Source organism: Miniopterus schreibersii (assembly GCF_964146895.1).
Source record: "Miniopterus schreibersii genome assembly, chromosome: 5".
Lineage (NCBI taxonomy): Eukaryota > Metazoa > Chordata > Mammalia > Chiroptera > Miniopteridae > Miniopterus > Miniopterus schreibersii.
In genome coordinates, this window is record NC_138106.1 from 808 (window position 1) to 71,791 (window position 70,984).

A 70,984-nucleotide genomic window follows, 5' to 3' on the forward strand; every position below is an offset into this window, starting at 1 on the left:
TGCTCGCCGGTCGCAGCCGCGCCGTCCCAGAGGCGCGTCCCGCCAGCGGGAAACCCGCGCCCGAAGCTGTTCCCCGGAACTGCCCCCGCCGGCCTGTCCCTCCACGAGGCAGGAACCCGGGGCAGGACACGGCGCCGCGACCGCACAGCCAACGGACAGCGCGCGGCCGCGCCGGGGACCCGCTTCTGAACCCACGTCCCAGGTGCGGCCCCAGCGGCCGACCCGGCCCGGGGCGTCAGTCCCAGCCCCAGGGCGCACCCCCCGGCACCACCCCACCACCACCGTCCACGAGGGACGCCGTCACGGGTGGGGCCGGGCCCACGTGGGCGGCGGCGGCGCATCCGCCGGGAGGACGCCGCCCAGCCCGGCCCCGCCGCCTGCACCGACACCCTGGGGGACCGAGAAGGGGCGCGCGGCGTGACCCCGGCCCGCCGGCGCCGCGAACCCGAGGCCGCGGAGGGGCCGAGGCGCCGGGGCCGGGAGCCTCCCCTTCTGGAACCTTCTCCGCCTCCGACAGCCAGCAGGCCCGCCTCCTCCGCGGCCGCCGCGCCCGCAGCCCGCCCGCGCCCGCGCCCGCGCCCGCACCTTGGCGCCCTCCTTGAGCATCTGCGCGAAGCCCGGGGCCTTGGGGACGTGGAGCGCCATGGCTGCCGCGGAGCCGCTCGCCAGCCGACCCGGAGAAGCGTGCGCCGCACGGCCCCCTGGGAACGCGGCGCGCACCGCCTCGGCCCCGCCCTCCTCTCAGGCCGGACCCGCCCCGCGCAGCCTCGCGAGATAGGCCGTTCCCGCAGCCGGGGCCCGCGGACCGTCCGCGAGCGCGCCGCCGGCCTTAGGTCCCGCGCATGCGCAGGCGGGCCTGGCCGCGGGGCTCGCTCCCGACTGGCCGGCCGGCCCACCCCGGGTCCGGACGCTGGGCTCTCCCGGGTCCGCGCCTGCCCCTCGCCCTCCCGGCCCCGGGCTCGGTCGCTGCAGGGCTCCCGTCCTCCCACGTGCCCAGCGCGTCGCGGGGTCGCCCCGGCCCGGCGCGGGGAGGCGGGCACCGCCGTGGTCGAGGTCCGTGCGGGGCGTGGCCGCGGGTGTGGCCCCGAGCGCCCCGCGCAAGTTCAGACCCCGGGAGCGGGCGACTCTTCCTCGGCGGGCGCGGGGACGTCCCGTGGGTGACCCGCCCGGCGCCGGGCCCCCCTCCCTCCCCGGGAAATGAGCGCCCGGGCTCAGCGCCTCGAAAGCCCGCCCGCGTCCTCCGCTCCGCGCGGGGCCGGTGGAGGCCGGTAGGGGCCGGTAGGGGCCAGCGGGAGTAACCCCGCCCTGGGGCCACCCCGCCCCGGACGTGCTGCCCCTAACGAATGGCCACTTGTCATGGCTATTATGTCACAACTTTCTCTAATTTTTTCTTGTTAAAAAAGGCATAATTATTAAAATAAAAAATGCTATTGTAAATAGCTAAGATCTGGAAACAGCCCAAGTGCCCACCAGGAGATCACAGGAATAAAAAGCTGGGGGACATTGACACCGTGGAGCACTACGCAGCCCTGACAGAGGAGCTCGTACCCTTTGGGGCGGCATGGGGCGACCTGGGAGTATTATGCTGAGTGAAACCAGGCAGAAGAGGACAAGCAGCCCAGGATCTCGTTCATATGTGGAATCTAATGATCAAATAAACTGACCAACAAAATAGGGTCAGAGGCATTGAAGCCTGGAACAGACTGAGGGACCTCAGAGGGACGGGGGATGAAGGGGCAGGAAAAGATCAACGAAATGACATGTATACATGCCCATGGACACAGACAATCGTGTGGTAAAGGCCTGGGGCGGGGAGGAGGCAAAGGGGAGAAAATGGGGGACATCTGTAATACTGACAAAAAATAAAAATAATAAAATAATCCCTTTTTCCCCCACCTTAAATCAAATGGTACACAAACACCTGTTGGGAAGACCCACACGAGATCAGTTCTCCACGTGTGGTTGGTGGGCCCTCTGAGCTGTGCTGACCAGGACCAAGCTATTTTCATAATGAAACTAAGACCTTTCCTCTCTCATTCTTCCAGTGGGGCATTTTCCAGAGGCTCCCCAGTGTGTGTGATTAAAACAGTTTGAATGTAAAGGGCAAGAGAAGCTAGTTGTCTTCTATTAAGACATAAAAGACATTTGCAAAAGTGTAAATGCCACTCTTTCCTTTTTCTTTGTTTTGAAAGGTAGAGTTATTTTTAATAAAAATATGTACGTTAACATGATGGGCTTCTTACTGTTATTTTTAAAATATTTTTTAAAATCACCAGTTTTAATTTATAATATAGGAAATATTGATAGCTATAACACACATAAAAGCTTTGAGAACATCAATAATTTTTAAGAGTAGAGGCGTCCTCAGACTGGAGTTAGGGGACCCTTGCAGTAGGTCTGTCTTGAACAATAGATCACTCAAGATTTTTCTCATGGTGACTAAGAAAGAAACACTCATTGGACTCAAAGGGAGTGTTACAACCAATGCAAAATAAAATGGAAAGGGGTTAAAATGACACTGGGTGAAATTTAACTAATTAAAAATGACTGAGGAATCAAATCTTGATGAGGACCATGGGAAGTTAGACTTGATGACAATTGAAAAACAATTGATGAATCAAATTTCCATGACAAGTTTGTAATAAAAATTGATCTTACATTAATTTTAATAAATAGGAAGTGGAAAGAATTGAAATCAATTAAAATCTGTATGGTAGTTTATCAAGGAATAAATTGACTTAATTGCTAAGACAAACACTTTAGATGAAAATTCATTAACTGTATTTTTTGAGTTAAACTGAATTCATAATTACAGAGTCTAAAGATCAAGGGCAAAATTTCCACTGGGTCCACACAGTAGGTCCAGTACTCCCCAGACAGGAGAATAAACACAAGTCCGTGTGGCTGCAGGGCCTTGGATGTGGTCCCGCTTGTCTCCCAGGGGTGTTCCCCACCTTCCCCACTGCCAACTGCCTACAGCAGCCTGGATGGTCATCCTGTCTGGACACCTCTCTGCATCAGGGCCTTGGCCTCTGCTGCTCTCTACCCACAATGTCCTTCACTTCAACAGACATACTTCCTTACATTAGAAAGCCCTGGGGGACTCCCAAGACTGTCCCTGTCAGTCATTCTCATAACTTCTGTGCTTCTCCAGAGCGCTTATCACAGTTGTAATGACTAAATTTTATAATCTTTCTCAACCTTCAGGTAGGTGCTGTACTGCCAGCAAGTATCCCTGGGTGCTACGTGGAGTAGAGTCTCAGTCAATAAGTGTCAAATGAGCTGACAGACGACCAAATGTGTGTCCAACAGAGGACATCAAAGAATTGTGAGGTGTGGTCTTTATTTGCCCTGTCCAGATGTACCAGCTCTGAAACCAGGACCATCACAAAGTAATCAGAAGGATTTGCCCAGGTCTTTGCAAAAGGCCAAAGAGACTGGGTTTCTATGATTGGGATTCAAGAGCCCAAAGCCTCCTGTTCAGTGGCAACTGAAAACATGGCCTTGGATCCCTGGAATGAGCTTAGGGCCCTGAGGATGGAGCTGTTTGCGCCCTTAACTCCCGGTTAGGAGGAACTCCATGACCTTGCCCTGGCAGTGCCTAAGCCAACTCAGGATGCTCATAAGGAGTCACCAATTATTTCCAGGGACTTTGTTTCTGTTTTTCCCTCTTTTGTTTGCCTAGTTTTTTTGTTTTTTAATATTTTTAAAATATATTTTTTTACTGATTTCAGAGGGAGGAAGCAAAAGGGATAGAGAGAGAGAAACATCAATGATGAGAGTCATTGATCAGCTGCCTCCCATGCACCCCCTGCTGGGGATCAAGCCCCAAACCCGGGCATGTGCCCTGACGGGGAATCAAACCATGATCTCCTGGTTCAGAGGTCAAGGCTCAACCGTTGAGCTATGCCCGCCGAGCTTGTTTGCCCAAAGTTTTAACCTCTGTAATTCATAAATGTTTTATTGTTTTTTGGTACTGTTTAATTTTACCAATTCCCATTATATGTTTAATCTTCTGGCTTTTCTATCTCCTCCCCCACCCCAATTTGCATTATTTACTTCATGTAACTGTGTCATTTTATTTTCATTATTTTTTATTTGGTTTTGGATTTTATGACTTATTTGGTAAAAAAAAAAATTCTCAATTTTCCTTTATAAATTTAAACATTTTTTCCATTTTGATCAAATTTCTTTGGACTTCAGGGAACCCGTTTCCCTCTGTGAGTTTGGAAATGACATGGGAGTCAGGGCCCCGCTGTACTCTGGGGGATAGGCTTAGTGGAAGCCCAGCCGCACTTGTCCGTGATCGCTGAGCCACCTCTGTGGGAACCTCGGGGATGTGTTGAAACGTAAATTCCTCTTCATTCCCGCACAGGCCACTCACCCTGAGTGGGAGCACCTGGAATAAACCAGGAGCGACCCTTCCCCTCTACTCCACGAGCAGTCAGTGGTGTCTGAGGTAGGCTCTTCCACATGATATTTAGAGGGTGCAGCTTATTAAGGATTTGTCAGGGGAGGGAGGCTGCAAGGGGGGTTTCGGAGGCGCGATCCCCAGCATAAAGGGGGCCCGCGGAGCTGACGTAGGGAACGACCCCTCCTTTGTTGTGCACAGTGCTGGTTATAGAGACTGTAGCCAGCGCGCTGATGCCCACGTGCAGCTGCTGTTCTGCTGAGTCATGACGCAAGGCTGAGCCACGTGCACACGTGCAGGATCGCTGGGGTCACGGACCGACGCCCAGGCCTATCAGCCTTTACCCGACACACCTGACAGGGTTACAAAGTAACAAACCGCACACCTGTCCCTCATCCAGAGGCTGCGCGCTCTGCGCAGGCTGCCCCCGAGGGGCCGCCCTCACGCGTCCCACCAGCGGCTCCTGCCCTTCGCTTCTTCCAACCCCCGCCCTCTCCGCGACACCCACCTTCACTTGCTCCCTTTGTTCTGTGTCTCGGCTTCTGCTTCCCACCCAGGTGCGGCTCCTTGTGTCTCATATTTAAATAAAGCGAGAGAGAAGGTCCGGTTGCTTCGTGTGTTGCTGTGCCGGGAGGAGTCCCCAGGTTCTGTGTGTTCTCCAGTCCTCTCTGCTGCGCTGGCCTCCGCGGAACGCCCGGCACACCCGTGTGACCAGGTGGGCAGCAGCATCGCCATCTCAGGTGAGGAGTTGTGGGCGGCTCTTCTGCTCCCAGGTGGCTGTGAGTGGCTTATGTTCAGTTTCAGAGGCCCTCGGGTCACCTGTGCCGCAGTGGGCAGCTCCCTTACGGTCGCTCTGTGCCGAGACAATATAAAGTGTGAAATACGTTAGAGCTAATCGCCGCGGCTTTGTTACCATTCTGAGGATGGCGGTCCTGGGCGGGCTGAAAGGGCTTGTGTTCTCTCCTCCTTGGTTGCTGGCTCAGTGGCCCTGCGGCTTGTCCGTGCCCAGCCGGCCGTGACTGAGCCGGTCAGGTTAGGAGGCTGAGGAAGGTGGACGACTGAGACACAGTGAAGTTCTGTCGCTGATGCCTTAGATTGTGGAGACGGATGGACTCTGTCTTAAGCGAATGGGTTGTTGAAAATCTGAAACTGTTCGATCAGTCCTCCTTCTGGTATAATTTGAGTTACCTCTGTAGTTCCTCTGAAGGACATGCTGGCTGGCAGCTGTGTTGAGGCCAGGTTTGCCTGCAGGTGTGGTTCTGTTTGTGAGTGAGTCTCACCAATGAGATGCCTGCATGCGAGGGCAGGAAGGTGGCCGGCGGAGTCACGACAAGATGCGTTTCTGGCATCACTGTTGCAGGGGTTACATGGTGGGGGGCAGGTGCGGCTCTGGCTCTCCGAGCACAGAGGTAGCGTGTTCTTGGTCTCGGGCTGCCCAATGGTAATTCCTGATGCCCCACTTTCCTGGTCATACAGAAAGTATGGTTCCTATGGTGGGTGAGTCCTGTGAACCCTGGGATTTATTCCTGGACGTCCACCTTACAGCTTGTTTCTCCTACCCGTGGTGGGTTTTTGAAGCACCTGACTTCTTGTGTTAAACGTCTTCCTGCTTATAAAGCATGAGATGCTGATTGAGAATTCCTGTGTTGATGATTATTAGGAAGCTAAAAACAGCCATAGCCAGAATATCTGCCCCCTGGATTCTACTTTGAGAATGTAACTCTTAACCATCCAATCCTAATCCAAAGCCTAACTAAAAAAACTACTAGTGTGGGAAACTCCCTGAGTGCCATGCAAGACACTCATTTAAGGAACAAATGTTGCCCTTGGACCAAGCCAGTCAACTGGTGGTCTAGCTTTTGGAAAATCAAGTTTGACGAGTGTGTTTTGGTCTCGTGCCACCATCTTCTAAAGAGACAGTGGCAGGAACGGCTGGTGTAATGGGCTGTTGTCCCTGTTCTAGGCCTGTTTTTGTTGCTGCCAAACATGTCATCACGTAGAATCTTTTGTATAGGACCTGTGGGGGTCTCACACTTCTTTTGTTTCTTAAACTACCAGAAATGTTGGGCCAAATGTGTAGCCCAGCTACACCGCGCAGGATCACAGTTGACACTTCTGGGTGCTACTCACGACTTGGTTTCCATCATTTCTCCACTTGTTCTTTCTTCTTTTGCCCAGATTATCTCAACTTTAAAACCTCATACTGATTTTACTTGTTTTTATAAGCCACATCAAGTCCTTTGAGGAATGGGGTGGGGTATAAGTATATTTTTTAAAGTGCTAGTCTATAAATTTACAGATGGGATCATTATTAATGGAGTTAGAAGCCCCCATTTTTTAATTAACTTTTTAAAAATCCTCACCTGAGGATATGTTTATTGATGAGAGAGAGAGAGAGAAACATCGATCTCTTACCTCCCTTATGAGCCCCAACCAGAGATCGAACCCACAACCTAGGTTTGTGCCCCGACTGGGAACTGAACCCGTAACTTTTTGGTGCAGGGGACGACACTCCTACCAACTGAGCCACACCAGCCAGGGCCACAGTGATTTTTAAAACTAATTTAGGAAGAGGAATTTGCAATTTTTGCTAGAAACACAGGTGCACTATAAGTAGCACAATACCCAAGTATAAAACAAGCTTGAGGCTGTCCTACGTTACTGTACATCGATTCCGTTAACAACAATAAGGGGAATAAAAGATCACTGTAGAAGTTTTCTCCTTAAATTAAATCACTAATTGATTCATGAGATGGCCCCTGGTTTCCTTTAGGTCCCCTACCCGTGAACCAGCACTTCCTGCTGGGTTGGCCAGTAGGGCACTCAGTGGTTCAGTTCTCACCAGCCACCGTCATTGTCACGTGTCCTATTCTCGGTGTCTGTTACTTTTGTTAAAATCCTTCCACTGGGATTTTCATTAGGTCAGCCATTAGTCTCAGGGGAATAAAATTAAGGAAGGACCTATGTATGTGGTGGTTGGCTGGAACAATGACATCTTCTCTTTGCTGTTCGACTCAGCTGTTCTCTGTTCCATAGCAGATACTCTCCCTTCTGACTCTGCCCGATTGCACCACAGAGGTGAAACCCACCAGGAATCATTTCCAAATGATCATTTTATCCCCTACGTCATTATACAGGGTTTTTTGACAATTCAGGAAAATATAATCTCACAATAATTAGAAATTGACTCTCTAAGATGGAAAAGAAAGTTTATTTAGAAACACAGTCGCTGATCTCAAGATGATTCTCAAATTTTGCCAAAAAATTACAAAGGAAATAAGGAAACGGAAGTTAGCAAGGAAATGCCTGTCTCCAGGCCCAAGCCCTTCTCATTTGAGATGTGGAAAGGCTGTTGGGCCCTCGGTTGGGGCCTGTTGGACTGAGAATCATAAGATGATGCCACTCACTCCCATAAGCTTTGTGTCTGATTTCTCACAAAGCTCAAATGAGAACAGGTGTGGGAATGCACAAGGTAACAGTCATACCTACTGATAGTAGCAACAAGTGACAGGTAGTAGCCAGGCAGACACTTAGGGAGCCTTGGAGAACTCGAGAAGCATCGTTGGTCTATTTGGTGAGGCAATTGCCTGCATCGCGCATTGCAGGTGAGGTGATCGCTGGCTGTGAGTAAAGTAAATGACGATTCTTGCGTCTGTTTAGGTTGCCATAAAACATGTCAGATACACTTAAGTTCTATCAAAAATGGTTTTTTAGAAACATCTCTTGGTTCTTGATGGGAGCTTCACTTGTCTGAAAAATTCATTTATAGAGAAAACTTCATTCCTGTGATATTATATAGGACTGAAGCGCTACTGTATTTAACATTTGTTGGATGTAACGGCATGGTGACTATAATTTGAAGCGGCGTGGGATGGCTTTGAGGCAGGACCATAACTCTCATTCTCTGCGAGAGACACCTGAGGCAGTTAAATTACTTCCATTGAAGCGACCAGGCAGCTGGCATCTCGGGTGGGTTTGTGGGGCATGGTGACAGATCTCACTGTCCAAGGCCTCCTCTGCCCCTTCCTATAAGACTGTCAATTGCAGTCCCATCTCCATTGAAAACACAGGAGAAAATGTAGAAAAGCAGCAGAGAGAAAGGAACCCTGGGCACCTCTTAGCTGGCCCCACTGTTGGCGCCTCTAGGCAACATTGGGAAGGTCAGGCGCCTGTTCCCGAGGGTGCTGATTGAAACTCTGGGACTCAGTTCTTTCCCTTAATACAAAACCAATTTCTAGCCAAGTCACTTAAGACCTTTTGAAAACTGACTCTAAAATAGCATGTGATATCCTGGGGAAAAAATAAAACATGATTTAGTAAACGAAATGACCCACAGAGTAGGGACTGCTTTATATGGCGCTCTCAGGGAGCAAGGAGGCAGACTGTCAGGTGTGGCCAGGAAAATCCCTGATGTGCCCAGGGTCGCTCACCTGCCCGCCAGCTGCCCGCCAGCTCCGGGAGGTGGGGGAGCTTCTCACCAAGCCTGGGAAATAGCACGTCCACCCGAAGGTGCTCTGGGAAATTAAGGACTGTTACGTCATTTTTCAGTCACCACAGGTCTTGGGAGTTCCTCTTTCAGATTCGTTTGCCGGTGGCAAAAGGCAGGAATGGTGAACAGTGCTGGCCTGACATCAGACTTCAATTTAATGGCTGATGCTGAAGATAACACAGTGAGGCAGCCCCAGGACAACAAGACCTTGCCTTTATAGTGGTGGAAGCTGGCTCCCGCCTTCCGTTCAGGCCCCTTCCTCACTCCATTAGTCTTGCGATGACTTGACCCTGAATTTTATAAGAACAGAAAGCATGACCTGCGCTTATATACCATATGCCAGGGTGGCCTGAGTCAACGATAACGGCATTGCCTCCTGTTGAGTGCTCACCCTGGGCTGAGCCCTCACGTGTTGTCTCAGCCGTCACGGCCACCCTGACGAAAGCCTTCTAACTACTTCCCATGGGACTTAGAATTAAAACCAGGCTGTGCCAGGGCCTCTAAGGCCAGCAGGATCGCGCCTGTCCCTGTTTCTTGTGCTACTTCTTTCCACTGGGCACACCCAGCTCCTTTCCTCCTCCACTCTCTCCACCAGTGTCCCTCTGCCTGGACCGCTGCCCTCCTGCCTGAGCGTGGGTGACTCCTCCTGGTCATTCTGGTCGCCGATTAAATCCCTCCTCCCAGAGAGAGCTTCCTTGACAGCTCTGTCTAAAGACCCCCGAATGCCTGGTCCACATCACTCTGTCCCTATCATAACACCTAAAACGCCCTGAAAATTTTCATGTTACTTTTTTAAAAATCCCTCTACCAGCTGCGTTGGTGTTGCTCAGCAGTTGAACATCAACCTGTGATCCAGGACATCGCAGTTTGATTCCCGGTCAGGGCACATGCCTGAGTTTAGGGCTTGATCCGCAATGGGGGTGTGCAGGAGGCAGCTGATCAATCACTCTCTCATCATCAATGTTTCTCTCTCTCTCCGTCTCCCTTCCTTGCTCTGAAATCAATAAAATATTTTAAAAATAATAAAATAAAAATAATAGAAATATGTTTAAAAAAATCTCTCTACCAATAGGAATGTAATCTTCCTGAGAATTTGGATCAAACATATATTTTAAAAATATAGCTTTATTGATTTTTAGAGAGACGAAGGGAGAGGGAGAGAGAGAAACATCGATGAGAGTCATTGATCGGCTGCCTCCCACACGCCCCCAGTGGGGATCGAGCCCGAAACCTGGGCATGTGCCCTGACCAGGAATCGAACCACCATCTCCTGGATCCTAGGTCAGTGCTCAACCGCTGAGCCATGCCAGCTGGGCAAAGATATTCTTTATCATTATGTTTCCAGCTCTGAAAACAGTTCTTGGCACATGGTAGGTGTTCAATAAATGAATGAATTCTGAATTTTGGATCACGAAGCTGAAGCACAGAGAGGTTAGGATATCTGTCTCAGGACGCACAGCTCCTAAGACTTATGCAGGATTTATGCAGGCTTGAGTTCAAAGCCCATTTTCTAACCACTATGCCCTAAGACACTAAGAGATTTCTTTACATCAAACCTGGACTCATGAAAAGATTATAATGAAAACTAAACTTAGCTGCCCAGGAGGAGGGTTCTGGTTTTGCTTTAACCTCCTAAGTTAACTGAGTGGGTAAGAGCTTCCTTATTGAGTTATTATGCATTAAATGGTGCCCATATTTTTCAAAAGTGCTGAATTCCGGCTGCAATCAGGAGAGAGCAGAGCTGTGAAAATATTCCACATGTTCTAATAGCTTTGGTAAAAATAGATGCTTTAATTTTTCCAGCAGTTTAACTGTGAAGAGTGAAGCTTAAATAGACAGTTTACTGTTCTACTTATTCTCGATTAAGGAGTTTAAATGTGACCATGAGAAACAGCAACTAATAAATCCTGTCCCTTTCTGTCGTGCTCTCCTCCAAGTGTTGATTTAAAACATAGGATCTGTATTTAGCAAAGAGGAAAAGGCTTGGGGCTTGCAACACTTCTTCACATTTTGAATTATGTATAAGGAATAAAATGTAATTTCTGAGTTCTTCCAAGTTCCTTCTCAGAAGCTCTTTTTACGTTATTTCATACCCTGCAAAGTTTAATTTAACTGTGCTAGTTTTATTTGATAGGTTAAAAGGAATTAAATTGGTTTTTAAAAAGTATGCTGCAAATAATAAAAATGATAATAGGAAATAAATCCCGTAACGCTAATGCTGCATTTCTTGAGTTGACAGAAGCCCAGTTTTACTATCATTACAGGCAGTCTTAGCCTGCAACTGACCAATTTATGAAGTGAGTTTAGGTGACACAGGGAAAAGTGAGTGTGAGTGTGAATGTGTGTAACTGCGTGAGTGTGTGTATATGTGTCTGAGTGTGCGTGTATACATGTGTGTTTGTGTCAAGAAGGCAGGGACAGTCCAGCTTTTGTGGTCCTGCTTTCTCTGATCTCATGATGAGAACTTTCCTTTGTTTTGCACTTTGGAAATCCTGGGGTGTGACCGTCCCAGTGAGTTAGCTTCCTTTTTGCGCAACAGAGAAGGCCGAGGCGGCTGGTGCTGGGGGTCTGTGACTGGGTCTCCCAGAGGTGCTGCTCATCCCCAAATCAGGAAACTGGGGAGAAGGCTGGGCTCCTGGATCCCAAGTTGGGCCTCACAGTTGTTTTTCCCCATAAAAATACTGTTCTATGTTGCTGTTTGGTAGAGTAGAAACAATGTTATTACTAGTCTGTCTCAGCTACGTTACAGGTGAAAGGGTATTTGCTTATTTGCAAACTTGCCCAGGAATAAATGAGAAGGTGTCCAGTTCTAAACAACCAGCATGTAAACGGCCTCTGGGGAGGTTGCTGTTCTTAAGTTGGGGGCTGCTTATCATGATGTGCGTGACACTAGCATGAGGTTTGTGGTGGTTGATGTTTGCGGTCCTACTATCCTTGACCTTGTCTGCGAGGCTGGCTGAGAAGCGCAATCGAACTATTAACCTCACAAAGACATTGCATAGAATTAAGCAGCACCCAGCTCGAAGTTGAATTTGACCTTGTGGCTTCTGTTTATACAGGATTTATAAAAAAGAAATAGGTGTGTCTCAGTTCTTCAAAGTGAAAGAAAAAAGACTGAAAGGAAGGCAGGGGGTGGGGAGGCAGGAGGGACAAGGGGAGAGGGGAGAGAAGAAGGGTCTCCCTGACCTGAAAACAGCTCCACAGTTTTGAGCCTGTTTCCCTGCTTTTAGTTTCGTCGTTGCTGGGTGCAGGGTGACAGCCGCCGGCGCTGGCCTGAGCTGTAAGTCGCTCACCCACAGCTGCCTTCACCGAGCTTATTTTTCTTTTAGAATGTCACCAAGGAGCCTGCAGGGGGCGCACTTTCCTTAATTTACGTCTTCCCAAACACCGGAGAGGACAGTTTTTTACCAGTAAAAACTCTTCTCGGACGAGGAGAGGGCGGGGCAGCACAACCTTCTCCTTTCCTCTGTTGAACGTTCCAAAACGGAGCGTTTAAAAGGCACAGGGAATGCAGTTCTTGTAGATTTCTGCTGGCAGAAAAGTCAGTCTCGACGACTTTTCTTTAGGTGGAGCTAGAGTCGGCCAGCCTGTGTCCGCCCTCGTGAACTGAGGCTTTTCAGCTTGTCCCACCCTTGGGATCCCTTTTCCTCACTCATGTGCGTGTGTGTGTGTGTGTGTGTGTGTCTTCCCCTCCTTCAATAACAGCTTTGTCTAACAGAAATATAACACAAGCTGCATGTGCAATTTCAAAGTATTTAGTAGTCAACATTAAAGTAAACAGAACAGGTAAAATTAATTTTAAAATATATTTTATTTACTCCAATTTATCAAATTTTCATCATTTTAACATAAATCCAATAGAAAAACAATACTGAAATATTTTACATTCCGCTTTTGGTACAAAGTCTCCTGAGTCTGGTGCGTATTTCACCCCACAGCACAAAAGCCCGCATTTCAAGGACCAAACAGCCCCAGAAACCAGTGGCTCTGAGCTGGAGCACAGCCCTATTCTCTCGGCTCCCGCGTCCCTAACTACTCCAGCAGACATCAGTGTGTTACCAAGCGGTGCTATGTATGCAGGGACCCTTATGTCTTCTCTGCTAATCTGGGTCATGCAGGGACCCTGAGAAGCGACATGTGCTCTGTCACTGTCACTGTCATCAGATCTCTCCGTCTTACAGGAAAAACTAAAACCCAAACCTGAGGCCAAGGGAGGCTGAGTGGTTTCTCCGTTAAGCTTCCAAGACTGGAACCTGGGCCTTCTGACTCCAGCCCTCGTGCTCTTCTCTCTGCGTAGAAATGTTTCTAGATTTAAACTCCCTTCCACAGGGCCATTAACGATCCTCTCTAAAGAGGAGGCAAGAGGTTTCAAGTTCTTCTCGGATCAAAAAAGAACTGACATCAAAAGGCTCGTTTGGGGTCATTTGTCTCATCCTGACTTTGATTTGGCCCCGATCTATAGTTAGCATCTCAGTTTTAGGATCTGCAATGAACTCGGCCTCTTCGGAGGACCATCCAAAGGTCAGAGAGTTGGCTGCTGGTAGCTGGATGGTCACTCAGAGGCCAGAGTCTATCTCTGTGCCTCGGAAATCCCCAGCTCACCTCTGGATGAGCATGGCACCCATGCCCTGGAAGGCGGGGTCGGGGGGACGGCGGCCCTGTGATGGTCTGGTGTCCTCACTCATACACTTTCTCATCAGGGGCTGCAGGTTATTAACATTTTTTTCTTTTTTAGAGAGAGCGAGAGGTAGAAACATCAGTGATGAGAAACATGGATCAGCTGCAGCCTCACGACCCCTGCTGGGGATCGAGCCTGCAACCCCGGCATGTGCCCTGACCGGGAATCGAACCCCGACCTCCTGGTTCATAGGTCGATGCTCAACCACTGAGCCACACCAGCCGGGCAGAGGCTGTGGTTTAGAGGAGAAAGGCTAGTCCTGAGTTTAATTGCGCTATTTTTTCACTTCTCTGACTTAAGTACAAATCCCCCTGGGATTTTTGACTAAGGCTCATGATAACTATCACAAAGTTTTTATTCCCAAGTTAGAGCTCAGGCCCGCAGCTGTGGGTAGTCTCACTCTAACCTGGATAGACAGCACGTTTCCATCATTGAACACTAACGGGCTTGGAACCTGGTTGTCCCACAGTGAGTAGCAGGTATTTTCCTTCACCCACAGTCTCCCTGAGCCGGGTGCTGTGCATAGAGATGTCCTGGTAGAGAAGCGTCTGGGGCTCCAAGCAGCAGGCATGGCTGTGATCTGAACACTCAGCGTCTGGTTCAACAGGTCTGGTCTGGGCAGGGGCGTCTGCATTTCCGAGAATCTCCCAGGCGATGTCCATGCTGCTGGTCCAGGGACCACACTCTGGGGGAGTTAGACTGAAGTTTCCAGAAACTGACGATTTCATCATGAGAATTGGAACAAATACACGGAGGCACATGGAACAATGACAGTGACCGAGGGTGGTGCTGGCTGTTTCTAAGGTTTAAAAATGAGGTGAATGGGGGATAAACGGTGATGGGAGACTTGACTTGGGGTGGTGAACACAGCGCAATACACGGATGGTGTGTTATGGAATTGTATCCCTGAAACCTGCATAATTTTATTAACCAGTGTCACCCCAAGAAATTCAATAAAAAGGAAAAAATAATTTTTTAAAATAAATTTAAAAATGAGGTAGGTGGTTTTAGAACATGGTGCTCAACCCTAGGTGCCCCTGAACAGTTTATTATTTCTGCATGGAAGCACGTTTTTGGAATTGGGCATTTGGAGCAAGGAGGGAGCTGGATTAAGGTGGAAACATCCCAGACCTGGCCTAGTAACTGGGTTCTGAGCTGTGGGATCATAGGGAACTCACTGTCCACCAGCTCGGAGATGAAAACACAGTTTAACAGTAATTTGACAATACTCACAGATTTGCTGTCAGTTTCAAAAGACAAAACACCATTTATTTACTGTTCATTCAAAATCTTCATTGGATGCCTACTTTGTCCTCTGGGCCCAGCACTGCTCTGGGTGCTGGGGATGCACCAGTGGGGAGGAGGGAGAGTCCGACCCCGTGGAGCTGGGGTCTGCCCGTGAAGACAGCACCAGGGGCAACGGCGTAGTGCACAGGGCGTCATGGGAGGCCACAGCCTGTGCGTTACCTCCATCTGTGGTCAGGAAGGACCTTCCTAAGAAAGTGGTTTCTGCTGAGACTGAAGGCAAGGGCTCCAGGTGGAGGCCTATGTCCAGAGCTAGCGATGAAAGAGCTCAGTAACCAGAGAGAGTGTCCAAGTTACCTGGAGAGTGGCTCTTGTGAGCCTGGGAGGGTCAATGTCCGAAAGCACATTCGGTTACGGAGCCCAACTCATGGAGCTCACGTGTGGAAGGGAAACGCATGGCTGCTGGAGGTCGGCGAGCGCCAGGCCCAGGGGAGAGAGGTGGGATCCTAGGTCTGTCTATGCTCCTCTGTCCTCCACTCTCCTCTGCCCGCTGGCCTCGCTCTCACCTGTTTCCCACAGATTCCTCACGTGGCTGGAAATGGGCCATCGCTAGACGCAGCTCAATGAGGTCACCTCTTCTCCAGGATTCGTGTGAAATCCCAGACAGAAATCTGACTGCATCAGGTACCCGTCTAGTCCACTGATGGTGGCTGGGGGTGGGGGGAATACTGTGATTGATGTCCCACCAAAATCACAGGTGGGGGCAAGGGATCTTTCTTTAGGGAGAAAACAGTTGCTGCTATTAAAAAAAAAAAAAAAAAAAGAAAAGGGGGGGGTGAAGGAGCCAAATGACGCAGGACAGACAGAGCCAAAAACAGTCCCTGCAGGTGTCCAGAGGCATGGGAGGGGTGTGTGCCCCACAGAGAGACCTTAGACTTTCCCTCAGTGCAGCTCAGGTGTCACGCGTGGTTTGCTGGGTGCACATGGACTATACGGTACCAGCAGATACCGGGGGCTCACCTGAGGGAAATAAGAGGAAGGAAGAAAATAAAGGGCCTTTATAAACTGAAAAAACTACTGCACACAAATTATGAGCTAGAACAAAAAGTTTATTTTCAGTTTAAGATCGCCGCTGCCCTTCCCTTAAGTCGACCTTGAGGTGCCTGCCAAGGACGCTGGTGCATGACAACTTCGGCTCTTGGACTAAAAGAGACTCATCACCGGTGTGTGTAGGTCACAGGATTCCTCCTGCATCCTTTCAAATCAGTCAATTCTCCTGTAGGCATTATGTCAAGAAACAGGATGTGTAGTTGCCACAGCCATCGATTTACCATAAATTAGGCAGGAAAGCAATATTCAACTTAATTAAAACATGCAAGGATATAATTTATGAGCTGCACTGAGGGAAAGTCTAAGGTCTCTCGGTGGTGCACACCCCTCCCACGCCTCTAGACACATCCCATATAATTTATGGGATGTTTACAATTGGTCAAAATGGGTTACCCATTAATGATATAATATTGGGATTAATAGGAGTAGAAGAGTCTTGCTCAGTTTGTTTGTTCGTTAATTCTCACCTGAGGGTATTTTTCCATTGCTTTTCAGAGAGAGTGGAAGGGAGAGACACATCGATTGGTTGCCTCCCACATATGCCCCAACGGGGGCCAGGGATGGAGCCTGCAACTGAGGTCTGAGCCCTCAGGCTGGAATGGAACCCAGGACCCTTACAATCCTCAGGCCAATGCTCTAACCACTGAACAAAACTGGCCATGTTTTAGCTCAGTCAACAGAAACTGGTTGAGAGTTAAGACTGGACGAGATCAACCCCTGGCCGGTGTGGCTCCATAGCTAGAGCGCGGTGACTATAGGTAACAAGACTGTGCTGTATGTTTGAAAGTTGCTAGCAGAGTAGACGTTAAAAGTTCTCATCACAAGGAAATTAATTGTAACAGTTGGTGATAGATGCTGACCAGACATTGTGGGGATCACTTCAAGATGTGTACAGACAATGAATCGTTACATGTACATCCGACACTGACATAACGTTATATCTCAGTTACACCTGAATTAAAAAGCAGATTTCCCCCCTCACATTTCCTCTGTCCTTTCAGAAACGCCTCCAGGTCTCCTGTTGCCAAGAGCAATGGTCTCCATTTAAACTATTGCTGTCCCAGCAGAAACCCCTTTGCCCACTTTTCAATGCATCCACCCCCCTCCTCGCTGTCCACGTGGGGAGGTGCCCAGCCACTGATCAGCAAGCAGACCTGCACCTGTGGGTGGGCTGCAGACGAGCATGTGAGAGCCTCTGCCCGAGGGAGGCTCACGTGGACTAGAAAAGCCCTCTGGGGACTTGGAACCACACACGGGAAAGGCCTGCGTGACGAGGGCAAGATGTATGGCCGTCCCTACTGACAGCTCCAGGCAGCACCACCCAGGGTTCGCTGGGACCCCAGTGGCTCTCGGCGCCTTCTCTCCCCAGGTGGGGAGGTGGCATTCTCAGCAGCGTCCCTCACGCAGCCTTTCGGGGTGCTCCGCCTAACTGCTCCCACCAGGTACAGGCAACAGGTATTATTTTTTAATATATCTTTATTGTTGAAAGTGTACTGTAGGAGCTCCAACCCAGGGAGCACCACGCTGTTCTTCGCTAGTCTGAAAGAACCATGCAGGGGACCCGAGGGAAAAGACAGCCTTTATTACATACATAGTGGGGCAGATCAGACGGCGAAAGGCCGGTCAGGTGTGTCTCAGTGCCAGGCCAGGGTTGAGCTAGCGGTTATCTAGCAGCTAGCAGGGGGTGGGGAGGGAGCAGTGCTGGGTACAGTCTGCAGGCCAAAGTCAGACAGAGCCCAGTGGAGCTTGTTAGCCGTCCTGACGTGGGAAACACTTGGGTCTGAGCTGCTCTGCTCCTCGTGGCCACTGGCCAGGCAGACACCTTTCCACTGACTGGGAGGGGAAATTGGGCCATATCCTCGCTTGACACTAAGAAGTATTACAGACGTCCCCTTTTTTCCGTTTGCCCCCCCCCCCCAGGCCTCCTCCGCACTGTCTGTGGCCACGGCTATGCTTACTCTGCGTCAGCAGTTTGCTAGTGTTTGACTAACCAGTTCTCCTCAACTCTGGGTCCCAGGGAAGGACCACACCCAGGGGCTGCAGAGCCATGGGCAGATTCTCACCCAGAGAAGCACTGTTTCTGGAACACAAGGGAAGGAGCCCTCAGCAGCCCCTGTGTGGTTTCCACTCAGGTCTCCAGCCCCAGCCATGGGGAAACTGTCCCTGATGAGCTTTTGCCCCGACGCTGATCTTTGCTTTGTGTCTCTGGCACCCCACGGGAAGTAGATTTCATGGGTAAGGGAGGCCTGTCTCTGATCAGTCCCAATCCTCCTACAGGTGTCCTCTCTTCTCCCTGCCTCCCCCACCCTTCCTCACCCTCCTTCAGCCTCCCCCACCCCATGCTGACCCTTAACGTTCGGAGGGCCAGGTGCTGTCCTTCGCTCCACTCTCGCCCTGGCTCCTGCTAGTGAGCTCCTTTGGCTCTGAGATACTTTCCTGCTTAGCTGCCGAGTCCCACCTGTAAACTATAACCCCAGCGAAATCCCAGTGACCTGAAGGGATCCCTGAGGAGGGGTCAAGTCCTTCACCTGGAGGAGACGTGGGAAGGGGAGGGGATTCCAGGTGGTGGGAACAAGCAGCCCCTACAGGAGCGGGGCCCTGAAGACTGCCGTGCTTGGGGAGGACCTAGAACAACTCCACCTGCAGAGCTCTGCTTCCACAGCTCATTTGGGAAGTTCAGTGAAGGGTTGGGGGAGGCAGGGGTGGTGACCTTTGAGAGTGCTCATGATGACCTCACACTGCGCAGAATGGAGGGGCAACCTGCCCAGAGCTGCCCATGTGACGTGCCCTCACCTGGAGCAAGAGGGAGGTTTGTTTCAGGGGAGGCCAGGACATCCTACCCCTAAATATTGAAGATAGCTCTCAAAATAGGCCCTGGGCAGCCCTTGCCTCTCTCAGCCTTTCCTCCCACACCTGGGGTTCCCGACCCTCCCTGTCCTCTCATCACCCCTGGCCCCAGTGTCTAGGATCGAGCCAGACGGGGCTGCAGGTAACTCCTGTGAGGTCCTCACACAAGGGAGAGAAGGCAGCTTCCTGTGGGTGGTCAGGTGGGGCCAGCCTTAGGCTCCTCTGTGAGCACCAAGAGGTGGTCCTTCTCCAGGCTGGGGGAGCTTAGCCATGGGGTCAGGGCTTGGAGGGCAGAGCGGAGCTGGGTTGGCCCCCCCACTCCCCGCCCGAGGCCTCACACAAATACCATCTGCACGACACCAGGCAGCCCTGGACCGTGGCCTGTAGCTGGAGAGTCCAGAATCTCAAATCCTGGAATTGAAACACCACGGCCACCAGCTCCCCTCTGGCCTGATGACTCAACTCTGACCCGTGGGCGAGGGCTCTGTGCCCTGGACCAGCTCCTGCCTTGTTCTGGTTCTGAGACCCTGGTCCTTCATGTGGCCAGTCTGTTGGAGGCATCTTCCGCCTTGCTGTCAGTCCCCGCGCCACCCGGAGGTCTCTCTATGCTATCCGTCCTCTGAGTACAGGACCCCCTGGCTCTGACCAGTCCTACCCGAGCTGTGGCTTGTTGCTGGAGAAAGGAGGCCTGTTGGGCTTTCGGGCTGAAGGCTAGGAGGAGGTGCCTGGCGTTCACAGACTGGGATGTGATAAATTCTGCTTACAGAAAACTAGCCTGATCTGGGGGGCTGAAATCCCAGGACTAGAAGGGAACAGCATAGAAACTGCGGACAGCCTAAGCAAAAGCGATTTCCTCTTCTGTGGCTACTCTGTTCAGCTAGGACAATGGTCTAAGCTAATTATAGAAATCCCATTTTCTCTCAGTGCTGAGGGTAGGCATGTGACCCAGTTCTGGGAAGTCTGCTGAGGGGTTTTGGGAATGACTTCCTCCCGCACCACACCTACCTACCTACCTACCTTTGGAAGGTGTCATGTGGGTGGGGTGTGGAGCTGCAGCAGCCGTCTTGAGGCTGTGAGGACAGCAGGGACACTAATAAGCCCTGACTTTATCAAGCTGCTAAGTGGACCAGTCCTGCTTCTGGACTTGTTCTGTGAGAGGATAATTGTCCATCGGTTAAGACATCTTTATTGAGTATTCTGTTAATGGCTAATGAAATGTCTTAACTGACATGGAAACTCTTATTTGCCAGGCACTGTGCTAGATTTTCATAGTAATATATGTAACTACTCCGTGCAGCATGAATTGCCGTTGTCTCTTCTTTTGGATATGAGTAAACTGAAGTTCAGAAACGTAGAGCATTTTGTCCAACAAAGTTGCAGGAACATCCTGGTACCTGTTTTAGTTAAGGCGACACACCCACTATTACCTTAGATAGAAGGCAAGGATGGAAAAGGGGTGGGCAGGAGACGGGGGACAGGTGCTTCTCTCCACAGGGGACTTGACCTTGGACTCGGCCCTCAGGAAATCTTGACTCTTTTTTTTAGGGTTTGACCCTCAGCTGATGCAAGCCTGTTATTTCTGTTCCCCCACTGCATAGGGCAGCTCGCGGTTTTCGCGTCTATAAAAGGCAGCGAGCAGAGCGCCTTTGATGTGTCCCTTCTGTGACATTGCCGTGGCCGCCAACTTGGTCATCCCACGATGGGCCTCTGGGCCCACTCCTAAAAGCTCTAATTTGGGGAGCAGAGCTGAAACAGCCCCAGAGGGATCTTGCTTGCTTGTCATTTAAATAGCTGAGCCCCTGCCACGACCATTTCAAACCTCTCATCTTTCAGTTAGCTAAGCAGTTCTTTTTTCAAATCTGGCTTGTTTGTGAATGCAAAACCTCCTTTACTTTATCCGCTGCAATGTGGTCTCTATAAAAAGCACCGGCTGCAGGAGGAGGGAGTGGAACCAATGTTCTGTTAATAAACGACCTCAGCTGGAACTGCAGAACCAGCTGGGCACGAGCATGTGGTTCCCACATCTCCTGGTGGGTGTGGAGGTGTGCAGCGGGGGGTCCTGGCAAGAGAGTGAACTGCCCTTTGTCTCAGTTTCTGCATCTGTAAAATGGGAGTGATGACGTTGTAACCTCACAGACAGGACTAGTTACAAAGTATGCAGAGCCCCTTGTTCAGATCTCAGTGAACTGAAAATGCTGGGCCCCTTGTTCCAGTTTTGAGATGACAACACCAGCATGTTGATCCAAGTGTGGGGTCCTCCTGAGCAGGGGCCTCTGCGCCAGGGCCCAGGACACTGGCCCTGGTCACAGGGCTGTTAGGAGTAAGTGGATTCTTGTATTTAAAGTGCTTAGCATATTTCCTGGCACATCCAGGTGGATGTTAGTGGAATCTGAAAAAGAGACAGGTGATCTGGGGACCAAAGAGACCACGGCCAGCTCAGGGAGCACAGGGAGCTGGTGGGAAGCAAGGTGTGGGCTCTGTCCGTGGCCCCGCACGTTGTTTACCTGAATCCACGCTACGCTCTCTCCAGGGAAGGCCTCTCATCCAGTCATTGCCTCCGGATGCTTTTGGTGCTCCCTGCACAGCGGGAGGCAGTGGCCCTACCTCCTGAGCTTTGAGTTCTGCAGCTTATTCTGTACGATGCTGCAGACCCTGGGCCAGGCCTCGGCGCACACTGAGCTCGTCACGGGGTGGGCCACGGGGTTCTTTCCTTATTAATCCATATGGGTTTAGAAGAACCAAGCAATGACAATTGGGGTCTGGTCACGAGAACATGAACAAAACTTACAAGAGTAAATTATTTTTCAGAAGATAAATGTAAATATAAATGATGCACAAATTTCCTCAGGAGTCCAACCAGGGGGTGACAGGTGGTTTGAAATCTTCTGGCCTGGCAGGTGTGGCTCAGCGGTTGAGCACCGACCCTGCACCAGGAGGTCACGGTTCGATTCCCTCCCGGTCGGGGCGCATGCCCGGGTCGCGGGCTCCATCCCCAGTAGGGGGCGTCCAGGAGGCAGCTGGCTGATGTTGATGTTTCTGTCATCGATGTTTCTACGTCCCTCCCTCCCTAAAATCCGTAAAAACATTTTTTAAAAAAAATCTCCTAGTTTTAGTATTAGCAATACAATCACACGTGCCCCAATCCCTTGTCGCTGTCTTCAGGCACAACCAGGAAGGCCTACTTGAAGTTACTCTATCTTTTGTTCTTAACGTGCCCTTAAAGATCATTGAAAACATCTCAGATCAATGACAGGTAAAATTTTCTTGAAATCTTTGAAGAACTTAAACAGAGTGCAAAATATTCTGTTTATATTTTCATTACTCATTTACTTTCGTTCTTGGTAAAAAGGGAATGTCGCTCTCCATTGTGAATTTCAGAATCTAAATTTGGAAAAAGAATTCTAAAGCCATACTAATTAGGCTCTGCAGAGTTCTTTAAAAATTTGAATATATAAATAATTTTAGCACTCAAAGTATGAATTAGCTTGTAGTTAGTCCAGAGGGCTTTTTAAAGCAGTCAGCTTTTTTTTCATGTTCAGGAACATCTTCCTGATAAATAACTTCCATTTTCATGGAACTCAGGCCATAAAGGGTACTCGGCATCGACATGTCTAATTCAAATTACTTGGCTTAATTTGGCAAACTGTGAAGTGCTCTGATTCCCATCTTGGCCACATTCACCCTGAGTAAGGCCTTTTGCTGGTCAATGAAGTGTTCGTGAGCTCTGTCCTAATTGTTGGTGGCTTTAATATATTCTCACATCTCCAAAGGAGACACTCTCCTGTCCTCTGGGTTTTTCTGCTGTAGGAAATGTTGTTTCTATTCGTAGCCTCTTCTAGGAAACCTTCCTTCCCATTTAGCTGGAGCCCTGATGGGAAGCCAGCCCTCCTCTGATGGAGCTAACGCCCTATTTCTGTACCTCATTTGAGAGGCCGGCAGCCACTCATTTGTGGTTGATACTGTAATTTCTAAAATGTATTTTTAAGAAGGGGACGGACGTATCAGGCTCCTTTTTAGTCCAAATGTGATCACTGCTCAGGCACACACAGAACTGTCATCGACACGCCGTCTGAGCCGGGCAGGTCCTGCACAGTGAGGGTGCGGGAGCTAAAAGGGGGCACCGACAGGTGTCTTCCGAGGCCGCGGAGGTCGGTCATTTTTGTGTCCACACCAGCGGGCGACACCCCACTTCTAAACGTGGCGCATTCCCGGGCTTTCAGGAAGAGGTCCCTCGGGTGATTCTGTGCCACTATTTCGGGATGTGATGGCTTAATTTGAAAAATGCTTTGATGGACAAACACGATCTCATCCTAGTCACTTTTCTGAATGTCCTTGGATTTCAGTGTCACCGGGGATGGAACAGGTTCTGTTTGGGCATGAAATGCCCAATGCCTACGAGGCTTTGGCGTAAAGTCGGGGGGGGGGGTTACCCTTCAGCGGGAGGAGGAGGGGGGATTGTCTTCATTCTGTTCTTTCCTTGCCGGTTGCTGTAAAATGTATTTTTGGCTTATTACAAACCAGTGGACTCTCTACTGAATCAAAACTAGGGAAGGGGTCTTGAGGATAATTATTTTTTCATTTTGGGGCTGCTCCACCCCCTAAAATGAAAGGATCTGGAATTCAACAGGACTCTGGAGAGCATCCGCTTGAAATCTCTGCCTCCAGGTGAGGAAACTGGCCAGAGATGTGAAGTCAGTGTCCACCGGCTCAGAGTCAGAACCAAGACAAGGAGGTTCCTAAACCGCTCGGGCCATTCGTGGAACTGGAGGCCTCGTTCTTGCATTTTGTCACAGAAGGGTGACTTGCTAAGCGATATCCCAGCCCCCACTTTTGACCCAACCTCTGATAACATTGACTCTGTGAAAACTAATAAGCAAAGAGAAGCTTGAGGTGGTAATTTGATTAGTTAAATGCCACCACCATCCCCAACAAGCTCCTGTAGCAGTGCTGAGAAGTCCCAAATCTGGAGAAAGTTCTGGAGAATTTGTCAGGCATGTTGTTTTATATGTTTATAGAATCACTGCATGAGCATGGTGAAGGGATGCAGTCCATGGGTTGGGTGGTAGATCGAGGGGGAGGGAGAAAGCAAAGCTGGAAATCTCTGGGATAAAAAGTCAAAGGGAGACTCGTGCTTGTGTCACCTGGGCAGGTGTGTTTCACGTGCACAGTGTACAGGGACCTGCGAGTAAAAGGTCCCAGTGAGCGATGCTGGGCTGTCTTGTCCCAGTGCCAGGGGTGTTTGTCTTTGGAGGTCCTGAGAAGAGGTCTTCTCACAGCTTACATATATTATTCTCTCTGCAGTGGACAGGGCTTTGTCAAGGTAAACATCGATCCATTCTACAGGCCTTAGGACTGAACTTCCCACCATAACCCACTCAGTTTGGAATTATTTTAATGATCAAATGTCCTGTGTGGCTACTTTCCAGTGTTGATGTTGCTGAGCTGCCAGGGCAGCCTCCTTTCTGTTCACCAGCAATTTCTGAGTTGGTTGGGTGCTGCAACGCTTCGTGACATTGGACTTTGTGACACTTTGGGGGTGGTGACTGCACCCACTGGGTCACCTCTGTTGTCTCCCACAACGAGCTGTGAGATCAGACTCAGCATTTCTTTCCATGCTCAAAATACACGGTTCTGAAAGCATCAGAGAGCGATGTGGATTTTACTGTTTCCTAGGGAGCTGGGGGGGGGGGGGGTGAGCAGAAAAACTTAGACTGTCCCGTGGGCTTGCACGTTGCTCTCCCCACTCCTGGTCCCCTGTCCTGCCTTTCTTCCTCTTACGCAGCTTTACAAACGCCTTTATGTTCTGGAGCCGCTCAGCTCCAGCCTGAAGAGTTCGTGCCCTGGGAAGGAGAACACAGCCCGTGGCAGACACCGAGTGGGCGTGTTCGGCAAGCACGCTGTTTAGGACGGGGGCACCTCACTTCATTCAGTCAAACCTGTGGCTTTTTGGCTACTGAGTCGCTGCCCTGGCAGAAGCCAGGATTGAGGCAAATTTGAGAAACACTGGCCTGGAACAAACTCAGTCTTCCAAAATGTTTATTGAATTGATGAGATCACATTTGTTGTGACCACAGTCTGTCCCACGAGCTGCTGAGGATATTAGAGGCCGTAACTCGGAGCAAGTCTAGAGTTCATTCTCTGAAAGCTCCTTGAATACTATAAAAATCACTTTCTACATAATAGTAAAAATACATTTACTTCTGAAAAGGTAAAATAAGTAACAGATGTTGCTGCCACCCAGACTCTCACTGTCAGCCTGGTAATGTTTTGATGTGACATAATCCTTATTGGACTGAATTACTATAATTTTATCGAATTTTTAAAATACAATATGGCTATTTGGGGTTACAGTTCTGGAAAGAAATTCCACTTGGGGTTCAGGTTTGTTACTTTCTTGGAAAAGTTTAGCTAAAGAGCCAGGAAATACATGGCTGCTCCTATGGGAATAGAACTAGGGAATATTCATTATTATTTGAAAATCTTAAATTTATGTGGTCAGACTTGGAAAGAACACATTTAGCTTATTTAGATGTATTCTTTTTGTTTGTTTCTTGTCGTGGTCAAATTGTCCTTTAATGAGATCTTTTCCTTTGTAGCTCTTCACCAACTGGGCCTCTGCCACACCATGGTGATGTCATCTCTGATGTCACGAGGATGCCCCGTGGACACATAGCCTGCACCCTGGGCAGCCCCGGCATCCTGTCCTGATGCTGGAGAACCCCTGGGTAAAGCTCTATGCAAATCTGTGAGGTGGTGGACAGTATCATACAGGTGATCATTTCCGTTGTGTTCAGTGTGGAGCTGCCCCTTTCTACCTCTGGGCGGTTCCCCAAGGGCTTTGGTGGTCAGGGCGGAGAAGGGAGGTGCCACCTCATTCCGGGTCTTTTTATTCCGAGGGGTCAGTTTCATTGGAACCCAGATGCTTCCAGTCACTCGTTACTGTGGCAATGCCAACATCACCCCCCTACCCCACTTTTCTGAAGTCGGACCCGGAGCTGACTGGGGGCCATGCAGGTGTGGTACCCACCTCCCCATCAGCAAACAAAAGATACACAACTTTGATTTCTGCAGGGTTGGTCACAAAGGCGCCGGAGCCAGATGAACCTGGATGGGAGACCATTGGAGAACGTTACACCTTTGTCTGCCCCAAGCCGAGAGCCAAGAGCTAGACTTACTGTTAATGAAACAATCCTGTCAGATCTCTCCCGCAGGCGGCACCTGCTGCAGCGGAAACGGCATGAGCCTTAGCGCAAGTTGTCTGAGTCTCAGTTTGCTCATCTGTCCCGTGGGGAAGATGATACAGACCATGATTATTTTATAGGGTCTTCAGGAGAATGCAGGAGGAACTGAATGAGACTCTTTCAATACGTTGTATGCGTCATGTGAGGTGACAGTAACTATAAAATAACATCGTCGTAACAGCAATGATTCCTGGACAGATCTGCAGTTAGAAATGTAAGGTTTGTATGCGGATGCTCTAAGGATCTGAATCTTCCTACTGCCCACGTTTGTACCATGAATTAGCCTTCCATTCATTAGGTCAAGGAAAGCTGCTGAGTCCTCTTATTTTAACATCTGTGGAAGCATTTTTAGGCTTACAGGTTAAAAAAATGAGTGAAAAACCTCAGTTTCCATATATTCCCTCCCCCATAACTTCTCCCTGTATTAACATCTTGCATTAGTGTGATACATTTGTTACACTTGAGCAAATACTGATACATCAGTATTAACTAAATTCCGTAGTTTACATTAGGGTTTGCTCCTGGTTTTGTACATTCTATGGGTTTTGATAAATGTGTAGTGACATGTGTCCACCACTGTAGTATCACACAGAGTAGCTCCACTGCCTGAAAGTGCCCTGCACTCTGCCTACCCATCCCTCTGTCCCTCTCCCTGGACTCCTGGCAACCCCTGAGCTTTTCCTGTCTCCATAAATTTGTCTTTTCCAGAATGTTATATGGTTGATATTGGCTTCTTCCGGTTAATGCTACACATGTAAGTTTCTTCCATGTTTGTGGCTCGAGAGCTCATTTTTCATCGCTGAATAATATTCCATTGCCTGGACGGACCGCAGTTAATGTACCCATCACCTGCTGAAGTCCATCTTGGCTGCCTCCAGGTTCTGGCCACTATGAATAAAGCTGCCGTAGGGCTTTGTGTGCACCTACGTCTCCAGCTCCTCGGGTGAACAGCCAGCAGCAAGCTGCTGGGTCGTGTGGTCGCAGCGCGTTTAGTCGTGTGAGAACCGCACGCTGCGGAGCCGGCACCGTCGGTTCCCACCCGCGAGGATGGCGCACCTGCTGCTCCGCGTCCGCCCAGCAGGGGGCGGTGTCGGCACTCGGGGCTGCCGCGTTCTGACAGGTGCGTCTCCTGGTCTGACCCAGTCAGCTGGGGACACGGGTGTTCACGGCCTTCCCCCGCTTGCAGGCGTCTGTACAGCTCCTTTTGTGAGCTGTCGGATCTTTTGCTCATTTTATAACTGTTGTTGCGTTTTAACAGTTCTTTCCCTGCTTTGGACCCCAGCCCTTTATCTGTCACGCATCCTGCAGAGGCTTTCTCCCAGTTTGCATTCTTTTAATGCTTGTTTATCTTTAATTATTTAACCTCATCTTCACTGTCCAATTATTTTATTTTATTTATTTTAAAAAATATATCTTTATTGATTTCAGAGAGAGGAAAGGAGAGGGAGAGAAAGATAGAAACATCAATGATGAGAGAGGCATTGATCGGCCGCCTCCTGCACGCCCCCTACTGGGCATCAAGCCCGCAACCCGGGCATGTGCCCTGATGGGGAATCGAACCCCGATTGCCTGGATCCTAGGTCGACGCTCAACCACTGAGCCACGCCTGGCTGGGCGCTGTCCAATTATTTTAAAGCACGCTCCACATTTCAGGTTACAGCTGCTAAGAGGCCCACAGTCCTAACACCCTCACCTCGGCCGTCGCTGGCATCTGCAGATGGGACCAAGTCATAAGCCCGTCGGTGCCCAACCTCAAGCCTCACGTTCTCAGCGGGGATCCTGGCTGCTGTCATCGAGCGTCGCCGTGGCCCGCGGGGTTGGCCGGGCGTCTGAGCCGACCAGCGGCATTTCTGCTGACTGGGGTCACACTGTGTTTGCCAGTTTGGTGGAACAGTCAGACACCGATTGGGTCACGCTGAAGACATTCCTGTCGTGTGAAGCAAGCCTGTTTGTATTTTAGGTTTGCCAGGACTAATGAATTAAAACATTTGGACTCGGCCACCCGCTGTTTATCAATGCCTCTGACAGGAGGAGGGCTTCTCCGCTCGGCTTTTTCTAGAAGCATGACAACATCCCGGCTGTCGGAGAGGCGAGGACAGAGCGGGTGGCAGCGGGAAGCGGAGCAGGAGGCCCGTGGGACGGGGCCTGGGGACAGCAGGTAGCAGAGCCGCCGGGCAGCTGTCGCTGCTGCTCAGACTGCCAGTGGCCGCAGCGCGGCAGGTGCAGCCGGCTCGGTCCCTGCGGCACAAAGGCGACGGGCGGCCCGGCGGCGCTGGCCCTGGATTACAGGAGGGCACACACCCCACCGAGTGAGGTAAGGAACAGGTGCGGCCGCCGGCCTGCCGCGGGCACCCGCCCGCCCGGCCCTGCCCCAGCCAGAGCAGGGGTGGAGAGGCGGGCTGCTGTGGGCGCTGTGGGCGACACCGTGGGCCCCAGGCCCCCGACGTGGCCGTCGCCCGTCTGAGGCGCACAGATGTCTCTGCGGGGAGCAGCTCTGCCCGGTCTGCGTCGGTCACCACCCCCGTCTCCGGGGACCCCGCAGACCCCGAGCAGATGGCCACTCCTGCCTTGCTTCCCGGGGAGGAAAGCGCAGGGAGAGGAGCCGGCCTCGCATCCTCGGGCGTTTCGATGACGTGGTTTGCTGGTTGTGCGCGAGTGACCGTAAGACCTTTCCTTCTAGGTACAACGCTCGGGATTTTTAGGGTTGGGTTTGTTAGATTTGAGACAACCTGCTCTGCTCCCCAGGGCCAGGTGCCTCACAAGACGCTGGGCTCTAAGCAGACGAGGCTGCGCGGAGATGGGCAACCTGGTCAAGAAACACTGATTTTATATCACCCCTTTCTTAAGGTGGATGTTTCCGTTACTGCTCTTTTCTAGCGGGTGCCCTGGGGCTCCTCGCTGTTTGTAGTGGGAAACGGGTGCAGCAAACACCATCCGCACCATGTGATAAACACTTGCTGTTTCACCCCAAAGCTAAACTAGGTGTTTAACACAAGCCTGTTTTCTTTCCACACACTGGGTGAGATGGTTCCATATATACTATGTCTAAATATACACGTACATATATATGCACTCGCTTCGGGTCTATAAATAATTGTAAAAACAAAATCCAGTGTTCCGGACACTATTTTTAGATGGAGAGAAGTTATGGGAAAGAGTCAGGGACCTTCTTGTGAGAAAATGTCCTGCTGAAGCGGTTCCCAGAATCCCGCTCGGGATGGATAAAAGATTATTTATATTCTGCCGTTTCAGAGACATTTTCCTTAAAATATCCTTCAGAGTTTTGGGTTTACTGTCTACATGAGAAGGAAAGTAGAGAGTTTAGGGGAAACATGACTAAAAATAGAGAAGTTAAATATATGTATTTAAATAACAAAGATATATTTATAACAATATCTTTTCCTAGTGCCAGTGAACAAAAATGATCATATATCTTGGTTTAAATGTATTTGGGCTAACTTCTCTTATTATAACAACAACAAAAAAATGTGTGTTTTGCCCACCCAAACCCATCTTACCTGTAGGACATTTCCCCATTCATTCTGCCCTAGTTTATTAATTAAATGATAATTTAATAGATGAGGTGGAATATCAATAGGATGTTTTCAAGTTTTGTCTTTTGCTTGTATCATGCATGGTTTAGACGTGCTGCCTTAGAGATGCTGACAGTCGCAGGGAGTGGGTCAGATATTTAAATCACATAATGTTCATAACATGTCTGTGGGATATTTTAAAATAGTCTTTGGTACTCTTCAAATGCTTCCACAACACTCATTCTTCACCACCCCCCAGATCAATAATTCACATTTAACTTAGACTTCTGAGCATGGGAAGCCAGTCTAGTCTGATGTGAAGCCATCTGCTGCCCTGTGAAGAGGTCTTCATCCCCTCAATTAAAAATAAAACGTAAGGCCTTGAAGGGCCAGGCTGGGGCTGGTCAGTGTGAAGGGCGATAAACAACAGATCTTGTATGTTTCATTCTAGATGTCCAAAAGCAATATTTCTATAAGTCAGAAAAAGGGTTTTAAACGGGACCGGCGAACTCTTGGGATGTGGGGAAGGAAAGCTAGTTACCCGGAGTATCTTTAAAACAAGAAAGCAACGTTTAACAGCACCGCCCTCTAATTTCCAAGGGCCCTGAGTGTTGCAGAGACGACGTTGGGTGGTGATGATGCCCCTCTTGTCGTTACAGCTGGAAGACCCAGGGGAAGGCCGAGGCTGCGGTGCCCACATGATCAGCACAGCCAGGGTGCCTGCGGACCGGCCGGTGCGCATTGCCTTCAGCCTTGACCATGCCCCAGGTGCGTGAGGAGGGGAGGGGCCGCCCCAGGTGTTCTAGCTGCGTGAAGGGCATGCGCCTGGCTGCCGCCACGGGGCGGCTTTGATCGTGCCCAGGCAGGTGCTTCCAGGAGCGCCCCTGCCGCAGCTTCCCCGTCGCTCGTTCTTTCCTCATCTCGCCCCGTGTATTGCTCTTTTTCTCCTTCCCTGTTTACCTTTCTTTTATTTAAAAATTCCTGGGCTGGCCCTGGCTGGTGTGGTGCAGTGGTTAGAGCGTCACCGTGCAGCCAGGTGTCGAGGGCTCAGTTCCCGGTCAAGGGCACGTACCTGGGCTGCAGGTTGATCCCACGTGCAGGAGGCAACCGATCGACGTGTCTCTCCCCCTCCCTCCCTGCCGCTCTCTCTAAAATTCAGTGGAAAAAATATCCTCGTGTAAGGATGAACAAAAAATTAAAATTCATGGGCTTTAACAATTTCCAACAATAGCAAAGTAGGTCATTGTTAAGCCTCCATGCGGAAATGGTTATTGAGGGCTGGCAGTTGGTCGGGGTTATAAAAATATCGCTGTCTCCGTTCCAGCAGCACTTCATGAAGCCTGAGCTCCTGGGCTGGGCTCTGGCCGCTGCTCCTGCACATCCGACCGGGCGCAGAGGTGCGCGGACAGGTGAGGCGGCTCGTCTCGAAGAAGTGAGGTCTGGGGTGAGGCTGCCGTGCCCAGAGCCCTGCCTCAGGCTCCCCGCATTGATCCTGTGACACACTGAATTGCAGTGCCTTTGACGGGGACCTCGGGCTGGGTGGTCGCGGCCGTGACAGAGGGAAGGCTTGGATCTTCCGCGCGGTCGGCCGTCGCCTTGGCCCCTGTCACCTGTCAGCGTCGCATACGTAATGTGTATAAGATACAATGCTGCTTAGCCCTTGAGTCTTCTGAGGACTGATTTTCTGTCTGTCACCGGCCTGTCACCTGCCTACATGTCATCTACCTTTCCTTCCCACCGTGCCCATGTAGAGGTAAAGCTTTAACAAGCCACGACTGAGGAGAGACAGGGTCATCCCCAAATAATGCCAGGTAAGGACTGGGCTTGGGGAAGTCTGAGTGACGCAGGCAGTTCTGGCTTAGCTTTCCCGGTGATTCTGGCGGTTTCCGGGACTGTGTGGCCCCCAGCAGACGGTGGTCTTGGAACAGGGGAGGTGAAGCCTCAGCTCGCCACCACCTGGTCTTTCCATGGCCTGCTTGTGTGTCTGCCCACCCATCCCCACATCCCTGTGTCCCCTTGAAAGCCAGGGGTGAGGGGAAATCCTCCCGATAGGCAGACCAGTCCGTGGCAGCGTAGAAACGACAGCCAGCACTAACTGCGGTTGTCTTTTGCATCAGGCACTCGTATATGAAAGCATTAATAGTCCCAATTTGCGGAGGTCCAGAGACCACATTATTAGCGAGTCACGGAGCCACGATTTAAACCCAGGCCCCTAGACTGACAGTCTGACCTCCCTCCACTATTTCACGCTGCTCCTCTAATTAGAAAACTCGGGGGGGGGGGGGTACGAGAGCCCTACACGTCCTGCTCAATTTATCTGCAAACCTAAAGCTGCTCTAAAAAAAAAAAGCCTATTAAAAACAGACAAAAAACAAAAGGACAAGCCCCTTCCATCTTTATGCATTTTGTAAATGCAAGGCTTTGAGGGACACTCAGTGTTGAGTGGCCAGGTCAGTGCGTAGACACATGAAACCCCAAGTCCAGAGAGAAAGAAGACGTAGCATTTTCTTTCTGTTCATGTCCCCTGTACGCAGAACAAGTCCTGTTAAACTCAACAGCCTTAGGCTGAATTCCAGGAATATTATTGTATCATAATTTAGGAAAAGACAAATAAGTGTACTTTTCCACATCTTTACTTCAGTGGAGTTTCACTTAAGCACAGAGGAAAGCCGGGGGTAACTCTTGATCTTGGGCTGCACGAGCAGGTTTCCTGGACGCCCGAGACGGATGGAGACCTCGTCATTGACTTGCCACCACCTGCAAGCTCTCTGGGCCCTGCCTGGGAGTCTGCATGTTTTTATCAGTCACTGTAGATTGATTTGTGTCTCTTTCAAATGATGCAAGAATGCCCGCGCGTGAAAAAAATACTGGTATCATAGCTTCAAATAGGGGTGGTCATTTATTTCAAGTGATTCCTGTCCTTGATGGGTTGGGAGCCATTTTCATATGACCAGTGTGTCCCCGTATCTCTAGAAAGGGCACCTAACTCGAGAACCCCAGGCAGAAGCTGGTGTCTCTCAACCTTTCTTAAAATAATCATCTGAGAGCACTCGTCGGAAACACGCGTCCCACGCCCAGATGGAAGCCTGGGAGGCTGCGCTTTGCCTGGGCAGGGGCTGCGAGTGCAGAAGGGTGCTTCCCACATATCTGAGGACACTCCCTGCAAATTCTTGAGTCAGGGGCATGTGGAGTGTCATGCTGAGCAGCTCTGCCATCCTCACGCTGTGCGTGCCTTTCGAATTCTGGTGCATGTGGCATACAAACCCCACATTCAGGGGAAACACCCCAGACTTTCACAGGAAACGGGACAACCAAGGTGGGCTTTTTGTTATTAAATCTCATCCGAGGATACTTTTTCCATTGATTTTTTAAAGAGTGGAAGGGGGGGGGAGATAAACATGAGGGAGACACATTGATTGGTTGCCTCCAGCATGTGCCCTGACCGGGGCCAGGGGTCCAGCCTGCAACCCAGGTGCATGCCCTTGTCCAGAATCGAACCCACAACCCTTCAGTCCTTGGGCCGATGCTCCAACCACTGAGCCAAACCAGCCAGGGCCATCGTGGCCTTTTAGGGAGTAATTTCATAGCCTTGAATCTATGGTCGAGGAATCAGCAGAGTCCACGAGAACAGGACTAACTTTTGCCTGTGAATGTCGACTCCTTAATTTCTTATGAGCCTAATACAGTGCTCACTCCCCCATTTGTGTTAGGGCTTTATTTTTTGGCATGTTTCTCTGTGAGGACTTGGGATGAAGGTTGAGAACACAGGGCTCCAGCGTCAGCAGGCATGGTTTCTATACCCATTTCCTTCCATCTCTATTTGTGTGATCTTGGCTAAGTCACTACACGTTGCTGAGCTACAGTTTCCCATAAGCTGTGAGAATCCAGTGACACTCCACAGGTAAAGCATGTACCATAGTGCTTGACACAAATGAAGTCCCCAGCTGGTCCCTGTATCCTGCCTACACCTCACACTTCTATTCGATGTCAACGTGGAGTCTGTGGCACTAGTGACCAGCAGTAATTTAGGGACTAGTTTTCCAGCTGGTGGGCTGTGGGTGTCCCCGCTTCTTATCAGTGGTCTGACCTTTATTTAGTTTCTATGCTCCCAGACTGCCCAAGGTGGGTGAGATGCACAAAAGGGGATACGGCATAACTCTCCCTGTGGGTCACAAGGCAGAGAGATTTGGGGGAATCTGATGTGCAGAGTGGAGGCAGCAGCTTCTGGGAAGATGTGGTCAGCTTGGGTGTGAAGGCAGGTGGAGTATTGGAAGGTGTTGCAGGAAAGGTGCCATTTCTGGGTACCAGGTACAAAAGAGGGAGCTACTCATCTCTTTTTTAAAATAAGTTTTTATTGATTTCAGAGAGAGGAAGAGAAAGAGAGAGAGAAACACCAACCGGCTGCCTCCTGCATGCCCCCTACTGGGGATCAAGCCCAAAACTCAGACATGTGCCCTGATGGGGAATCAAACCAGTGACCTCGTGGTTCATGGGTTGACGCTCAACCGCTGAGCCACACTGGCCAGGCTGACCCTGTGTTTAAAGCTATTCAACACACAGTGACAACCATAGAGAAAATCCCTCGTGGTTGGGGTGGGAGAGGGATCCCCTGTATTTACACCCTTTACAGAGCAGAGAGCTGGGCACCATAGTATAAACTTAACTGTCAAATACTATGAAATCAGTAATACATATGTACAACCACCTTGGCTCCCTGGTATCAGATGAAGACTCTATGAAGAACAACTGGATTTATTGGTTGGAATCTGCTGCTTAAACCTCTAAAGAAAGGCCAGAAAGGAAGTGAATGTTTATCGAGTACTTAGGTGCCTTGAGTTGTATCATTTTGTCAATTTAGTCCTGGCAGCAACTCAGAGGGGAGACATTACTGTACCCATTTTACAGATGTGGACCATCGGCTAAGGGAAGTTGAGTACTTTGCCTCAAATGGCAGTTAATTAATAGCATTTAAAAGGGATTCAAAGCCAGGCCCCTGGGCTGTCTTTCCTTTCTTACCCACTTGGAGTAGGGTCCATGTTACAAAAGAGAAGCTGAGTGTTCCAGCGAGTGTCCCCGATGGTCATGGGGCGCGATGGAGGAAGGGGAGTTCTGATATATTTTATAGAGCAGGAGGGAGGGAAAGTGGAGGTGAATTTTATTTGGTGGTAAATATACTTCCAGGAGGCTCTTTTTGAAGCAGATATTTCTGGGCGAGTATGTTATGAGCTAAATAAGTAAAAAAATTCTTACAAAGGGATAAATCAATATGAAGGCTACAATAATGGTGACCAGATGACTGTTTCTAAGAAACGTAAAACCAGCCCTCAAACTAGATCGGATCTCTCTGTGTGGAGGATACCTCAGTCTGTGTGATGAATGACCTGTTGGCCTGATAGTTTTAAGTTCTGGTTGAGGTAACATGGTGATTAATATCAATTATAAATAACTGACTACCTGCCAGGTGTCATACCAAGTCTATCTGTATTCATACCTCTATCCACATTTATATCTATATCTATACATTTAATCTTAAGGGCTCTGAACATCTAATGTGTATTAAGGAATTCACATCTCTCATGCTTAATACACAGGAAACAAAGTTTAAAAAGCTTTTGATGTGTTTCAAAGTGATAGGATGCTCTAATGAGAAGCTGGGCATCCAGAGCTTTTAAAAAGTTGTTTGATATATTAACGTGGGTTGACAGCCTTATTTTATTTCTATAAATAAAACATGACTCTCAATTTAGATTTAAAATGAAAGTGCTCAAAGTCTTTTCATGCATAAGTTAAAACATTTGGACAATATTTCATACAGGAAGTGTTTGCTTTGATAGGAAAGTAAAAGAAACCATTCTTAAGTTGAGATTTAAGTGAAAAGAGTAAACCCACAGGACTTGAGGTTTTGGCTGCACCAGGGAAATCTCCTTTAACGGGCCTGAGGAGAGCTAAGTAGTTAGAGGCTGTCCTCTTTCTATTATTCAGATGAATAACAATACCATCAGCCTCACCATGTGCACAGTCACAGTCACACACACAGTCACATGCGCGCAGTCATGCACAGTCACGTATAGTCATAGTCACATACACGGTCACAGCCATGCACAGTCACATGCTCACAGTCACGTGCACAGCCACAGACACATGCACAGCCTCACACAGTCACACGTGCAGTCACAGTCGCACACAGTTACGCAGTCACACATGCAGTCAGAGTCACATACACAGTCACACACAAACATACACAAACAGTGTCACACACAGTCACACACATGCACAGACACACACAGGTGCCTGGCCTCCCCGTTGCTTCTTGGGTGAGGTTTGTGGTGAAAAAGAATGGAAACTAAACTTGATTATCTTAAGCATTTATTATTATTACTGATTATTTCCCAGACACCAGGCTTTAGGATAAATGATTTACGCATTTCTTTACTAAAAACTAGTTTCTGAGACAGGGAATATCATTCCCATTTTGCAGAGACTTAGTCTCAAAGAGGTTACATTGATTCTCCACATTCACCAACTAAAGAGTGGCTGACCCAAGTTTCTGTCCAGGTCTGTCCACTATGTGTTGTACTGACCGCAGTGACCTCAGTGGTCAGGAGCCTTCACGAGTGAACAGTTCCCAGGAATGATTTTGCATGAGCCTGGCACTGTAGCCACTGCCCTAACTCACTTGCCCTTCAGTGTGCTTGCCCCTGGTGCCCTGAAGGATGGTCTCCAGGACATTGTCCAGTGCTCGGGTCACATGGCAGATAGGACTAGCTATGTGGTCTGTGGAGGTACCATGCAGTAACTGCGGGGCTCCTGTTCAGAGATGGTGAGGAGTTTGCAGACACCGTGGGCAGAGCAGTCACCTGCATGGGCCCAGTTGGCCCAGGGCTCTGTGTGACTGCACAGTGGTGACCATGAGGTAGCTCCTGCTGCAGGATGTACAGATGGAAGGAATGGTGTCTGAGCAAGTAGCCTCTCAGGGTCCCGACTAGGTGGGGGAAGGAGTTTGGGGTGTCCCCTGAGCCTGGCTTCCCCTCCCCGGGGGGTCTCCTGTGTGTGGATTCAGTTCCGGCCCAGCCCCAGATTGTGTCTGGGTTGGAGACGCCAGTTCACACGCTGGTCAGGTGTCGATGGAGTTTTTACCTCTCTGATGTAAAGCTAAGGAAATAAGGACATGGCAGTGAGGACTTTCTAGTGTTTGTGTTTATCTACAAAGCTAATTTATCCAATATAATGGACACTCTTCTGGTCTGAGATTATGTTTGTCTTACGGCTTTGGTGTTAAATGTTCTGTCACAAAGAGAGATTAATGACACATGGTCCTAGTTTTGAACTTTACTCACTAGCTGGATCAAAGGTTGGATACTCGGTGACACAATTTCCAGTGTTTGGGGGAAACTTGCTGGCTCCTGACATCCGATGTGTGGGTTGCGGGGACTCGTGGAACGGGGGGAGAAGGGCAGAGGCATGGTGAGGAGCCCCGGGCTGGGACACCCCTCGGTCTACGAGGCCCCTTGTCTCCTCTACACCCAGCAGACTGGTCCAGACAGTCACTTAGAGCCGTCCAGCTGCTCGGCACCAATTACTGCGGAACAGGGAGGATCTGGAAGACAGGCCGGGGGGGTCCCACTTACTTGATTCATGGAGAAACGAAGAGAAGACAGTTTAAGGTCTAGGACAGAAAACCCACAAAACCACCCGACAGCTGCTCAATGGGCCTGAGACGAGCCTGCGCTGAATGCCCGGTGGAATGTCGCTGGGGTGCGAAGCAACAGCAGTTCTATTTCCAGTACCATTGACTTAGTCACATTGCGTTTGCAAGGCAGGCAGTGAACATCTGCGTATAAAAAACCCCTCTAATTCTTTCCTTATGTCCCATCCTCTAAATGATGTCTTGGGACCCGTTTTGGGACCATCAAGCCCACTCTGTTGTTTTAAAAAGGAAGCCTATGAATTATTTCCTTAGTACATTAAAAATATGATAAAATATACTGCAAAATATGATAAAGTGCCCTGGCGAATGTTGCTCAGGGGTTAGAGTGTCGGCCCACGCACCGAAGGGTCTCGGGTTCGATTCCTGGTCAAGGGCACGTACCTGGTTGCAGGTTTGATCCGCAGCCCTGGGTGGGGCACATTCGGGAGGCAAGCAGTCAACGTCTCTCGGTGTTTCTCTCTGTCTCCCATTCCCTTTCCTCTAAAATCAATGGGAAAAACACCCTTCGATGAGGATTAGTGAGCACAACATGATCGTGATTTCCAAGTTCAGCGCAGAGCCTCTGTGACTGCATTCAATCGGCATTTGGCCAGTAAATTTAATAACATGTATTTGTATCTGATCTTGTCACACTATAAACATGTCTGGCAGCTACTTTTCTTTTTTACAGTTTGCCAGGGTGGTTCTCCGGCACAGCTACTGTACAGTCTGCCTTGTGCTTCCGGAATCGCCAACCAGCCTTCGCTGCTCTCGGGAGCTCAAACCCAGGGTCACTGTCCAACGGCTCCCAGCCGCGCCAAGCGTTGAGCGCACAGCTGTGGTCCTCACAGCCTGAGTCATCTTCCTCCTTCCCTTCTGGCCCGGTCCTGTGATTCATCGTTCCGCTTTTAGAATATTTGCCTATTTTTAAAACCAGTCAAAGAAGGCAGCCACTGTTTAAAAGTAAACACACCACACATCCACTGGGGCAGCTTGGAGAGCAGCCTGGAGAGCCCTGGAGCTTCTGGCGGGCGGGGGTGCCAGCTACGGCAGATGGCACGGCGCAGGGACGCGCAGGGCTGGCTCGGACACAGCTGCCGCCTCACATCTGCCTTTGGTTTTCTTGCTGCTGCTGCCGTTTCCTGCTTGGATTAATCCAACTGGATTCTTTTTTTTAACAGAAAAGTCTTTTATTTTGTCATTGTAAAATATCAATTATACAGGGTGTCCCCAAAAATGTATACACACTTTGAATAATTATAAAGGCAGTATTTATTAAAATGCATTTCATTTTCAAAATGGAACAGAGTCAGCTGCTAAGTGTGTAACCATTTTTGGGACACCCTGTGTATTTATTTCTATGTCAGTCGATCAGGTTTCCCTAGCAGCTGGAGGGATCCAAGGCTGAGCCTTTCCTTACCTGCAGGGTTGTCGGTGTGATGGCACACATGTGCCCGGATGTGCTGTGACTCAGGTTTCTGCCATGGGCTTCGTCGATTCTGGGTCACACCGGGTATTTGCTATTTACTTTGCTGCAGCAAAGCAAGTGAGTTCTTTATTACGGTTAAGGAGGAAGGAGTGTGACTCCATGGGGAGCCTGGTGGACAAGGCCCCAGAGGCCTGCATCCCATGCCTGGCTGTCTTCTGCGTTCCAGCCTGTCCTGCTCTAACACAGGCGGCTTCTGCCTCCCGTCTGCCTGCTCACCTGGGATTATTAGGGTTGGGAGACCAAAGTATAACATGTTCCCAGGTACCTGTGCCAAAATGTTCTGGCCTTGAACTCACTGAGCTAAAATAGTTGTGTCGGGGATGTGGATATTCTATTGAAGTACATTTAAATGCAACTTTGACCCAAATCAGTTGAAAAAATTACAGGTTTTATGCCTGGCAGGCGTGGCTTAGTTGGTTGAGGGTCGACCTGTGCACCAAGAGGCCACAGGTTTGATCCCCGTCAGGGCACGTGCCGGGGCTGCGGGCTCGACCCCCAGCAGGGGGCGAGCAGGAGGCAGTGGAATGATGCTCCTTGCTCATTGGTGTTTCTATGGTCTCTCCTCCGCTCCTTTCCCCTCTAAAAAACCACATAAAAACCCCCAGAAACTGTAGGATTTATCCTGAAGGCCCCCTCTAAAGGGTCAGTGGCAACAAAGGAATATTTGTCTTCTGTCCAATTCTTTGCAAGTGACGGGTGGATTTAAAGCCCACAGTGTTTGGCAGAAGTTGTCACCTCTAACCTGAGTAGGAAGCGAGCATCTGAAGGGCCGGGCCTCGTTTCTTTAAGACTGTCCAGCCTGCAGGAAGAACTGGGGTAGGTCTCGTTTCCACTTCTCTGTGAAGCTGGTTAGTGCCTGCGAACCCTGGGCGCCCGCGGTCTGCGCAGGCCCCGGAGCCGATGACTACAGGCTGCGGTGCGGTCACGGTAGCCGCCTGTCGGTGCAGAATCCTTACCCACCCTTCACTAAGATACACCAGAGGCCACCGGGTGACAAGCCCCTCGAGGTGCTTGGCTGAGGCTGATACTGGCCTTGTCGCAGTTACCTCGCTGGTGATTGTCTCCGGCACCTTCCAGGAAGCCGAACCCCTTAGAGGCAGGAGCTCTGCGCCCTGTTGGGGCGAGGATGGGAGCCTCTGCGTCGTGGACGACCGGGTCACGTCCTCTCGGTCTAACAGAACGTCAGCCTGGCTCCTGTGGCTCAGCTGGTGGGCTTGGTCCCAGGCACAGGACGTCCCCAGCTCGATTCCGTCAGGGCACGTGCCTGGGTTGCAGGCTCGATCGCCCGTGGGGGGCGTGAAGGAGGCAGCCGATCCATTTGCTGCTTTCCCATCGATGTTTCTCTCCCTCCCCATTCCTATCTCACTAATACCAATAAAAACAAATTTTCTTAAAAAAAACATCAATTCTTAGAAATAAACTGGACTACGGTAGTAAGAATGTGAAAATGATTACTACAGTTTACAAGAGCTTTGGTTTTTAATTATTTGTCCAGCCTGTATTTTGGTTTAGTCTCAGGCTACGTCCTGGGCAGGTGCTGTCAACAGGAGGGAAAGGACAGGAGTTGCCCCTGGACACGTGGAGGTTCTGTTGACGGGTGCTGCCCACTCCTGCCAGGGCCCTGTCAGCAGGATGTTCTTGGAGAGATTTGGGGGTAACTCGGTTATTTGAGACCAGACTTCTCTTAGGTTTCCGTTGATGCTTCTGGGACCTGCGTCTGCTCATCAGAAACACCTGCCAGTCCGTCGGTGTGGAGACAGATGCCCATGTCTCTCGGGCATTGAGGCAGTGGGCGGGGCCTCAGGCTGGGGGCTCCCTTCTCCCCGTGACCCAGAACAGGTGCTGGTTAGCTGCCCTGCTCCGCTGCTCATTAGCGGGGTTTACAGTTGGGGCAGAGAGCAAAGCCATCAACGCCGGTCCCCTGGTTGTTCACGCAGGACTCAGGACTCATGTCCGGTTTTCACTAACATGTTCTCTACTGACTGTCGAGGTGTCTGGGCACCTTGTTAAAGCACTTCCCTGTGCGTCGTATGTTTTCGGTTTTGTCTAATGTGGGGATCATGGGAGCACAGAACAAGGAGCACTGAACTACCGCAGAACATTTGCAAAGTGCTGGCCCAGCCGACTTCGCTCCCGATCCTTCTGTGTGTTGAAAATGAGCGACATTGTCTTCTGCACCCTGTGTGTCCCCAACCAAGTGACACAGTGAGGGAGGCAGTTGGTACTGATGGTTTAACTGCAGGCCAGGCCAGGTGAAAGGAAGGGCTCCATAGTGAAAATCTTTCCTTTTCGTTTCAGATGGTGCGCCCCCCGAAGACCCCTCTCCTCTGGCCTTTCCAGAACTAGACCAGCAGCTGCAGGTGAGGATTCTTCTGGCCCCTCTTCTTTCCTTCTGCTTCAAAACACAGAGCTGAGGGGCCATCTAACTGGGAGGCAGACAGAGGTGGCTTTCAGGCCTCTGGGGTCTGGGTTTCTAGAGCTGCAAGCTCAGGCCCAGGCCCTGGCTCAAGTCCCTGCCTGGTGTCCGCACAGCAGCAGACGACCGGGACCGTGCAGACGAACCGGCCCCTGTGCTCGGAGCCATAGGACTGGGATGTTGGGTCAGCTCCCCTTTGTCTCCGGGCAGCACAGGGGGCCCGCTGGATGGGTGACTTAGTAAAAGATGGAGACGTCCATGTGGCGGCCAGAATAATCTTCCTTCTCTACCCGCCCCTATCCCCGGTTCTCTGACAGCTTTTAATGGAATATAATTATTTTACGTTAAACCTTGTGGAAACACTCTGGTCTGACCCATGGGACAACACGTCCTGGGCATAGCTGTGGGTGATGTATCAGCGATGGTCCGTTTTGTACACCACAGTGACCGGAAAGGAGCTACTTTAGGGCATTTGGTTCTCTTTAGAGGGTAGGTGCTGATTCCAGACAGCGCAGCTCTGGGAAGACGTTGGACACTGGCCTCGGGTCAGACGTCCGTGTCCCAGGTGTCACGGGCTTGGGTCCTGCGTAAGGACAGTGGCTTAGTCGCTACTTTTCTCTAAATGCTGCGTCTGAAAGACTTGCAGTGGGGTCCACAGCCTCCAGTTCCCCGCAGACCCTGGGGTTTCCGTACACCCAGCAGCTGTCCCCTCTGTGGCTGTGCCTGGTCCCTGGAGGCCCTGGAGTTGGAGCCCCTGTTCCTGGACAGCCCTGGACAGGTGGGAAGAACCAAGAATGGGCCCTTGTGTCACCCAACCTGGTGTCCCCTTTTCTCAGCCAGTTCTTACCTCGGCGCCTGTGCCCAGAGCTGGTGCCCCTGCTGGGGTGGCCTCCAGAGGAGCCCCATTCTCACCTGCCCCAGCCCCGGGCACTGCCACCACCCTCAGCAGAGCAGTGTTGGGGGTGTAGAGATTACGGGGGGTTGCCCAGGACCTTGGGGGTCACACCAATCACACTCGCTGTTGAAAGGCACCTCTGTTCTCTACACTGTCCCCTGCAGCTCCAGTGTCCTCTCCCCCCTCCTCCCGTGTCCCATGCAGGGTCTTCAGCCTGCTCCCTGCTTCCTGATACCCACACATTCCCCGGACTCCTCCTCCTCTCACATGGGTAGCACCCGGCCCTCTGTCTGCGTCTCCATCCGTCTGGCACAATGTTCCCGCTTAGACTCTGGCCTCGCCGATGGGCTGTGTCTGTTGCCCCTGATACTCTGTTGACTCTCCAGGGCAGGGGACAGTGGGACCTGGAGGAAGAGACTAACAAAACCGCATCTACCGCAGAATCTTATCTCACGTTATCATAAGCATGTACCTTTAAGCCATCTTGCAGCCAGGTGTGTCTGTACCAAAATCCATGGAAGCACTACATGTGGGAAAGGAACCGTCCATTCCGCAAGCGGGCGGTCTCATGGCCGTGTGCTTCCAGCACGGTCCTCGGAAGAAAGGAAGTCAGGCTCCAGCCGGTGTGGCTCAGTGGTTAGAGCGTCAGCCTGCAGACAGAGGGGTCTTGGGTTCAGTTCCGATAAAGGGCACATACCTGGGTTGCAGGTTCATTCCCACCCTAGTCTGGGCTCCTGCGGAGGCAGCCAATCAATGTGTGTCTCTCACATCGACGGTTCTCTCTCCCTCTCCCTCCCTTCTCCTCTCTCTAAAAATCAATAGAAAATATACCCTCAGGTGAGGATTCACCCAAAAAGAAAGTTAGCTCACACGGGCACATGGAGCGCCTTGTGCTTGTCACTGTTTGCTTGAGGAAGAACTGACTTGATCTCTCCTGGAGCCCAGGAACCTTGCCTGAGAAAGAGGAGTGACGCCCTCCCTGCCTCCTGAACACCCTCGATTTTGGTGCCACTGTGCACCGCCAGGCAAGGGTGTTCCCCGCAAACCATCTCCTCTGATCCTTGCAACAACCGTAGGAGCTGACTGTTATGTCTCCACTCTAGAGACGAGAAATGTAAGGTCAGATTTTGGTCTAAATACGTTTGCCAATTTAGATGACCTCTGATTCTGCATCTCCATAGCCTCCTTCCCCCGACACCTTCTTTGGAGCCTGTGAACAGCTTAAATTGCTTCAATAGGTGTAGTTTTTTGTTTCTGGTTTGTGAGGTTGCTGTAGTGTGTCCATAGAACAACCTTATAAAAAATCTGTTCAGACTTTCCAATAGCCGTTTCATATTCTTTTGTCATTTATAATGCAGCTACAAAGTATATATTTGGTGGATACTCTATCACCAAGTTGACCCCTAGGATTTTCCCGTTGCTTTGCCAAGAATGTGGACATGTTCGAGCATGAAATTCATGGTGCTTCTATTTTCACAGAAGCCAAAAACAGGCCTGTGCAGGAGCAGCAGTGACAGACACTGCCCTTGATGTCTCTATTAATGCAGGGGGTTGGGCAGGGGACCTTGGGGCAAGGGAGGTGTTAAAACAGATATCGGTGTTCATTTGTGGGCTGCGGGCCCTGGCCCAGGGGCAGGCGGTAGGCTGATTCTATTTTGTGTGGATTCCTTTCCTGGAAATGGGTTTCTAAATTCTCCATGCCCACCAGAGGCCGTGTGTGGGTGGAGCGAGTTTAGAGCATATAGGGGCACCATTTTATGTCCACTTGTAAGAATGAATGAAACATTGTTACTCCTCTTTTTTAAAAATCCTCACTGGAGGGTATTTCTCCATTGATTTTTAGAGAGTAAAAGGGGGGGGGGGGAGAAACATTGATGTGAGAGACACATCAATCGGTTGCCTCCTGCAGAAGCCCCGACACGCCACGGATTGAACCTGCAACCCAGGTATGTGCCTTTGGGTCCTGATCCCAGGACCCTTCAGTCCGCAGGCCAGCGCTCTAACCGCTGAGCCACACCGGCCAGGGCTCATTACTCTTCTTCAGGCCTCTGTTTCCCTCTGTTTGAAAAAGGTGATGACTGGCCTCCCTTTCTAGTCTGAAGGATGGGACAACTCTTCAGTGGGCTCAGGGTCTGGGTCAGCACCAAGTTTGTCTTCAAATTTAACAATTGTGCTATGTTTCCGGGACCATGGTTTGGCCTGTAGATTATCCAAAGCTAAGCTGCAATGTGGTCTTGTTATCATTGGAGTGAGGAATATGTTTTTATCATCGGGTAGGGGACATGCTAACGAGTGGGTGCTAATAACTTCCCTGATGGGAATCACAAGATGGCTGGCAAGCAGGGACGTTGGCATTGGATTGGCCTGGACTGGAGCTCAGCTCTGCCTGTAGTTCTGTGATCCCGGGAGTGCTGTTTCCTCTCTCTAAACCCCACTCTTCAGAACTGCAAAGTGGAGATAACATCCAGCTCACGTTACTGTTGTGGGAACCAAATGTGATGACAAGTGGAGCCAGCGCAGTGCTTGGCAGGATAATTGCTCAATTCATGTGAATTGTCTTTCCTAATGAAATTGTTTATTGAATGAAGCATTTGAGAATTTACAATTATATGTGTCATGGGAAAGGAGAGGCGTTTTCAGTTAGAAATAGAGGTTCTGATGCCCTCTTCTTTTCATGAAGTCGAGGTACTTGGAAAACAATAAGACTTTTGTTAAGCAAATTGAGCAATAGTTTCACCTCCCCCCTCCCCCCCAAGTCCTCCCATTGAATCTGAGAAGTGACAGGTGTCTGTGGAACACATTGAACTTGCCTTTCCTCAGACAGTGTCTGGTTCGTCCAGAACCTGAGGTCACCGCCACAAATAAGCAGTGCGCAGCCTGAGTTGTGACTCTGATGTCTCGTTATCCGAGTCGTCTCTCCAGAAACTCGTTTTAGGTCTTGCATCAGTGTATCGCTTTAGCTGGGGAAGGAAGCTGGAGCCTTAGGATTCCAGGGCCCTGGACCCTCCTGCAGGAAATGGCGGCTTTTCCCTCTCAAACCTGTTGAAAGGTATTTGAAGAATCTTGCAGCGCCTTTGCCTCCTGTGACCACAGAGACCATAAATACAGACCCTTGAAGCTTTGCAATGGTACCTTTTTTTAGTGGTCATTAGGACATGCCTTGTAGGGAGGGTCGGAGACACTCTGGAGTTATTACCTTTAATGTTGCTTATGTCAATAGAAATGACGTAAATATTCTTCATTTCAATGTCATCTAATGTATAAAATACGCTGTACATCTACTAGTGCCGTCGTTGACCATAATGTCGATACTATAGAAATCTCACTTCTTAAAATGTTTTAAAAATATTTAAAATTCCAAGATAACAGCGTTTTCCAATATTGCAACTATTCCTTAGTATGTTTTTCCATTTAGCTTTAACGAATTATGCTTGTGAATTTTAGGGCATTGAAGTGCAACATAGATTTAAACCTGACACCCCACTGCCCCCCAAAATAAAGGTGACACCGAGAATTAAGGGATAAACACAAAGTCTGCGCAGCAACTGTAGGACATTTAGCTTCCTAAATATATCTCGTGTGTGGGAAGCCGGGAGAGGAAAACCAGCTTCTTACGTTTTCGAGGCGGACGGCCCGGTGTTTGGAGGCGCGAAGCCCCGGCCCTGCGGGGAGAGGCCGGCCGCGGGCCTCCTGGGCGTGGGGCGCGACTCCTGCGTCGTTAAGTCGTCCTGACGGGGCGGGGGCAGCTCAGCCCCCCCCCCCCCGTAACTCAGGGCCCCGGAAGGTGTCGGGGCGGCTGGGCGCTGGCCGGAGGCGCTGGCCCGTCTCCCTCCCACCCTCAGAACCCGCGCTGCGAGTAGGACAGACACGCGGCCAGGCTGCGGGTTCCCACGATCGCGCGCACCTGCCCGCGGGGCCCCCCACGGCGCCCTCCCCGCCTCCCCGCGGCTCCGGGGACCCACAGGCCTCCCCGCGGGGCCGGTCCAGAGCGGGCGGAGCCTGGCTGCGGGGAAAGTGAGACCGGCCCCACCGATGCAAAAAGAAACTCACCATCTGCACGGAGTTTATTTATTGCTCGTTCGTTCCCGGCCCAGAAATAACTAGAAAGGCCTCTTGGAGGACAACAGTTAAAATTACGCGGTGAGAATGGAAACAAAAATAAAAGTGTTAATTCTTATTCCGAGAAGTTAATAGACGATTCCATCCGGTTACCGGCCTTCTTTAAAGATACTTTTTAGTTTTTAGCAGGAACACGTGTTAGTGTCTGAAACGCATGTGCGCCAGTTAACGCAGGAGGGCCCGTGTGTGAAAGTCGCCTGACGCGAGCTCACTGGTGGCTCCGCTGCAAGTTGGAAGCTGGATTCTCTGCTCGAATTTCAGGAATTATTTCCTCAGGCAAACACGTCCGTGGACACTGTTGGTCATATAGTGTCTCCTCTTCTGAGGGGCTGTAAGAAGGAAAGAGTCACTCTCAGAGAGTCTCAGATACTACACACAAACACATACCCACACACACAGACACGCATATACACAGACATGCACACACATGCATACACACAGACCCAAACATACATACACAGACACAAATATGCATGCACACAGACACAGACACACACACAAACACACACAAACACAACAGACATACATACACGTACACACACACACACACACATCACAAAGCAGTGTCACACAGAATGTCACATTGCATTCCTCTAAGTTCTACTTTTTCCATTAGGTATGAAACCTAGATACTTATGACTAATTCATCAGAACTCCTGCTGGAATAAGAACACATGTTTTAAAAGTTCTTTGGCGAGTCTCTGGGCTGGAGTGAATGTCCAGTGATGTCCATGTCTTCTGAGGACAGCAGGTCCTGCTGAGCATAGGGAGCCTTGTCTTGTCTGGCAGTGTTGGGGTTTGTGGCTCCAAATTATAAGGGGCAAGAAATTTTAAGGTCCCCAGGGAGGAAGGTTGGGTGCATGTGCCATGAGGCTCCGCAGGGAATCCTGGCAGCAGGGTTTGGAGGATGGGCTGGGCCAGCAGTAAGATTTAATGATAACTTCTTTTACATTAGCTTTTTTTTTTATTGTGGTAAAAATCACGTAACATGAATGTTACCGTCTTGGTCATTTCTGAGTGTATAGTCCCGTGGTGTTAAGTACATCCGCACTGTTGTGCGACATCTGCAGGACTTTCCCATCTTTCAGAACTGACACTCTACCCATTAAATGGCAACTGCTCATCCCTCCCTGCCCAGCTCCTGCAACCAACACGATAATTTTACAATGTTGTGGTGGGTTGTGCAAGATAACTTCCATCCTTTCTTTAAATATGTCTATCTTGCTCTCTCATGCTTTCATGCAAACTGGGAGATCTTGACATGGTGCCGGGTTTGTGTGTCAGGTTGGGGTGCAAGACCTGGAGGCCAAGCGACCCCTGGCACCTTTCCTCCAGAAACTCTGAGCACTGAGCAACTTTGGTTTGTTCTTTTAAAATTGGCATTGCTTCTTACTTGTGGGACATCTTGAAAATGTTATGTGTAAGTAGCATGGTCATCCTGCTAAGAGCGCGTGAAGATGCTAAATATATCCTGAAATATCCCGTCCTCAAATACCTTAGCAGCAGGATCCCACTACCTGTACATAATCATGTCTTCGAAGTTTCTACAATTAAGAAGGGCCAATAAAAAAAGAACCCGTGGAAAAAATTCCAGCTTAATAAAAAGCTAAGAGGGGGAAAGAGGCCTTTCTCTTTTTAAGAGAATTCTATATCTGATTTTCAGTCTTCCTTTTTAATTGTGGCAGCAAAGCACAGTCCCCCTTCATGGTGGCTGCTCTCACCTACAGCTTCAAATGTGCATGAACCTTCTACACGGTCCTGGAGTCTTTGGCTGTCACATAGGTAACTGCTGAAGTTGTGGTTCAGGCCTCTACACGTGGCGAGTGTGGACTGAACTGAGTGTAGCTTGCGAGTTTCCTGAGGACAGGACATAGGCGCGGGGAGTCCCTGCCCTCCCAATGTGCAGTCCTGTATCGGGCCTGGGGACTTCCAGCAGCTTGGCCCCCTGCCCAGAGCACGTTGCTGTCATTCTCGCTGTGCCGCCTGGTAATCTGCCAGCGGAACAGGTGAGCATTGGCGAGGGCGGTGAGTTCAAGGGCAGCCTGGAGAGCCAGGAGTTCTGAATTCCCTCCGGGCAGCTCCGGCTCCGGTGCGCTGTGCTGCCCAGGGCTGCCCTTGTTTCCATGTGGAAAGGTAACGGTCCCAGCAGGTGGGCTCGCCTGAGAGTATGTCCACGGGCCGGTGGGGAAAGATGCTATGTAATGGAATTTTCATTGCTTTTCCGTTAATTAGGGCACCACAGATGTTCCACAGGAAGGTCGGTTTCCTCCAAACCTATTTTGAAATTTCTTTTAAAAGGTCCCTACTCAGAGGCCTCATGGTAAATGAGGAGGGTCATGCGCTCCATCCATCAGACGACAAACTATAGAATTTCTATTGCGTCCTGGGTGCGGTCCCTGCACACGACACCCAGAGAAACCTGTGGCCTTGCAGAAAGTGACAGAGGAGCGGGCGGCAGGACGTTCATTAGTTCTCAGGGCACTAGCAAGAAGGGGACGCAGCTGACTCCGCAGACCCGGGACGCGGGGCAGCCCGAGGGGACCGCGCAGTGGACACCCTTCGACGCGTCATGGGAGGGGGCGACTAAAGCTCCGTGAAAGGCTGTTAGCTCATGTTTCTAAACAGATGGCTTCAGTGGCGCGCTGCTACCGAGACAGTGGACCGACAAGCTGGGGAAAGACAGTTCTTTGAAATGTGCAGAAGCAGGCGTTTCCCCGGCCAGGGTTCGCGCTCCCGCCTCGCCCCGCACACAGCCCTGGGCGGGGTCGGCCTCAGCTCCGCTGCGCACAGCGCCCCCGCCTGGCCGGCGTTTCCGCGAGCCGGGCTGCGGGGCTGCGGGGCTGCGGGGCCGGGGGGCGGGGCGGGGGCTGCGGGCCGGGGCGGGGCTGCGGGGCGGGGGCTGCGGGCCGGGGGGCGTGGCGGGGGCTGCGGGGCCGGGGGGCGGGGGCTGCGGGGCTGCGGGGCCGCGGGGCGGGTCCGGGGCTGCGGCCCCCCGCGGACACGGCCCTGCTCGGCCCGGGCCGCGGCTGCCCCACTCGCGGCCGGGCAGCAGGCCCGCACGCCCCGCCGCGTCCCCGCACGCCCCGGCCCGGCAGGTGGGGAGGGGCGGCCGGGCCGGGCGGGGACTGACCGCCCCGTCGCCCCCTAGCCCCTGCCCCCGCGGCCCGACTCGCTGGAGTCCATGCAGGTCTTCCGGCAGCACTGCAGGATCGCCGAGGAGTTCCGCGAGGTGCGGCGGGAGATCGCGCTGCTGGAGCACCGGAAGTGAGTGCCGGGGGGGGGGGGGGGGGGCGGGCCGAGGGGCGGGGCCGGCGGGTGGGGGCGGGGCCTGGCCGAGGGGGCGGGCCGGGTGGGGCGGTCAGGGGGACCTGGGCCCAGCAGAGCTGACGTCCTGGGGTTCCCGGGTTGCTAGGCAACGTCATGCCCGTCCTGTTTGTCACAGACAGATCCAGGTGGCACCGCTGTACGTTCAGTGCTTTATGAGCGCTGACGAACAACGGGTGCTTCCCCCCCGCCCCCCCGAACCTTAAGTGTTGGTTTTTTTCTAAAAGATATCTTTATTGACTTCAGAGAGAGGAAAGGAGAGGGAGAGAGAGAAACATCAACGATGAGAAAGTCACTGGTCAGCTGTCTAGCCCGCGACACGGGCAGGTGCCCTGACCGGAACCGAATCCCCATCGCCTGGGTCCTAGGTCCACGCTCAGCTGCTGAGCCACGCCGGCCGGGTCAGACCTTAAGTTTTTAATAAGCATTTTTAGCTCAGGAAGTTAAAAATGCCGAAATCCCTCCCGGAGCCCCACCCTGCTCCCTGTGAACACGCCCAGAGGCCCAGCGCACTTTGGCTGTGGGTGGATGTACTGAATGCTTACCTGGGGTTCCCAGGGCAGGTAGACACGCCGCTGAGGTGGGGTCAGGGTCAGGGTCGGGGTCGGGGTCAGGGTTGGGGTCAGGGTCGGGGTCGGGGTCGGGGTCAGGGTGACGCATGCGTGTTGGACGAGTGACGGGTGGGTGTTGAGTCCAAACACTGTCTTTAACCCTCTGTTTCTCCCTTCCTCTTACTGGAGAAAGACCATATATATTTACTTCTTCATTTTTAAATTCGAGTAAGTGAAATATATTTTGTTTTGAGAAATGTATGACATTGTTGGGACCCCTTGGAGACCCAGCACGGTGGTTGCACAGGGAGCGCTGTGGGGAGCGCGGGTTTAGGTCTGGACTCCGCACCTGCGCGGGGACCTTTTCTTACCGCCAGGCTTTGTGTTTTGAACAGAATCTTACCTGGACTCTGGTCAGTGGTGAAAGGTGTTTACGAATCAGAAACAGCTTTCCTCAGGTGTCTGAGACTCACCCCTTGTTGGTCTGAGAGTTTTCATAAGCTGACGGGAGTGTGCAGGCTGAACATTTACACACAATCTGAGTCCTAAGAGAAGTTTCATAAGGAACTGAGGAAGCTTATTAATATTGTGACCAGCGGTGGGGTTACTGGAGGGTTTGTATAAGAAACAGATGTTTCTTCCAGTGTGAGTGTGAGAGCTTGTGAATGAGCGAGTGCAAGAGTGTGTGTGGTGTGTGTACATATGAGTGTGTATGTGTGAGCGTGTGAATGTGTGAATGAGTGTGTGTGCATATGTGTGTATGATTGTGAGTGTGTGCACCTGAGTGTGTGTGAGTGTGTATGTGAGTGTGTGAGTGTGTGTGTGAGTGGAGGTGGAGGTGTGAGTGTGTGTGTGGAGGTGTATGTGTGTGTATGTGAGAGTGTGAGTATGGAGGTGTATGTGTGAGTGTGTATGTGAGTGTGTGTGTGTGGAGGTGTATGTGTGTGTATGTGAGTGTGAGTGTGGAGGTGTATGTGTGAGTGTGTGTGTGAGTGTGGAGGTGTATGTGTGTGTATGTGAGTGTGAGTGTGGAGGTGTATGTGTGGGTGTGTGTGTGTGGAGGTGTATGTGTGTGTATGTGAGTGTGAGTGTGGAGGTGTCTGTGTGAGTGTGTGTGTGAGTGTGGAGGTGTATGTGTGAGTGTATGTGAGTGTGAGTGTGGAGGTGTATGTGTGTGTGTGTGTGTGAGTGTGGAGGTGTGTGTGTGTGTATGTGAGTGTGAGTGTGGAGGTGTCTGTGTGTGTATGTGTGTGTGTGAGTGTGGAGGTGTATGTGAGTGTGTGAGTGTGGAGGTGTGTGTGTGTGTGTGGAGGTGTATGTGTATGTATGTGAGTGAGTGTGGAGGTGTATGTGTGAGTGTGTATGTGAGTATGTGAACTGTGGTGTCACAACAGAAAAACAGGTAGTTATGTGTTTATTTGTAAACTCCTTCCACTGAGGTGCTGGAGGACTTTGTTATCTAAACCCATGTGCGGCTCTGTATTTGGGGGGCAATGGAAGAGTCACCCACTAAACGATATGATCTGTAAGTTTGTGTTTTTGTATGTTCCATGTAAAGTATGCTGGGTAACAGCATGAGAGAGACCCCCTGGTGTGTGATGGAAACGTTCCTGCTGCGGGTGTTTAGAGTAAAGCAGCTGCAGTGGCCACCACAGCAGTGAAGTCAAAGAGGCAGAGCTGCCTTCTAGAAAGACAGTGGCTAGCGGACCAGTGGAAGGACTTCACACACCTGCCAAACCACAGGAATGTTGGCCAGACCCCCCATTCAGCCCCTCACAGGCCTAAATAGCGGGCTGGATGGGCTGCAAAGGCCAAATTCTCTTTTTGTCCCTTTTTCATAAAGTCTCGAATTTCCTTTTCTTCATTCCTGCTTCTGCCACTTGGGAAGGGGGCTCCAGGCCAGATCTTGGTCAGTGTGATATTGTACCGGATATCCTTGACCTGGGTTTCAGGACAGACCCCATGTGGCCCTCACGTTTTTGTGGAAGGTCCTCCCACCCCTGGCCTTGGAGGACGCTGGCCCACCCACCCACATGTCCTGCCTCTGCCTGAGCAGGCACCATGCCCGAGGCCCAGAGCACCCCTTCCTTCCTTTCTGCTCCCCAAGGCCACCCTCCTGAGGAAGGCTCAGCTGTCCCCTGCCCTCCACAGGGATCAGCTCTTTTCCTGGGCAAAGGGAAACTCACAGGAACGAGACTTCTGGCACTTTTGTAGGCGGTGTCATCAGTTGTCCACCTAAGGTCTGTCCTCTTTCTGACTGTGTGTTCTCTATAGATTTGAACACCCTGTACCCTCTTGAATCCCAACCGCGGAGCAGGGAGCTGCACTCAGGGTGATTATAGGGGATTGTAACCTCCGTGTACACATTTTATGTATCATTTCTACGGTCTTTATTTAAAATATAGAGTCAATATCAGCAACAAAGGCTGAGAGAAATTGTTGAAGTAGGAAGCATGGTTATATCTTATGTATAAATAATGAGGGTGGTCCTCCAAGGGTTAGTGGGGATCATTGTTTTCATTAACACTTTCCTGAAGCAGAAATTCATGTTGCAAGATGAATTGGGCCAAATGGATTTGACCTAATTAATCGGCTCTCTGTGTTTTGATGATTTGGAGGAAAGCTTCTTCTTCATCCTTTCCTGAAATGTGGCTGATCGTGTTGCCTTTGGTCATCACAGAGGCACAAAGGGAGTGGCTGACTCAGGATTTCAGGAGCTCCCTGTTGGAGTCACTGCCCGGGTTAGGCTGAACTTCTCTCCCTTCTCCAGAGGGGGTCGCCCTGGATCACGTTTGGGAGACTACAGAGCAGCGAGAAGAGCTGGTTATTATTTTAAGTCATAGTATTGGAAAGGTAAACATTTTTTAGGATTATACACTCAGCATAGAATGAATTTAATTTAAAGAATCACTTCTGGCCTATGGAACAATAATGTCATAAAAGTTTGCTCTTAGTTTTATTGGATTTTTTTTTCTTTTCAGTTGAAAAAAGAAAGGCAATTTTATTAAGTCTTTTAAAAATTATCAAGAATTGTTACATCTTTACAGAATTCCTGCTATCATTTTTGCCTATTTATTTCTAGGCCTTTTGCATGTTAATATTTTTACATAATTACATATTAGTAACATGAAATGTGTACATGCCTTTTTCACTATTATATAACATAATTTTTGTGTATGTCATGGAAACACATGGAAGTAAGACATAGGCATTTATGACTTTTGAAATTTGTCACTAAATTGTTTGACAGAAAGGTGTTTTTTTTTAATCCTCACCAGCGGATAAGTTTTCCACTGCTTTTCAGAGAGTGGAAAGGAGAGTGAGAGAGAAAGAAGCATCAATGTGAGAGAGACACATTGATTGGTTGCCTCCCACACACACCCGAACCAGGGTAGGGGATCGAGCCAGCAACCTTTGGCAGGAATCGAACCCGGGACCTTTCAGCCCCAAGGCCGACACTCCAACTACTGAACCAAACCAGCCAGGGCTGACAGAAAGTTTTTAATAGATACCATTAAAAAACAATTAGATCTACAGTTAGTAAAGGTTGCTTTGCTCCTAAGAGACCATGGTATCTTGTTCAGAGGAGAAACCACTTGGCCCTTTCATGTATGAAACATTGCACTTGGTGCTGCTGTGTTTAAAAGATAGAATGTCAGAAAAACGGATACACTCTTTCAGCAGTCAGGGTGAAAACTGTTACATAATTCAAGAAATTAACTCAGTGGTTCTCAGTGTACTCACAGAGTTGTGCAACCATCGTCACAATTTAGAACATTGTCCTCACCAGGAAAGGACCCTTGTCCCCTTGAGCGGTCAGCCACTCCCCGTCCTGCCCCCTCCCCCGCCAGCCCCTGGCCACCGCTCACCTGCTCTCGGTCTCTGGGGGTTTCCTACCCTGCACACTCCGGATGGAATCTGACCGTACATCTCTTGTGAATGGCGTCTTTTATTTAGCACGATGCTTGCAAGGGTTACCCAGGTATAACAGTGAGGAAAATGGAAACAATTCCCATACAATGTAGGAAATAGGAGCTTTTCCAGGGCTGTGGCTCAGGAGGGGCGTAGGACCCAAGGTCATGGCCTTTTCCCTGGTGAGGTCGTGGTGTGGAAACTGTTACAGGTTCCTGACTTCCCATAACGGTGGTCTTCCAGCCCACACCCCTTTCCATCAAAGGGAATGATAGAAACGATGATGATGGGAACTCGAGGGCAAGACCACACTCAAGCCAATTATGGATATTGGTTTATCCCTTAGATCATCTATTTATAGGATTGGCTCTGTAGCTTACTGTGCCAGCATTAATTATGAATTGCTAATGGAAGAGCATAAATAAGTCTTGGACAGGAGATGAGTGACATTTTGACAGTATTCATTGAATATATGTATAATTGTTTATCAAGTACATGAAACTAATTTAGAAACCTATCAATTAAGTCTTCTTGATTCTAGTAAATTATTATTGACTTTCTCTGTTCAAGAAGATTTGACTAGACATCCATGACCATTCCTTTTAGTTGGAAAATCTGTGATTTTGTTATTTTCTCTACCTGTCAAAACTACTAACAGCTATCCAAGGGTTTTTAAAGGAGTCAGACATGGAACCAGGAGAGCAGCCACGGTCAGACCAGGATTCCAACCCTTCTACCATGATTTGAAAGTAAAACTCCACTTTAACCTGAAGTATTTGTGTGACACAGTTGATTTTAAAGGGAAAAAGAGCAGGATAGATGATCTGATGGGTGGAGGTAGAGGCATATCTCTTATACTTATGTAAGTTTTACTAATCAATTTCTTTTAAAAATTATTTAAATTACAGTTTATATTCAACATTTTTTTGAACTAGTTTCAGGGATACACCATGGTGGTGAGACAATCATGTACTTTACAGAGTGGTCCCCTCAATATTTCCAGTACCAACCTGGCACCGTACATAGTTATCTCGATATTATTGACTATATTCCCTGTATTGTACTAATCAGTGTCCTTAGTAGAGTTACTGAGGCTTCATTATGGACATTTATTGCTTCAACTGTGCTTAGAGGTAAAGAGCCCTGACCCTTTAATAAGGAGAATATTTTCACACTGGCTCTTTCTTATTAGCTGTAAGACTTTTTCAATTAAATCAAGCACTTCGAATGTCTCTTTCCTCATCTTTAAACTATACATTATCTGTCTCTGAGGTACCTCACTCTTCAGCTGTTCATTCAGCGAGTATGTGCCAGGGGCCTTTGTGTTCTAAACACCGTGAAGGAGGCACAGATCAGTGCAGCCCCAGGGGACGCTGCATCTGAGCCTGTGATCTGAGCCTGTGTCTGTCTGAGCATAGCTCTGTTTACCGTCTCCCGTTGCCCGTTGTGTGTTTCATGCTTCATTGCCCTGAATCCCTCAGTGACCATTTCTTTCTCTCTTTTTCTAAATATGTTTTTACTGATTTCAGAGAGAGGAAGAGAGAGGGAGGGAGAAATAGAAGCACCAGTGATGAGTCATCGATCGGCTGCCTCCTGCACGCCCCCTACTGGGGGTCGAGGAGCCTGCAACCCGGGCTTGTGTTCTGACCAGGAATCAAACCTGCAACCTCTTGGTTCCTGGGTCGATGCTCAACCGCGGAGCCACAGGCCGGGCTCAGTGAGCATGTTCTAAGAACAAGGACATTCTCCCACGTGCCACAGCACAGGAGTTAAGACGAGGAATTCAGCGTCGATGCAGCACTATTACCCAATCCACAGTCTATTTAACCTTGGGCATCGTGTCCTTCACAGCTGTTTTCAGTCCAGGATTGCACAGTGCATTTTGTTGTCATTTGTCTTTGGTTTCCTTGGTTCTTAACCTTGAGAAGAGCATAGGCTGGCAGTTTGTAGAATCTCTCTCAGTGGGGGGTTGTGTGCTGTGTGCATTTGGGGCAGGAGCACCACAGAAGGGATGCGTGCTCTTGTGTCTTTTCATTACCGTATCGTCTTCAGGCTTCTCTGCGCTTTTCCCAGCAGAGAAGAAAGAAATGGGACGTGTGCTCGTGCTGAGGAAGGGAGAGTTCAGGTTAGGACTCACTGGCCCACCCGGGGGGCGGGGGCCCGCTGTGGGTTGTCATGTCTACTAAATCTAAACGTAGACTGTGAGCCTTGGGCTCCATTTTACATGCATTTACATCAGTGCATTATTTACAACGTTTACCGAGTTTATCAGCTCAAGTTCCTTCTAGTAACCTCAGCCTGCTTCCTGAATCCTATATGTGCAATAAAAGTACAGATACTGTTTTGTAAATTAGGGCTGCAAGATGCATGTCAGGACTGCGGAAAGGCATGGGAAAAACAGCTGCAGGAAGGAGGTGGAGTTCTTGGTTCAAAGAGCTAATGAAGATTCGTTAAACTCGGAAATGAAAGACACAGGAAGATAACTGAAGTTGGAGGATTAGCTAAGTTACAGTCTAGCTCTCCTGCCCGCAAGACAATGGGTAGCATCTTAAATTATAAACAGGTTTTTCTGGGTTTTCCCCTTAAACTGGTTGTAATTTTTACAATTCGTTGTACCCTTAAAAAGTTGGCTTTTCTGACTGCCGAGGGATTTGTGGTGCATTTTCCAGCAGATGTTTACGACTTTGGGTGTCTGAGTAGAGGCGATAGAGTGAAACAAAGGATCTAAAGCTGGTGGGGCGGGCGGGAGTGGGTGGCGGCCAGTGCAGAGGGTGAGCTGTGGAGGCAGACGGAGCTCCGTGTCTGTGCCTGTGCCTCACGGCATGTGCTCTTTCCGCTGCCCGACTCTGCAGAAAGGAGCTGGTCGCCAAGCTGGCGCAGGCCGAGAAGGAGAAAGGGGACGCGGCCCAGCTGGCCCGCGAATTCGAGGCGCTGACCGAGGAGAACCGCACCTTGAAGCTGGCCCAGTCCCAGTGCGTGGAGCAGCTGGAGAAGCTCAGGATCCAGTATCAGAAGAGACAGGGCTCGTCCTAGCTCAGGATCGCCCCGTGCGGCCGCTGTGTGCTGGCCCAGAGGGGTAGGGACAGACCCGGGCTCCCCTCCTCGCCCACACGGCCACCGTCTTGCTGGGCTGCATCTAGCCTGACAGGAGGGGAGTTTCCCTCTAAATAAGAGGTGCAGCAAACCTATTACCCGTGTATGTTCTCTGAGATAATAATTTGTTTCCAAAGGTATTTTTTTCTTATTTAGGAAGATATGGCAAATAGAATGCTGACCGACTCCACTAAGAATCTTAAACAGGATTAAGCCACAAACAGGCCAGTAAGATGCTCACGACTGTCCACATGTGTGCGTTTATAAATTTCACGTTAATATTCCACCTGTGCTCTGGCCTGAAACTTCTCCACACATGCTCATCTCACCAGTTACATTCAGTCCCTCGTGATGATTGTACTAGGAATTAGCGGCCACGCAGCACAAAGCTTTTCATGAAAACGTTAGCAGAAGCGTGTCTGTGCGAACAGCACGCTGGCCGGGCCGACTTGCGCTGGGACAGGAAGAAGCAGACAGGGCCTCGCTTCCTCACGCCCCCCCCCCCCGGGAATATCTGCCGCCCTCGTGGGTGTTCGGGGGCCCCAGGAGATGGCAGGGATGGTTTAGACATTGCTTTGATGAGTTCCTGTGAAAATACCAGCGAGATGATGACTGTTGCCCTGTTTTGGATTTGAGGTGGTGTTTTGGGTCAGTAATAACTGCGGACATCACGAGTAAGTTCAGGGTCGACGTGAGTTCCCTGTGCTACGTGACCACCATCTGCCCCCAGTGGACTCCCCGTGTTACGTCCATTTCTATTCATGCAACTTTTTCATTAAACGTGATCAAAACTGTCCGTCTGCACTTGTGCCTTTTTTAACCGACCTTGTGCTAAAAGCCATGCTCACTAACCCTCGTCAGGACGTGTTCTCACTGTGGCTGCGTGTGCCAAAGACCGGGAATCCCTTTCCTTGGAAAGACCGCGACTCCTTTTTTTCCTTATTGTCACCTCAGGGTATTTTTTTCATTGATTATTAGAGAGTGGAAGGGAGGGGGAGAGAAAGAGACACATCGATGGGTCGCCTCCCGCACACACCCCGACCAGGGCTGGGGATCGAACCTGCAACCTTTCCATGCACAGGCTGGTGCTCTAACTACTGAGCCACACAGGCCAGGGCGGGAAGACTCGTTTCTAAATAAACAACTCAGCTCTGGTACCAATATGATGCGTGAGAGTCTTAAGGTTTTTACTCAGAAAACGTAGCGGAGCAGAGGTGATAGAAACAGCAGGTTGGCTGGGACAGGCCCGTCGTCATCACCTGGGGTGACCTCATCCCCAGGGACGTTGGCGAAGTAGAGACCTTTTTGCTGCTGTTGTCACCAGGACCAGGATGAGCGGGTACGGCTGACACCTGGCGAGCAGAGCCCAGGGCTGCGGCTGACCGTCTGCGATGCTGGGCCAGTGCCCCAGCGACAGAGAATTGTCCGGCCTGTGTCTCCACGGCGGGTGTGCCCTGGGCGAGTCAGCCCTGAGTTTTGGCAGATGCCAAGGGGAAGAACGGACGTTAAAGTCCATGTGGTGAGGAGTCCGTGAGGTCCCCGAGAGTCCTGCCTCAGTTCCCTCGTTTATAAAATGAAGGTTTCAGTAGATCTCAAGGTTTAATGTTATGGGAGCCGAATCCCCCGTAAGCTGCTTTAACATTTGACCAAAGGTGAAAGTCCCGGGTCGGGGTCCTGACAGGAAAGGTAAAGAGGCTGCAGGACAGGGTGAAATTACGTGCGAAGCAGCTTAGCCCCGGCCTCTCGATCGCCTGCTCACGTCTCAAAACCAGAGTAAATGCTGAGCACACTGTCCCGTCATTCCCGTAACTAAGGATGTGACTCAGCCCTGCAAACTCCAGGGTGCCGTGAGGGCGATGTGATGACTTAAACGTTAAAAGTAGCTGGAAAAGAGCAAGAGATGGGTCATGGGTGGGTTCCGTGGTTTCTTTTAAAAAATATTTACTTATTTTTTAAAAATTTAACTTGTTACTGTGAGTAGCCACGAGGATTCTGAGAACATCCGGTTTGCCAGCCAAATTCTAGGGTTTTCTGATTTCTGGGAACCAACACTGGTCAGATCTCAGATCCAGGCAAGAGACACGGCGACGACTTCCTGGGCCACTGGGCTCTGCCTGCAAACCTCTGCGGCTGTTCTTTCTCCTTCTGTAAAGTGCGGAGAGATGAGTGCTGCCGGCACTCGGGTGCCAACCCCAAACTGGCCACAGCCAGTGAAATATTATCAACACGGGCTTAGGGCCAGCGTGTAGGGAGCTGCTGAGCACGTCTGTCCACAGCAAACGAGAAACTTGAGTGTTGGGCCAAACCCCCCGAGAGAGGCTGGGAACCTAGGTCTGGGTTTGAGGTTCAGGATTAGGTTCAGGCAGGGAACCTCTGTTTCCCCTAAACCCCAGTCTTGCCCTGTGCTGATTGGGGTCCTGGCTGGGAACCAGTACACACTCCAAAGGGGCCAGTAAGGGAACTTTTACAACATTGGGGGCAGAGTCAGGGGACGTCAGGAGGGCTGGGGAATACTCGAGACCGGTGGGCCACTTCCAAAAGGCCCCCAGTGTCTTTAAGGGCAAGGAGGGAGGAGGCAGTGGGATCTGGTAGGAACCGAGCCTGGAGAGACTTCCCCACTGCACCCCAAGAACTTGTCCTTCAGTGGGAGGGAGCCTGCAGTCTACCCAGGGCTTGCAGGCAGAAGCTGGGGGGCCTGTCTCTCCTCCGGTCCTTCCACCTTCTGCTGGCCACTGCCAGGGGCCAAACTCAACCAAGAGCCAGAGGACCAGGAGCCCGTGGCGCAGGTCAGACAGCAGGCCTCCAGGCACAGAGCAGGGAGGGAGGGGGCATGGGGAGTCCCTGGCAGAGACCAGAGCTAAAGAAGTAGATGTGCCCAGAAACCAATAAAGAGGCAGGTTGGTCCAGTTGGGGTGTCAGTCCTGTGCCCCTTCCTGGTCCCAAAGTCCCGTCATGTGTCTGGAAATGTGAGCCAGGGGACCAGGAGTCTCTCCTCCCTGGGGAGGGGTCAGGGGTATGGTCATTAGACAAAATACAACATGTCTAGTTAAAATTAAATTTCAGAAATCAGATAAAATAATTTTTTTGGTATAAGTATGACCCAAACACTGCATGGAACATGCCCATACTAAAAAAAGAAAAAAAGCCTTTTATCTGAAGTTCAATTTTAACTGAGAACTCTGTATTTTTATTGGATAAATCTGGCCCTGGGAGTCGGGGGGGTGTGGAGCAGGCTCTGCAGGTGCATCCCTCTAACCCTGGGCTTCAGGTTGGTTTGTCAGGAGGAAGGGCCTGGGGAGTAGAACGGGCATTGCCTCGCCCAGACCACGCTCTTGCGACACAGCGTGAAATGTTACATGTTTCTAAGAAGAAAAACACTTTCATGGTCAAAAGTTAGAGAAACACTGAGCTAAAAAAAGTTAGCTTTCTCCCAGCGCCAGGACTTCTGGTGCTTAACGCTGACATGCTGGGAGACACCAGGAAGTTTTCTCACTTTATGTAAAAACGATCACAGCAAACTGACTACAGGCCCAACGCCTTTCTGTCCCACAGTGACCATCAGTTTCCATGGAAATCACTTTACATTTAGCAGAGTCATTTTGGCGTCCGTCATGTTAAAACAGAATCTTACCATTATCTTGTTTCAAGGCTGAACTTGCAGTTACAAAGAGGGTTTAATCTGGACTTGGACTGTGGAATTAACTGTCAGACTCGCAGCACTCGGAGTCGCCAGCTGTGCTCAGCACAGAGCGCCAGCTGCCAAGCGTCTTCATTCAACGCCAGGACCTCCCCGCAGCAGGGGTTTAATTAGACCCGAGGAAACCTCTCACATCAGCAGCTCGCCCGGTGCTTGTTCTGGCGACGCACAGTTAAGGCTGTGGAAACGACGCACAGCTGATTAATACGAAGGACACGGTTAGAAGCACCTTTATTTAAATGGGTTGCACCCGAGAACGGCCTCCCTTCACTTTCTGCCCTCCAGCCAGGGATGTGATTTGATTTTCTTTTGTGTCTGCACTCTTACGGCCGGAGCGCTACAGATGCCGCGGTCACTACTGTGGGGGCCGCGGTTGGCCGATCCTGGAAACACGGGATGAGGGGAGTGCGATTAGAAAGCGCCCACGGCGGCAGGTGCTGTTTCTGTGGGGCAGCAAGAGGTAGGAGGGGAACCAGAGGGACGAGAGGGCCCTGACGGAGCAGAGACTGGCGGGCGGGAGGAAGGCGGGGGGCTGGAGCTCTGCATCCTGGAGGAGGACGCTCGGGTGGCACCGAGGAGGAGAGGAACCAGCCTGGCGCGGACACGGTAAGAGACGACGAGCGGTGGTTACTGATTCCTCGAGAAAAGCTGTTAGGAAGAGGCTGAGGCCTCTCGGACAGTGGCACCCGCGGGTCAGAACATGCTTGACCCAAGAGCAGGTTTGAGTCGTTAATGAAACTTCACTGCAGTGACATCAAGTTTGTGTTCATGCTGTTCTCTGCCATCACCTGGTAACTCCTATGAACTATTAGGCATGAAATTATTATTAATAGTATTAATGTTAATAGTATTACTCGGTATATATTAATGATTATAGGACGATTATTAGGTGTTGTAGACTCGCTGACCCCCGGGGTCAGCCTTCCCCTGTTTTCATCTCACTCTGGGAGCCCGTCTCACTGGCTGAACATCTCTGAGACCTGCCTGGTTTGCTGGATGAGCTGGGAGCTCCTTGCTGACCATGGTTGAGCCTCGTTTAAGGCTGTGTCTTCAGAATAGACGTCAGTGCCCAGTAGGAGTCTCGTGGCTATTTGCTCCCTGAAGGAAGGAATGAGAGAGGACCCTGCTCCCACTCAAGGGGGTGTTGTTTGGGGGCAAGGACTCTTCTCCTGCTCTTGGGGGTGTTTGGGACTCAGAGCTGGGTGTTTGGGGTCGAGGACACTGTTCCAGGCCTCAGGGAGTCTGCAGCCCGGGTGGCATCTCTCCATCAAATGACTCTACAGCACAAGTCAGGAGTCTGGGGGTGAAGGGGGGTGAGTCAATAAATAAAAACACAAGGTGCCCCAGTCAGTTTGATTTCAGGTAAACAACAGAGTATATATACATCTCATGGACTATTTGGGACATACTAGTACTAAAAGTTTTAGTTGTTTATTGAAATTAAGATTTGAATGGGCTTCCTGTATTTTATCAACCCTACAAGAGGAACATGGCCTAGGAGAAATTATTTCTGTTTTTTTTAGGGTGTGTAGTGGGGGTGTAGAGAACAGGAAATGATTCACTGAAGCTTTTCTAGAAAAGCTGGGGACTGAGTTGAGTAGCAAAGGATGCAAAACCCAAAATGTGAGGCCATGCAGCTCTGGAGAAGGTGTCCCAGGAGAGAGGCAGTGGTAGGCGGAGGCTGGGCCCTGAGAGAAGGTGTGAGCTGGGCAGAGAGAAGCCCAGTGGGATGGCTGGGCAGGGCCTGGTGACCCGCCTGTCACAGCCTCTGCCCCCTGGGCAGCCCCGCCCCTGCGCCCCCGCCAGACATTGTGAACAGGCAGGACTGGATCTTTCTGTCTGAGCAGGAGTTTCATTTACCAGTTGAGCAGGGTTGGACTTAGTCTCTCTCTGTAAATAATGAAGAGAAGACACCAGGAACATTTTGCAAGGCTCATGAATTGCTCAACTATTTGCATTTTTTTCAAACACTGGTGTCAAAACAGCATCTCTGGCCAAGCTGAGAAAAAAGTGAACCCTAATGATGAGTTATCAAAACAAGGTGGGGTGGCGTGGGAAATACTAACAACTTCTGTGGTGTATGTAATTTTAGGTTTTTCCAATTTTTAATTTAGCATTGTATAGTAAATATAGTCAATATATAATGAAATAGATGAAAATGTCTTGTTTATGATGTAGGAAAGAAGTGGAAATACTGAAGTAATCTTATTAAGCACTGACTATGCTCCACGTGTAATTTCCCTTAATTTTGACAATACAAAAATACTATTCTATATATAAGTAGATACAGTAATACTAGAACACTATCATATACATAAATAGATACAATAATACTAGGACACTATTGTATATGTAAGTAGATACAGTAATATAACAATTATGTGCATCTTGCTGAGGTTCACTATGTTTATTTGCTCATCTACGATCACTCAACTAGCAATTGGTTATTTTGAAATTCAAATCCGACTTGCCTCCAACATCCCTATGGTTTCCCTCGTATCACACTTACAGATAACAGCCCACAGGTAAGCAACAATCCCTGAGCTCCATGGCACGTGTGCTGTGGGGACAGACAGCAGGAGTGTCTGTCTGTGGGCAGGCTGGGTTTGCAGCGAAGGCCATGCCTGAGGAGTGAGTGACACATTCAGCTCACCTTCTAACGAGGCAACGTGGAGGAAGGCTCACGAGTAAAAGAAGTATTACCCGTTTTAAAAACAGATATTGTGGTTCATTCTAAAAAGCTCTCATTAGGTTTATGTAATTTTTCATTAAATATTCCACACTGATGACTCACACTTAAAGTCTCACACTTGTTCCCTTTTCTATTAAACACCCACTAGTGTCATTAGTCATACTTATTAAATGGCTATTATTGATAATTTTCAGCTTCTTATATGATTATAGTTTGGTACCTCTTTTGTTAGAACACTACACATTTACATAGAAATATGTTTAAAATGTCTTTATAATTCTATAACCTACACAAGTGGTTATAAGTTGGGTTGACTAAATCCCCCCACATAGCTATTTCAATTATATAAAATATTACTTACATAACTGGAACGGTATTTTAGTTGTAAAATATTCAATCTGTAGCTATGTGAGATTAAAGGAAGTGAAGAGAAAGGCCTGGAATCTTAGCGACATTATGCCTGAGAAAAGCCAAATAGTTGTATTTCTATATTTCAAAAAATACATGATAAAATATGAAAACAAAATGTTTTTAAATGTTTACTTTCTCAAAAGACATGAACCAAATTTTAATTTAAAACATCAAGGAGAGTGAGTCTTGAATGTACTCTTGTGAGGTGAGCTAGTACTGCTAACCTCTTAAAACCCAAATCTGGCTTCCGAATCCTCACAAGGAAGCCTGGCGTCCAGGCAGATATTGGCTCCTCTTGGTTGATTTATTTGTCTGTAGCCTTAGAAGGTTTGCAAGCTTTTCTGGTATAGAAAAAGCTATTCAAAAATGCCCCGGCCACTGCCCTTCTCTCAGCAAGCTCAGCCAGCCATCTCTGACGGCCTGATTTTCTAGCCACGGTTCAGAAGCCACAGGAAGGAGGGTGTAATTCGGCCCCGGCCAGGACATTTCCAAGGAAGGTAACATTTGAATTTCAGATATTTCCTTAGGGAGTCACATAAATTTGAAGCTCACACTTCCTTTTTTAAAAAACATGTTTTTATTGATTTTTGAGAGAGAGGAAGGGAGAGGGAGGAAGGGAGAAACACTGATGAGAGAGAAACATCCCTCTCTGCCTCCTGCCCCCCCTCCTGGGATCCAGCCCCAAACCCGGGCATGTGCTGACCAGGAATCGAACCGACAGCCTTTTGGTGGATGGGACCACGCTTGGCCCTGAGCCACCGGCCAGGGCTGGAAGTGGGTTTGATGGCTCAGTCTTCCAACTCCCCATAAGAAGCAGCGAGAGAAATATTTAAATTCTGACAAAGATTTATTCAGCTTGTTCTTTGGTGGGGGAAAAAGAGCTATACAGTGAATTCTAAAATGTTCAAAACTCATAGTATTTTTGTTCCAAGAAAATAAGTCTCTAGGTTTTTTGCCTCTAAGATGACAGGATGCCAAAAATGTCCCTTCAAGTTTTCCTCGGGCCTCACACTGTATCCATGTCAGCAAACAACGCAGCCTTCATGTGTTAAAATATGTGTCACGTAGCAGGAAGTGAAAGTTACGAATATGGGGAAAGAACGTGACGCAGGGAAGCACGCTCTGTGTTCGGCAGAGAAGCCATGCCGACTTCTGAGAAGAAGCTAAATGCGTGAGGTTCACTAGCTCAACACTTAACATCCCCAGTGCCCAGTCCTTATGGTTGGCAAGCAGTCTGAAAGGCAATCTGGCTTCTAGGAAAAAGTTTTGCAACTCTGGATTTCTGCCTGTCTTTTGGCTCAAATAAGACTGTTAAAAATAAAATCATCAAGAGAACGAGGCCTGTCTCTATCACGAGGAATAACATTCTGTCCCACAAGCTCCTGATGTCACATACCTGCCAGTGTTCTCGGTGGAAAGAGGCTCCCAGGTACCGACTGCACACCTGGAGTAAACGGCCCGGGCGAGTCGGTGTGCTCGCCCACAGGGTGTCTCTAAGGACCAGAGTTCAACGCATCCCAGCAGCTGGTGGAAAGGAAACTTCTGGGGCTTAAGGCCTCCGTTCTCTCTAATTCAGACAATTTTACAAAGAGTGTCTTTAGGTGGCTATTTGTCACCTGTTGAATTGGTTTTGGGGGCTCAGTAAAAAATGAGACAGAAAAACTTTAATTTCATACTCTGTTCCTATATAATACTCTGTTAATAGATATTGTCCAGATTTTTGGACATTAAAAAATACGATGGTCACATTTTTCGCCTCCAGAATTCTTTATCACTCAGTTCTACGTGGCTTTAAAACGACGACCAGAGTTTCGTGGGAGCAGCAGCTTCATTTCGCGCAGGTTGAAGGTTAAAGCTTTTCACGCTTTCTTCCTCGTGAGCCTCTCAGCAGCCAGTGCCATGAAGTAAACCCCGCAGGCCCTGTGACGCACAGGACACCCCCCTCCTCCAGCTGCGTGTTCGGTGAACACAGTCATGGCAGAACTCGGAGAGAAAGAGTCCGAACCAGCCGCTGGGCTGGGTCTGATGTCGCAGATGCTTCTCGATTCCAGAAAGTCTTCCCCCTCCTTTGCCTCCATGATGTCAGAGCAACTTCTTCCCCAGCATTTAAGGCCCCTCGAGGTGACCCACGTTGTCGCCTCAGCCCTGAGCGGGTTCTCGGCAGGGGCCCCGTCTCTCGCCTCTGACCCCCGTGACTGCCTCAGCGCCTACCTCGCAGTGGGTGCTGCGTGAATGTTCTTGGGTGGAGCTGCTGGGTGTCCCAACCACAGCGTGAAGGCCGGGAGACCGCGGGCAGCCAGGGGTCGGCCGCTCTTGGTAACTGGCCAGAGCGTAACTGCTGTGCTTTCTGGGCCACCTGGTCTCTTTCACAGCCACTCGGCTCTGACTCTGCCACGGTGGCAGGAAGGGGGTCAGAGAAAAGACACACACCATCACGGGGGGCTGCTTCCAGCACAAAGTGTTACAAAAATGGGGCACACGGCTTTGGCCTCGGGTCTGGCCCCTGCCCTGGGCTGGGGTGGTGACCACCGACTTAACTCCACATGTCGAGCTTGTTTCTACTCGGCCCCTCCTTCCTCAGGTCTGAACAATATTCCTTGTATTATGGTGGAAGAGTCATGTTCTCACTGGTTTGCTAGTGGCCTGAAGATTTGATGTCCAGAGATGTGCAACTTACAACCAAAAGGCAGCCTCCTCACAGAGACTGAGCAGTTTGGTCCCACTCATGAATGTCCTCACCAGTGGGAAGGTACAGCTAACACCAGCTCTTCAGGAAACAGTCCCTGCTTAAAAAGAAAGGGCCTGTCCCCGGGGTCCCAGGCCATCAGGGCCCGGACACTCTGATGAGCGAGAATTATGAACTTCGTAAGATTGTCAGAGGGAGTGCTCATTACCCAGATTTATTTCCCCGAGTCTTCCTGTTCTCCCCCGTTTCTTGACATTAACAGCGTCCTGGTCCCCCCATGTCCTCTCCCCGCGGGGTCCCTGTGGTCCAGGCTGGATCTTTGCTTATCCGGCTCCTCTGCCAGGGCCAAGCTGTGGGTGTGGAGGGAGAGCAGACTCCAACTTGTCTAAGGTCCCATCCAGTCCTCAGATTTACAAGCTTCGTTTCCCTCTCCTGAAGTCTCCTCTCCCCCCAACCCCGCTCCGACCTGGCGCGTTTCCTAGTTTGGCTGAGCTGTTCCCTCCGACGCCAGCTGCCCCTCAGGCCCCGGCATGCACGGCAGGGTCGTCTCGAACGGGAACCTGATTTCCGTGTCTCCCCCTTTCCTGTGTCTTACCTTCACTTGAACCCAGGGGCGCCCTGATTCCAATCAATCCTACTCATTTTTGTTACATTAAAAGCTCCTCGAGGACCCAGTTTTAGTCGTCACTTGTTCCACATGATGATTCACATGACAGACTGTTATCGGGAGATGAGGTTTATGGGAAGTCTTCCCGAAGTTTCATCATATTAATGACACATTTATGAGTCGTCGCAGTCACCAGATTCCTCCAAAGCTGCCTGTTCCTACTCCTTCGAGGTTCAACCCAAATGCCCCCTTCCTGTAAGGCCTCTGTCAGCAGCCTCGGCCCAGCCCCACATCTGCACTCGACCGGACAGCACGTGGTGTGGTGGCTGCTTGTCGCACATCTGCTTCTCCCGCCCCCTCCCGGGCCCTTGGGGGACAGGAGCTCAGAGCCCGTGTCACCCCAGGGTCCCCAACATTTGTGCCATCTGACAGCATCAGCCCTCATGTGCGTCAAAGCCAGGAGCCGCCTGCAGCCTTGGGGTTCCCTGGCGACTGCGGGGCAGCCGAAGTCTGGGGCTGGTGAGCACATGAGACTGTCCCTCGGGCCTGTGGACAGACGCAGCTTGGAGCAGAAGACGCCTGGTCTACTGCACAAGTCTCCTGAGGGGCCTGCGTCTCCACTCCTGTCTCCTCTCAGCCATTCTGCAATTGCTGCCAAAAAGAACATTCTAAAAAAATCTACTCGCCCTGGCCAGTGTGGCTCAGCGGTTCAAGACTTGGGTTCGATTCCAGTCAAGGGCACGTCCCCTGGTTGCAAGTTCGATCCCCGGCCAATCGATGTGTGTGTCTCTCTCCCTTCCACTCTCTGAAAAGCAATGGAAAAAATATCCTCGGGTAAGGATTTGAAAATTAATAATAATAATAAAGGCTTCCCCTTCCTAAGGCCTTGGGAAGTAACTGGATCACGAGGGTAGTGAAACGTTTTAGCACGGCCCCCGAGGCCCGACACCCTCGGTCCTGTCTGCCCCAGGACTGAGCTCGCGATGCCCCTCTTCCTTCAGTCCCCCCCGGCCCCCCGCACACTGGCCCCCCACCCGAGGGCCGACTGCACCCGCCTGGCTCTTCGTGTTCTGTCTGGTGGGTACTGTTCCTTCTCTCAGCTCCTCCTGACAAGCCGCAGGCCCGTCACCCGCGTCCCTGTGCCGCGGCCCCCCTGTGCTGGGCTTGCTGCCTCTCGCGGGGTGGACCGTTGAGTGTCTCGTGCGAGTTTCGCTGGATCTGTCCTGTCGTGGGGTCATGTTCAGTAGGGGCTGAGTTCCTCGTGGGAGTGGAGCCCTAGCAGTGGGAACACCAGCTTTGCCACTTTCACGGGTCCTCACCAAGGTCGTGTTACTGTCTTCGCCAGGGGTTTTGACGTTACGGGAGCAACACGAATCGACCCTCCGTGCCTGTGGGCCTGCGGGTTGGGGTTTTCACTTTTTCTTCACCCCAAGCTCCAGGCAGATGGCAGGCTCCCTGGCTCCTCCCCCAGGCTTTTGGGGGAGAGTGTATAGCTCCCTGTTCCAGATGGGCCTGGCCGGGTGCGGAGCGAGCCCCGGTCTCTGCCTCGCCTGCCTGGGCTAAGGCTCGGCTTCCACCCCTGTGGAGGCCGCCGCACCTGCCCGCTGGCCTGGGGCCTCCGGCTTCGCTCCCTGAACCTTGGGTTCGTCTCTGCTCCTCCCAAGCTTGGCTGCTTGTCCTTACGCTGTTTTATCAGGCGTGTGAATGAATCTGTGTCGTTCGGTCCACTCGGTTGCTGGGGGGCTTCTGCTTACCCGTCGAGGTTGCCCTGGGTCCTTCATGTTACGTACAGTGCTCTGTCCTCAAACCTGGGCCCCGGGAGCTGCGTTCATCTTTCAGTCCTCGGCTCACGCATCCCGTCCTCAGTGGAGCTTTTCCTTGTCGGGTACAGTTCATCGCCCCTCACCCGGACCCCCTGGGCACTGTTCATTCTGGCCCCGCAAGGCCTGTGGCATTGATGTGCTTAACGGTACGTGACTCTGCTCCCTGAAGATTGTATTTGTTTATCTTTGTGTCCGCAGGGCTCCGCACGCTGCGTGTATATTTTTGTATATGAGTCTTTGCAGTTACAAAATTACTTCTGCATTGAAAGTCATTCCTCCTTCAGGAGTCACCTTGACTGTCCCTTTCTCTGCAGGGCCTCTGTCAACACCCTTTGCCGTCTCTGAGGAGTAAACGGATGAACACATCCAGGGAGTGACTAGGTAGTAATAGCATTTAAGGACCCACCCGTCTGGTGTCCACAGCAGGCCGCATCATAAAGACATTGAGAACGTGAAACATAAACCAAGCATTTCATCCTGATAAGAAGGGAAATGCGAGACGAGTAATGAAGTGATCACAGCAGTTACAGGCTGCTCGCCTCTGCCAGGAGCATTCACTCAGCACATTCAGGTTTGCGACAAGCTTTGGAGGTAGATACTTTTACAGACAAGAAAACTGGGTCACCAAAGGGCTAACTGGATCAAGCAACTATCTGTGAGTCCAAAGTAAACAGTTGTTTGTAGGGACTGCTCAGGACCCTCCTGAAAGCCTGCTCTGTGGGGGTTTGTAGCCTCACCCAGTGAATCATCTCTGTGTTTAACTGATGGGCCTAAAAACCCACAACTGAACCTGGACCTCGCTGCCGTTCGCACCCGCCTCCGCCCCCCCTCCCCGTCCTCCTGGAAGACACCGGCTGCTTAGGAGTATTTTGTAATTAAATTTTTCTTTGGAATCCAGACAGCACCTGCTTGTCCTCGGGATACACTGACCCACACTCGCCGTGGCCCTTCCCCACCTCTCCTCACCGCCCGGGGAAGAACCGAGACCCTGTCACAAAGCCATGGCCTAGCCCCTGCCTGTGGGCGGTCACAGCGAGGCTCATTCCTGGGGCGCAGGCACCCGCAATTCCTACGCTGCCGGTGCGGTCTCCTCTCACCCTCGCTCCTCTGGTGGGGCCGGGGGAGCAGCGATAAGCTCCTCCGAGTCGAAGCGCAGGCGAGGGAGCCTCACACCGCGAGACCCACAGACGCTAAGCAAAATGGGGAGAAACTTTGAGGGCAGGAGGAGCTTCTTGTTAGGATGGTTGAAGAAGATGCTAAAGAAAGGCGGCAGCTGGCGCGCTTTCCTCGTGGGCGGCATGCCTGGGGCTGCGGCGAGCGGGGTTGGGGGCTGCTTCTGGGGTTTGCCGAGGCTCCTCCCTGCGAAAGGGGCGCAGGAGACCTTCCCATCTGAAGTCCAGGGCAGACCCTTCTCTTTGGGGGAGAATTGTTCTAAAGATGTGACTGCCCTTCAGTAAAACACATTGATTATAAAAATTGCCTAACAACTTAAGTCACCACCGAGACGACACAGCCTAGGAGCCATGATGAGACCCGGAGAAAACAGACATAATCGGTACAGCACAAGCAAATGCCTCTTCTTTTTCTGCAATAATCCGGCTCCGTTACAGTGATGATGATTCTCAGAAAATACATGGTTATTGGGATGAGATTACTAGTGAGCGACAACATGGATTACCCAGGTAAAAAGGGCTTCTTTTCCTCTCCTTAGGCCTGAACTATGACGCGTAGATCGATGTTCCAGTACGTGGCAGAAGTTAGGAGACGTATTGAAACGTCAGTGGTTGGCACTTACTGCATGACTGGCAACTCGCTTACAGTGTTCTAGCCACGCACAGGGTTGTAGGAAGGTTTTTCAAGTGTCAGGAAAGAAATTATACTGAAAGGCAGCGGCTGATAAGGGATTCTGGGGGTTTGCGTTCATGTTTGAACAAGTATCAGGCGAAGGATTTACCTTTTGAGAAATGAGTCTCCCTCGTAAAAATGTCTGTGCTGTTTACAGCTCCTGGCCCGTTTCTGTGAAGCCTC

General features: G+C 50.4%; 1 protein-coding gene across 1 annotated transcript; it reads left to right on the forward strand.

Annotated features, from left to right (window-relative positions):
* Positions 1-27,979: 27,979 nt before the first annotated feature.
* On the forward strand, positions 27,980-57,840 carry MAP3K7CL (MAP3K7 C-terminal like). The gene is made up of 5 exons (XM_081138143.1): positions 27,980-28,335; positions 30,214-30,322; positions 41,029-41,090; positions 49,309-49,424; positions 56,800-57,840. Exons 2-5 carry the CDS (start codon positions 30,253-30,255, stop codon positions 56,978-56,980), a joined length of 429 nt encoding a protein of 142 aa, XP_080994269.1. The 5' UTR covers positions 27,980-28,335; positions 30,214-30,252; the 3' UTR covers positions 56,981-57,840.
* Positions 57,841-70,984: the final 13,144 nt, after the last annotated feature.

What these genes read in the sequence shown, in the direction of transcription:
- MAP3K7CL (XM_081138143.1), top strand. Translation starts at nt 30,253, where the DNA reads ATGATCAGCACAGCCAGGGTGCCTGCGGACCGGCCGGTGCGCATTGCC. An exon ending in CAGCCTTGACCATGCCCCAG is followed by an intron (nt 30,323 to 41,028) that starts GTGCGTGAGGAG and finishes TTTTCGTTTCAG; the next exon opens with ATGGTGCGCCCCCCGAAGAC. An exon ending in AACTAGACCAGCAGCTGCAG is followed by an intron (nt 41,091 to 49,308) that starts GTGAGGATTCTT and finishes GTCGCCCCCTAG; the next exon opens with CCCCTGCCCCCGCGGCCCGA.